Below are 72,089 nucleotides of genomic sequence, written 5' to 3'. Positions count from 1 at the left end.
GTAGCTGAATACATGTCTGGGTGTAGGTGACAGCTACATTTGTGCATTCTCTCCAGAAAGCTACAAACAAGAATGGCTAGGTGTGGCAGGAAATACATCTGCATACTGATAGTTGTCCTGGGCAGGGAGAAGGAGAGAAAGTTCACACTTACATCTGAATAGGCTCTGTCCTGCCCTCACACAAAGGGCTGACTACCCCCTATTGGTAGACTGAAGCCAGAGCTGGGTTGAAAGGGAACCTTGTGCACTTCAGAGAATTGTTTCGAAGCTACCCCTACATCAAAGATCATTTTGGGTATAAGTACTGGGACTATGACAGCCTATACTCAGAACAGTTCTGGGCTGAGGACATTCTACCAGGAAGAAGGACCACTGTGCTGTCAGGAGGGACTGCCACTTTGCTGTTTGCTCTTCTGCGTTGGCTGCTGCCTGCTACTTCATGCCTGGTAGTGAGAGGACTGGATCTAACTCTCTACATCCTGCAATCTAAAGTGTCTCCACGGGCCTGTCTGAGCTTGCATCCTGTTTCTGAAGTCTTGGGGATATCAGACTTCACCTGCATCTTGTTACCAGCACCTGGGCTACTCTGCTATGAGTCCTGCTGTGCCAAGTGGTACCAAATCCAGTCCTGGGCCCTGGGAGGTGAGTGTGGTGCTGCAACACAAGAACTGATGCAACAACACTGGCACATCCCTTGGAACAGACGCATCCCGCTGCAGAAATGCTGCTTTGTCACTGCCTGCTCCAAAGTCACGGACACTGCTCGCCGACTGTGTGACGTAATAGACTCTGACTTACAATGCTGCCTCGGCATGGAACCAGTACTCATTGCTTCTTGACATTGATGCATCAATGATGTTGCCCAACCAGGAAACGATGCATCACTTGCCAGTGTGACGCATCCCGTCCTCTGGATCAACGCATCGTCACCGAGCATCGATGCAACAAAGGTATTGTCAGCAGGTCTCTGTGACTCCTGTACCCGGCCCACGCTCCATCGCAGTCAGACTGCACTTTTGGAGTTTCCCCGGGCCAGAGAGATCAGATACCTCTGGTTGGAAATATTGGCCCTCATTCTGACCCTGGCGGTCTTTGACCGCCAGGGCGGAGGACCGCGGGAGCACCGCCGACAGGCCGGCGGTGCTCCAATGGGGATTCCGACCGCGGCGGTAAAGCCGCGGTCGGACCGGCACCACTGGCGGGGTCCCGCCAGTGTACCGCCGCCCCATTGAATCCTCCGCGGCGGCGCAGCTTGCTGCACCGTCGCAGGGATTCCGACCCCCCCTACCGCCATCCAGATCCCGGCGGTCGGACCGCCGAGATCCGGATGGCGGTAGGGGGGGTCGCGGGGCCCCTGGGGGCCCCTGCAGTGCCCATGCCACTGGCATGGGCATTGCAGGGGCCCCCGTAAGAGGGCCCCTACATGTATTTCACTGTCTGCTGCGCAGACAGTGAAATACGCGACGGGTGCAACTGCACCCGTCGCACAGCTTCCACTCCGCCGGCTCGATTCCGAGCCAGCTTCATCGTGGAAGCCTCTTTCCCGCTGGGCTGGCTGGCGGTCTGAAGGCGACCGCCCGCCAGCCCAGCGGGAAAGTCAGAATTACCGCCGCGGTCTTTCGACCGCGGAACGGTAACCTGACGGCGGGACTTTGGCGGGCGGCCTCCGCCGCCCGCCAAGGTCAGAATGAGGGCCATTGTCTTCTAAGCACTGTATTTTCATTTAACCTTTATAAATTCATAATTTAACTTGCGTATGTTGGATTTTTTTAGGTTTAGTCTTGTTTGACAAATAAATATTGGCAATTGTTTTTTTTAACTGGTGTGGAGTCCTTTTGTGGTGTTTTCACTGTGTTACTGTGTGTGCACAAAAACTTTACACATTGCCTCTTTAGTTTATCCTACCTGCTCATGCCGAGCTACCAGAGGATAAGCACAGATAAACATTTTTAGGATGTATATTACTTACCCTGACTAGGATTGTGGTCCCTACTTGGACAGAAAGCAAACCTCTGCCAACTAGATACCCAATTTCTACATTTGGGTGTTCCATCAAATACACAAAACGTGATTGGAAGAATGCTTGCAAATAGCCTCACCACCAGCAATCACTCGCTGTAAAATTCCAACCCATTGTTTTTTTTATCCACCATGTCACCTCAGATGAGACCCAACCATATGTAAATCTGCATTGGTCCTGCCCCAACTGAAACAGTCCAGCTGAACTGTCAAGTCAGCTCCTCTGTGAACTGAAAAAGCAAACAACCCAAGGCTGGTTTCAGCTTATTTGGACCTCTTTAGTCAGGAGTAGCTTGGGACTCAGGTCTGGGCATGGTGTTGGCTACTTATCGTGTTACATCAAGCACACAAAAGCTTGTGACAGGAATGCTTGCAAATTGTCTAACTGGCAATTGCTACAGTATCATTGGAACTCATCGTTTTTTGCCTACTATGGCAACTCAGATTAGACACAGAGATTTGCAGATCAGCCTTGGTCCTGCTCGAATGGGAACAGTTGGCGGGAACTGCCAAGCCAGGTCCTCTGTCAACTAGAACACAAGCAACTCAAGACCGTTTTCGATTGTTCTGTCACATGTGTTTTATTTGATGATTATCAATGGTGCTTCATATTAGCAAAGACGGGTGAACAAAAACTGTATGTGATTTTGAGCAGTGTAAAATGTGAGTTTTCTTGAACATGCAATTGCTTACTGCATTTGTTATAGCGTTTGAATTGGCGGACGTTTGGGACAGGCAGATTGATCGAATGCTCCTTAGTCAAGGGGGGCCTACGGGGAACTAAATTAAGGTTTGTATGGACTAACTGTGGCTAGCCCACGACAAAGGTACTTGTTGATGGAGCAGGTACCGAAAACCTCTGACTGTGCAGGGAAATGTGCCAGGGATGGTCACTGCTTATAAGGGTCCTTATCAAGAAGATGATAATTTGATCCATAATAATATTGACATATACTGCTGCTTGGTTGCTTAGGCAAACTTTGTGTTAATGGGGAAAACACTTTTACAGTGCAGTTTCACGCTGCACCTGCTGGCTTTTATATTAGTATGCAAATAAATACAATGATTCATTTTGCTCCACTTTGTGTCGCTTTGCGCCATGCAGAAGCCTTAGTAAATAAGCCCCTTCGTGTGTCTCATACAACATACCTGCTGGTGCGTCCTATGACGCCTTCCAAAAAGGGAAGCATGGAATCAAGTGAATAACACTTTCTCACATCTGCAACACATAAATCCCATAAACATAATGTGCGATACCATACGCGTGGGTGGTACATAGAAACTGACAACTCATAAGATCTCTAGCATACGATCCAGACGATATATACTTACCAACGGTAACTGGTAATCCAGAAAGTTGTGGCCAACAGTACGAATAAATAAAAGAACAGTTACAGTACGCCCTTCTTGAAAATATAATTTACCCCCGCCAAACCCTCTGATCTGGGCTCTGCTAGCAGCACTAATAGTTTTAAAAGGCTTTGCACCTGCCAGATGAGCTTGCTGAGTCTATAAAACTTCGAAGTTTCAAAGTGCGGGTGGGCGTGCTAATGGCGGGTGCAATTAAGCAGCTGAATTTCATCGTAGAAACACAGGATCAGAGCACAGCCCTAATTCCCAAAGTGCCCACTTTTGGTGTTATTCTCTAACTTTTTTTTATTAGATCGAATATAAAATGCGGTTTTGGCTACAGCTCTTAAAATACAACGTGGAACAGCCCTGTAATTTCAGAAGGAAATTGGATATGTTCAAAACTCATCCTTGCAAGCAGTAAAGTCGTGCAGCTTTCACTTTGTCTCTTGCAGTATATAATGGCGAAGTCCACCAATCCCAAAGAGTACCGTTTACACTTTGCACTTCAGACTGAGCTCCCTTCGGACGGTCGATATTGCAGCAAAACGTTCCTCTCACTGTTGGCTGACCACCATCATTCATTTGAGAGTTTGAGATTGTACTGAATGCATTTATGCAACACCGGAGTCCCCACATCCTCAGTTTACAATTGTAAAACAGTAGCAAGAGGGAATCACACTTGCATAGAAATAAACTGGCTCCCTACACTAAATAAATAATTATAGAACATTTTCAAGACTGTTAAAAAAGACCTGATCAATTCCAGATTTTTAAGAAAAAAGAAGTGTACATACAAAGGAGATTAGATTTATTGTTGTATGTTATCCTGAATCACATGGCACGGATCTGGCTCTTCTTGATATCCAGGCATCTCAATCGGCCAGCAGTGGTTTGTTTTGTTATGCACATTTGTAGAGCACACTATCGCCCAGGTGGGTATCCTGGCCCTGACCAGGTGTGAGTCTAGGCACACCTAGGGGCTAGTAGGACAACTCGAAAAGACTTGTCCTCAGCTTCTTGCAAAAGGAGGAGGTTCCTATGTTTAGCAGCAGGTTTGAGAACGCTTCCAAGACCAGATTATCAGACAGTCTTGTCATAGCCCTGCTCATGTTTCCTTTTGAGTGTATAGGAGAAGATGACGTTTTGTCATGCTCCTCCAGTGTGGCAAAGCTGAGGGTCCAGCAGCTGAAGCAAAGTGGAAATGCCTATAGTTAGCTACTTTTTTATTAGAAAGTGTGGGCAAAGAATGCCTTCTTCCTTTTAAACTGTCCTATTGCTGTACTCCCTGTGATATTCACTATGATAGAATTACCCCTCGGAACTAATTTTGTGGCAAAACCCTTTAAAATGATGCACCACTTCGAAGGTACATAGGACATATTTGAGACTAGTTTGGGCTTTGGGCAGTAACTCTCTAATACGGGACAGAATAAGGATAGACAACATTCTTATTGATGTGTCGGGCAAAACCCTGATTAAGTACGATGTGGAGTTAAAGTAAACAAAATGGACCAGAGTTCATACTACAGAAAGGGCCTGGAAGGACAATGGCCTTGTGGGCCACTTTGTAGGCCCCATGGGCCTTTGGGGATTACAGGAGGGGTCACAGATTACTGTGTGGCCCCTTCTGTAATTTAGATAGCGCTGATACACATGTGTGCCAACGCTATTGTGAGAGAGCATTGCCTCACTTGCATGGGGAAATAGCCCCATACAAATGAGAGAATCTTTTTGCCTCTGCACCTGTCCCCTATTTGGGAAGTGGGGGCAAAGGCAAAGAAGCTGCCAGAAGGTGCACTGACAGTGTGCTATAAAAAAAAAGGGTAGCACACTGTCAGTGCGTCCCCAGAAGGCAGCCCTTAGCAGAATTGAAAGCGGGTCTGTGGATCCCAAGATCCCTTATGCAGATGGGTTCAGTCACTCACTGCACCGACCTGCGAGGGGAACTCTAATCCCTCTTGAAAGTGCAGGTGGCTTGCCACCTGCACAGAGAAACACAGAGCATCTTTTAAACAGCTGCTCTGTATTTCACTTGAATGTGCAGCCCCCGGGGCAGCTCAAGTTCGTGGCTGTACTGAGGATGCTCCAACAACCGACAGAATATCAGTAGCAAAAATATTGTGGGCCAAAATATTGTGTCAAGAATATTGGGGACAAAAAGTGCTGTGAAGGTACGTTTCTATAGGTAAGCAAAGTTGTACTATATATAACTCCATATACATATATATATATACACATATATATGAAGATATATATATTGCAAGGTATGTAGATGTGGAGTAAAGAATAGTAAATCTAAACTTACTGATTTGCACTTACCTTCTCAATATTTTGGTGTACAATATTTTTGACACAATATTGTGTCCACACAAAAACTTTTGTTGCCAATCTGCTGCCAGTTATCTGCTCTGAGTGCAATATATTCACCATCATAGGACACACTTTTCCTTTTTGCACACACCACATCTTTTGAACGGTGTGCCATAGTGCAACCATGGAAAGTGCGCCTTCTATGTAATGCGGCACCAGGAGATCGTAAATGCTCAATGCCATGCTTATAAAAGACATTGTTTATCCAACAAAACTAAGGGACCAAGTTCATGAATTTAATGTTTTGAATGAGGAGGGCAACCTCGTTTGGAAGGTGGTATGGATAGAGAGCTGGGTTTCCAGTGAGTCTTAATGGAGGCTTTCAACCTGAAAAGGCCAACGGAATACCATTCACACTGAGAAGTCTAAGAGAGCAGTGAAAAGTCAACAAAGTAGAAAAGATCCTGAGGATAAGAGTCTAAATGGGAAAAAACATATAGGGGGTCATTCTAACTCTGGCGGGCGGCGGAGGCCGCCCGCCAGAGTTCCCCCCTCCAGAATACTGCACCGCGGTCAGAAGACCGCTGCGGTTATTCTGGGTTTCCCACTGGGCTGGCGGGCGACCGCCAAAAGGCCGCCCGCCAGCCCAGTGGGAAACACCCTTCCCACGAGGAAGCCGGCTCCGAATGGAGCCGGCGGAGTGGGAAGGTGCGACGGGTGCAGTTGCACCCGTCGCAAATTTCACTGTCTGCAATGCAGACAGTGAAATTCTTTGTGGGGCCCGCTTACTGGGGCCCCTGCAGTGCCCATGCCGTTGGCATGGGCACTGCAGGGGCCCCCAGGGGCCCCACGACACCCCATACCGCCATCCTGTTCCTGGCGGGCGAACCGCCAGGAACAGGATGGCGGTATGGGGTGTCTGAATCCCCATGGCGGCGCAGCGAGCTGCGCCGCCATGGAGGATTCAGAAGGGCAGCGGAAAACCGGCGGGAGACCGCCGGTTTTCCTCTTCTGACCGCGGCCAAACCGCCGCGGTCAGAATGCCCTGTGGGGCACCGCCAGCCTGTTGGCGGTGCTCCCGCCGACCCTGGCCCCGGCGGTCTAGTACCGCCTGCGTCAGAATCACCCCCATATACCCAATATCAAAAACCTCAGGGAAGAGTAGAAAACACTGAAGCGGAAATATGAAGGAAGTCTTAACTTCAATTAAGAGTTATGTGGAAAGAGGAGCTCTGATCTTGGGGAAATAAAACTGATACCTTGAGAAGTTAGCCACTGCTGTGCTTCCTAAACAGCTAAGGTTGAAACTGGAAGAACATTTCTCTAATGAGGAGGTTTTAGGGAACATTTAAGAAATGAAAGTAAGCAAATCACCAGATCTGGAAAGAGACTTCTATTTGGTGACTTGACGGTGAGCTGACCGGACTCGATATGTAAATTATTTCCTGTCTCGGGCGTCATGACTGATACAGTGGCAGAAGTAAATATCACTCATATGAGAGTGATATTGAAAGTGATATTCTCTTCCACCACTGTATCGGTCCCCGTCATGAATAAAAGGTAAACCACTGCAACTCTGCATTTCATAGCAATTGCTTTACTTAATATAGATTTAAAGATTCATCTAAAGATAATGTCTATGCTTTTTCTAGACACAAATGTCATGTTGGCTGCACCTTCACCAGCCAGTGGTTTATTAGGAATAGATAATATTTGATAATATAAGGACAGTAAGTGAGCTGGTGGAGTGCCAATAGGAAAGAAATACCAACAGTGCAGATATCCTTCAATGCCTACGAAACTGTTACTCATGCAGATTGATCGAATGGTCCTTAGTAAAAGGGGTACCCTTGTAAATTGGCCTATGGGGAACTAAATTAAGGTTTGCATGGGCTAACTGTGGCTAGCCCTTGAGAAAAGTACTTGTTGATGGAGTAGGATCCGAAAACCTCTGACTGTGTAGGAAATGTGCCACGGATGCTCATTGCATTTTGCCTTATTGGAAAACCACCACCTCCCCAGGGCAAATAACATAAAAATAGGGGTCCCTGCAGAACCCCCAGGCTCCAGGCACCACCTCCACCTCCCTCGGGCTACAATAGTGAAATGTGCAGGTGGACACGTGGACGCTCCTGGGACCCGGGACCACCATCTCCTCAGGGCCAAATGTAGAAATATGCTCTCATTTTAGCTTCTGGAGCACCTTTCAACACCTCTAGGGGAAAATCATCAGAAAACACTTTTCTCTCAAACTTGATTCATGAACTCCCAGCAGAAGGCTTTTTCACACGGTAAAATCACCCTAGCAATAAATGATTTATATTGTTACTAAAATCTGTTATCGCCCTTTACACGTTCTACTTTTTGTGACCTTCAAAACTTGCCATTCCCTACTTTTTTGATGGAGTGCTATGGTGTATAGTGGTCCCAAAATGGCTGCCAGCACTTTCTGGTTGAAGTGCTGACAGCCAATCAGATTTCACCATGAGAACTGCACTTAGGTACCACCCAAATGTACATATTTAATTTCTCTTTAATATCTCAAAAACTACTGAACAGGTTTACACATATCACAAAAAGGGAGCTTTCTGGACTAAAAGGTACCTTTCTGCAATATTTTGTGAAATTCCATCCAGTGGTTCGGGCTGCAGTCGTGTCTAAAGTCGCTCTTAAAATGAACCTAGGAAACACACTTTTTTGATCCCACCCTTTTTCTCGGCCCCCGCTTGATGGATCACCCTGAAACTTTCCAAGCACAAGACACTAGAGGGCACCTTTTTTGGACAATTTCATTAAGATTTTTAAAACAGCGCTAAAAAGATATAGCCAAGTCAAGAAACACTTTTCCTTTGGAAACTAGCTACCAATAGGTCATATATATATATATATGAGATTCTGCACCCACAGGAGGTGGAGCTGCAGTAAATCCACACTCCAAAAACACAAAATGAGAGCGTTCACTCAGGCTGCAGGGTTGAAGCTGTTTATTTGCCATAGCAGTTAATTCACCGTAGACACATTTTAGCTGTCACAGCAGCCTTGCTCACATACCGGATGTGTGTTCACTACAGTGATTACATCCCCAAAGTCACCAGTATTGACGACGGCCAACCATAAACACACAATAGCACAAGATGAAGAAAAATGAGTGCCATATTGACATAATACACCAACAGCATTAAATACTGAAATACTGTGGCATTTTCTGATCCATGTCCAAGAAATCAAATCTTGCATAGCACACTCCAATGAATGTACCCAAATTGTACTTAACTATGTATTATACCCTTTAATAACATTTGTACGATGCCGTCAAAAGCCATATTCCTTTGCCGACCCAGCCGGATGCAACATGAGTCATAACAACATAATACGAAATCAATTACTTGGAAAAAGGGCTTAGTCATCCCAAACCACCTATAAACGGGACAGCCAATGAGAGAAATAAAAAATGAAGCAACATAGCCTCAACCAAATCAAAACAATATTAAAGCGATCTAACTGGGTAAAAGAGTTCCAACTGCTATGCAGTGTACATAAATGCAAAAGCAACCTGAGTCCAATAAATTCTAGAATGTGAGACTGCATTCAAATCACATCAGGAGTACACGGAATATAGATATATGCACACAAAATAAGGGGGCACACAAGCCTGTGTATTCCCCATCATAACACTGTGTACCAACCAAAGTACTGGACCATGAGGTGCGCACCCCTCTCAAGTACTCAATTCGGATAACCTCTCTCCTTGAAATGTTGTAACACCACTTTACATTCACTTCTATAAGTATCCTTAGTAATATTGCAGTTCCTTTTGGCCATCAGTGATTCCCCAAATGGAATATTCCATTTTAGGCTTTAAGGGTGACCACTAGGGGCATGCATAGGTTGTTACCTTTTCCGAAGAGGCATGTTTGTAACTCACTTTGCTGTACTTCAACTGTCACATCTAGAAACTCAATGCTATTCATATTGGTGGTTAAAGTAAAATTAAAAGTATAGGCGTTGTTACTCAGAATCTCAACAAAGTCAGAAATTTCCTCCACAAGCCTTTCCATATAATGAAAAGGTTGTCAATGAACCTTAGCCACAATACCACATTGTCTTGGGCTCGTGAGAGGAGCAGGTATTCAGTGATAGTTTTTGGGAGAAATACTGTGACCATGTGATTTTTGTGGTTGGGGCCACTTTGCTTCATTTTATGTTTCCCTGATTAGGTGTTCAGCTTATAGGTGATTTGGGACTGTGCAAGCCCTTTTTTCCAAATATTGGCTTTAGCATTATGTTGTTATGACTCATCCAGCTGGGTCGGCAAAGGAATTTGGCTTTTGACGGCATCATTCAAATTTAATATGCCCCACTGGTCTCCTGTCGGTTACAGGGTATAATACATATTTAAGTACAATTTGGTTACATTTATTTGACTGTGCTATGCAAGGTTTGATTTGGCATTCATTTTTTTCATCTTGTTCTTTTGTGTCTTTATGGTTGGGATCGTCGAAATCAGTTTAATCACTGTAGTGCACATGTTGCGTATGTGAGCAAGGCTGCTGTAACGGCTGAATTGCAATTGTGGTGAATTAACGGATATGGATAATAAATGACTTCAATCATGGTTGCCTCAGTAGCTGCTTTCATTTTCTGTTTTTGGACTCACACCCTGCCATACACAGTTTTTTCTTCAATAATTTGACTGCTAATGTTTCATTTGTATTTTTAATGACATTATAAAAGTTGTCACGAGTGCTGTAAATTCTGTGGTAACTAGCAGTTCATGGCGAGGGTGCGAGTTATAGTTACCTTTAGCCACAAGTTATAGTTACTTGAATTAACTCTAACTATACCTGCTGAATTACTGTTATTTTGTGTGAGTAAATTCAGAACCTAACTATACCATCCTTGTAACCTTTGTTTTTTAAAAGTGAATTTTTATGTTTTTTTAATCTTGTTCCCTAACTATAATGTGCTGTCACCTTTGTACTTTTTTTTCAATTTCTATGTTTTTTTAACGTAAAGTCATTTTTATTACTATATGTTAATCCAACCACCACAGTGCATAGCTTTTGGCCATGTGCAGCGAGGTTGAGCTGCAGGGCCTGGCCTTCGGCCAGACCCTGCAGCCAACCCCCTATAATTACCCAACCCACGTTGCACATGGCCTTTGGCTGTGCACAGTGGGGGTTGGCCGGAGGGCCTGGCCTCCAGCCAGGCCTTGCGGCCGACCTCCTATAACCACCTAGAGAGTTTTTCTAGACTTAGAAGAGTGAGATATTTTAGGACAAACTGAAAGTAAAAATGCATTTGTCAATTAAAAAGAGTGAGATGACTTTCAGTATGTACCTTAAACACTTGAAGTTGAAAAAAAATTCAAGCAGGGAAATGACCACAGATACACCTCTAATAGAACCCTTAACCTTCAGTGAGAGTGTCTGAGACCTTAACCTCTACACCACAGGTTATTCCTAATTATGCACTGTCCAGGCATTACTCTGACGTTCAACCCAAAGACTTTGCATCAACAGTAGTAACTAAAGAGACACACTGCCATCAGGTAACAGGCATTGAACCTTTATCCTATTGAGTGACAGTCCATGAGCTTTACCAGTAGGCCATAAGCAAGGAATCAAACATTGTGCTTGTGTGCCTCTTTGAAGTCATTGTATGACTTCAAAGCCACACACAAACATGATGTTTACTTACAGAACCGAAGGGGGTGCCTGAAGGCCCTACATGGTCCTAGCCAGCTCTCCCCGACCTGCAGGAGCTGGGATTGCTCCCACAAGCAGGGAGCTACTTTAAATAGCAGCACCCTGCTTGGGGGAACAATCTTTTCATCTGTTTTCCTGCACACATATTTGCTTGCAGGGAAACAGATGAAAACTCCGCTTTCTGCAAGCAGGAGCTGTTTAACAGCTCCCACTTGCTGAAAGCATAGTTATGTTTGCTTCTGCTTGGTGGGAGCTGTCAGCTCCCAAAAGCAAACAGCTACCTCCCAAGGGTAGGCAGCTCAGGAGGTAGCAGGAGCTGGCCCTAGGGGTGGCGGTCCCCAGGGCATCTATGGCTCCATGAGGTGGCCCTCCAAAATTTAATTTAGCCCCAGTCCCTGGAACATGGACGAGCCCAGGGGGCCCTCCCGCATACCTATATTTAAGTGCCCTGTGGAGGTGGAAGTTCTTGGGGTTATGGGGGGGGGGCAGCATGGGCCCCCCCATATTAATTTCATGTTTGTCCCATGGAGGTGGTAGTTCCCGGGGCTGCAGCATGGCTGCATGGGCTCTTCACATTCATTTAATGATTTGCCCCGGGGAGGTGGTTGTCCCAGGGACTGCAAGGTGGCCACATGGGATCCCTGCATTAATTATTAACATCTGGCCTCGGGTCGGTGGGGGTTCCCAGGGCACGGGGGTGCCGCTCATATAATTGCTTAACTCTCCCCTGGGGAGGTGGCAGTCCCCGGGTATTTGATAAGCCCTAGGATGGGGACCCCATGAACCCCCCTCCTATTCCATGGCAATGTCCCGGGACCTGGCCCACCGGAGGGCAAAAATAAAAGCAAGTGCAGAGACCATGCTAGCTGGTTTTTTTTTATTGCAGCAAAACCTGTGAATATTCATGATTTTTACTGCATTTTTCTTAATGCTTTTTAGCCTGGGGGGTCCCTGTGGGACACCTGCACCAAGGCTACTGGGTCAGGGTAAAGATACCCTTCCCCCTTTTCATGTTTTTAACTTTTATTTTTCAAAATGGCTGCAAACACTTCCTAGTTGAAGTGTTGACAGCCAATCAGAGTTCTGCATTTCCCTACAGGACCTTTTTATTTTTTGCAAAGTCATTGCAGAGGAACCGCAGCCCTAGATATACAAATTTGGATTCCCTTAAATTTCTTAACAACTACTGAATGGATTCACCCCTAAATTATAAAAAGCACAATCTGGAATGCCTTCGAGTCTGTGCAAACCTACTAACTTGCTTATTTGAAGGATTTTCACCAACTCTTCTCTAATCTTTCTTTCAAGTGGCAAAAACTCGCACCCCATGGTAACTATAACTCGCGCCTTCGCCATGCACAGCTAATTACTCCACATACTATATCATTGATTACATATTTGATACCATCTTTCATATTCTCACTGTAACATTTGCAATAAAATTATTGATGAGTCAACTGTGAATGGCAAGGGCGCAAGTTAAAGTTACCTTAGGGTGCGAGTTTTCATTACTTGAAAGAACTCTAACTATAACTGCTGAATTTCTATGGTTTTCTACAAGTAATTTCTGAACCTAACTATAACGCCCCTGTAACCTTTGTTTTTTTTCAGTGAATATATAAATATACTAGGTGGATATAGTGAGGACCATGTTTCCATAGAAAAGCATTTTTTGCCTCGCCTATATTTTTGGCACAGTTGGGAGAATCTTCACAAAACTTTTGAAAAAGTGGCCCGATGATTCTTGTTGCCCACAGAAAGTTTTTGGGTGATCCGTCGAACAGGAGCTGAGAAAAAGGAGGGTAAAAAAAGTTTTGTTTCCCATGTGAACTTCCATAGGACATTTAGGGGGTCATTCCGACTCCCGCCGGCGGCGGTAACCGCACGCCCGGCGGGAGCCGCCGAATGACTGCACCGCGGTCAAATGACCGCGGCGGCCATTCTGGCTTTCCCGCTGGGCTGGCGGGCGACCGCCAGAAGGCCGCCCGCCGGCCCAGCGGGAAAGCGCCTTCAACGAGGAAGCCGGCTCCGAATGGAGCCGGCGGAGTTGAAGGCGTGCGACGAGTGCAGTGGCACCCGTCGCGATTTTCAGTGTCTGCTTGGCAGACACTGAAAATCAATGTGGGGCCCCCAGGGGCCCCATGACACCTGTTACCGCCATCCTGTTCCTGGCAGTGAAAACCGGCAGGAACAGGATGGCGGTAAGTGGGTCGGAATCCCCATGGCGGCGCTGCAAGCAGCGCCGCCGTGGAGGATTCCCTGGGGCAGCGGGAAACCGATAGGACACCGCTGGTTTCCCGTTTCTGACCGCGGCTGTACCGCCACGGTCAGAATGCCCATGGAAGCACCGCCAGCCTGTTGGCGGTGCTTCCGCGGTCGTTGGCCCTGGCGGTCGGTGACCGCCAGGGTCAGAATGACCCCCTTAGACACACCATCAGCCTGAACCGCTAGACGGAATTACACCAAATTTGGAAGAAAGCTAGCTGTCAGTGCACAGATAATGCTTTCACTTATTTGGTGTAAATCCATTTAGAAGATTTTAAAGGGAAAATACATTTGTATATCTAGGGCTGTGCATACTTCGTGATGATTTGATAAAAAAGACAAGCTCGTGCTCGGAAATGCACAGCTCTGATTGACTATCAACACTTCAAACCAGGAAGTGTTGGCAGCAATCTTGGGACTCGGCTTCAGCCGAGTCCCAGAAACAATGCAGAAAAAAAGGAAAAAGGGCCAGGGTAGAGACACCATGACCCCTTAGCTCTGGTGGTGGGGTCCCAGAGGGACCCCCTGTAATGATGACTCAACATGTATTTGTACGCAGATGTCTCTTTATTAATAGCACCTCACACCATACAGTGTCTTCTCTGTAACAAGGCTGATTTTTAAAAAAGCCCCAACTGTATTACTACATCATCCATTCTATTCAACACTAACATTCTAACATTCCTTAAAGACCTACTACTTACATAACCATTACTACACATCTTCCCCCTTTAACCCCTGAAAATATAATTGCCACAAAATATTTTACATAAACTAATAATGTTTGCGAAAATGTACTACTATACACTTCCATTTTAACATAAATACATGTTTTTATTTCTTTTTATATACATTTATTTACACACATTGGCCCTCATTATGACTTTAGTGGTCTATTTCGTAGACCTCCGAAGTCACCGCCACCATATGACCGCCAGTGCTGGCTGCTCTCCACCACTATTTGGCGGGGAAGCCGCCAGCAGCCATACTGGCAGGTGGCGGTCTAGTGGAGTTTGCTCCGCAGCTACCGCCATGTCACCACAACACCGCCCGCCGTATTACAACATTGTAAATGGCGTGGCAGTGTTGTGTTGGCAGGGCGCTGGCGGTGAAGCAAGCACCATGGACCCTGTTCCCTCCTGGATGACCACCACGACCACCAGGTAAAGTGATCGTCAGGGGAGGTGGGATGTTGAGTGTTGTGTGCGTGAATGGCAGTGTGTGTGTGTGTATGTGTGTGTGTGAATGGATGGGTGTGAAGGGTGTTGTGTGTGTGTGTGCAAGTGTCTGTGTGCTGGTGTGAATGCGTGCATGCGGGGTGAGAGAAGTATGTGTGCATGTATGCGGGGTGGGGGAGTATGTGTGCGTGTGTGTGGGGGTGGAGGTGTCGTGGCCATGTGTGCATGTGTATGTCAATGAGTGAGCGTGGATGTGTGTGTGTATGTATGTAAGTGTGGTGTCTGCATGCGTGGATCGGGTGGGGGGATCAGTACGTGGCTCGGGAACAGGGGGTCAGTACGTGGATAGGTGAGGCAGAGGGTCAGTACGGGGACTGGGGGAGGGGAGGTGTCGCTCCTTGGGGATCTGGGGGGCTTCTGATAGGGTCGGGGGTTGCTACATGGAAGGGGCATTGGGGAGTCCTGTTGTGGCGACAGGAATTAATATTCCTGTCGCCAGTATCCTTACCGCCAGGGATTTCATGGCAGGGCTACTGCCACGGAATCCCTGGCGGTAAGGCTACTCATTATACCGCAGGCAGTATAAGGTGGTCAACCTTCGGCCAGGCGATCCCACACCCCTGGCGGTACAGGCGGTGAACTGGCTGCAATGCAGCCAGTCCACTGCTGTGGTCATTATTTGGCAGTTCTGCATCCCACGCTGTCGGCGGTCTGACCAGAACCGCAGTCATGACGGTGCAGGACTGCCAAGGTCATAATGACCACCATAGTCTTTTAGTTTCATTGGAACTTTTATGCATCTACCACACCTGCCTCTTTTGCCACTCTTCTCACATTCCATACGCAACTCATCCTTGCCATGTTCACTCACTACTTCGCTCCCTTATTTTTGCATTTCCACCTCTTTGCTATTACTTTGAGCTATGTTGATATCATCCATCCAATCATAATTACTTTTGTCTAAAACTACACTCGTTTGTTTGCATTTAGCCAAACAACTCAAATGCCACACCTTGCCATCACTTAGCAACACAGAGTTACAAAATAATTCACACACTTTCATTGGCTCTGGAAATCTATTTTCACCCTTTCGTACTTTACAATCTTTCTTCACTTTAACCCACTCCCCAGTTCCTACTGGTACAATTTTGACATTCTGTTTTTTATTGTACCTTGCTTTATATGGCTGTTTAGCTGCTAAAAGCTTTTGTTTCACACTTTCAGGAGACCATTTGACAACTCCACTTGCCGGTAACCACACCACATCTTTAATTATTGGTTCTCTACCTCTCATTATGACAAACAGACTTTTCCCAGCACTACCACTAGGTGTTATTCTATATGCCCAAATCATTTTGTTTATTTCTGCTTCCCAATTCAATCCACTACTAATGGCTAGTTCTATAGTCCCTTTTAGAACACGATTAAAGCGTTCCACTAAACCATTCATTTCAGGATGATATACTGAAGATAGCTTATGAATAATCCCATTCCTAACCAAAAATTTCTTGAAAGCCTCAGCTATGAACCGTGGACTATTGTCTGATATTATACATTTTGGTAAACTTTCCTTCATGAATATTTAATCCAAAAATTGTATAATATCTTCGCAATATATGTCATCAGTTGTTTTTGTTTTCGGCCATTTGCTAAAATGATCTACTACCACAATAATATATTTTCTCTGAAGATCACTATTCTCAATTGGTCCAATGATGTCGATACCATTTTTTTCCCATGGCACATCTGGACACAGCACAGAACATAATGGTGGCTTATAAGTTTTTTGTGTCTTGCCAGATCTATTGCAATCCATACATTTTCACACTAGCCTTTCAATATCACTGTCTACTCCTGGCCACCAATATATACTTTGTATCCTTGACTTTGTTTTTGAAATACCTAGATGTCCTTCGTGACATAAGTCCATAATTTTTCCCTGTAACAATGTTAGTGGTACAACTTTCCAACATCTCAACAACAGTCCTTGTCCTTCACTCAACTCATAACGGACCTTCCAAAAACTACGGCCTGTGTGAGTTAAATGCATCTTCTCTGGCCAACCATTATTCACATATGTTAAAAAAAATCCCAACTCCTTATCCCCTTTCATTGTTTCTTTCCACCCCTGTTCATAAATACTAATCATTCCATCATCAAACAATATAGCTACACACTCTTCCTCTTCTACATAGTCTTCTGCTTTATCTGAAGGTAACAGCATCCAACTAAAAAAATGTGCCACCATATTTTTAATCCCAGGTATATATTGCACTTCATATTTGAAATCCAATAATTTTACCAACATTCTAGCTAGTCTGGGTGATGCCCTTTGTAATCCTACGATAGTAAGTACCTTGGTCAACAGTTCATGATTTGTCTTCAAAATCGCTATATACCCCCAAACATACTGGCGAAAACGGTTCAACCCCCATGTACATGCAAGTGTTTATCTTTCAATGACAGATTATTTTTCCTCTGCCTTAGATAGAGCAAGAGATGCGAAACCAACCACCCACCCACTCATTATTTTCCTTATCTTGTTGCAATAAAACTTCACCTATATCTTTAGTGCTTGCATCTGTGGTAATGTCTATTTTACCCATTGCATCAAACCCTTTTAAAAATAATGCATTACTTATTTCTTCTTTCAGTTTTTCAAACTGCATTCGACACTCCACACAAATTTAACCTTGTTTTCAGTAAGTTGTCGTATTGCATATGTTTTTTCAGCAAAACTTTTTATAAATTTCAAATAGACTTCTATTAAGCCCAACAACGCTCATCCTTGCTTTGTGGAGATGGAGCATTCTGAATTGCTTTCACTAACTCAAGTTTAGGTTTTATTCTATTCCCATTTTTCTCATGGCCTAAATACATCACCTCCCTCACAGCTATTTTACATTTTGTATATTCTGCTGTAAGACCTTTCATTTAAAAAATATCTAACACTTGTTTTAATTTCTCATCATGCTCTTCTTTAGTTTTTCCCATAATCAACACATCATCCTGAAAGAACATTACACCTTTGATATGTTCTCACAAATTACTCATTATTCTCTGAAACATTGCAGCCGCTGAGGCTAATCCAAATGGTACTCACAAAAATTGGAGGCATCCAAACAGTGTAATAAAAGTTGTTAATTTTCTACTATCAGGGTGTAACATCACCTGATGATAAGCAGATTTTAAATCCAATGTAGAAAACCAACTCATTTCTCTAGTAGTGGCCAACATCTCATTTATTTTTGACATAGGATATTGATCAATCACCATATTTTAATTCAGTTCTCTTAAATCCACTCACAATCTAACCTTTCCATTCATGCGCCTTACAAACACTAACGGAGCAACCCATTCAGCTGACTCCACCTGCTCAATTATACCCTCTTGCACTAGTTTTTTAAGTTCATTAGACACCTCATCTATGACTGAAAATGGTATATATCGTACCTTATGGATGCAAGGTTTTGCATCATTCTTTAGTTCTATTTTACGTCAAAAATCATTTAAACATCCAACCTTCCCCGAAAATACTTTTGGGTACTTATCCACCGTTTCCAGGGGAGGACTGTTCACATTCAATAGATAATACAGATCTGTGCTGTTAGGATTTAAAATAATGCCTAACTTCCCTTGGTCCTCCCTTCCCAACACTGCTGGTCCTCTCTCTGCTATGTACAACTTGCACATAGCCTTCCTTCCTATAAATTCAAACTCAATATTTCTGTAACTTATCAATTAAATGTTTTCACCCCTGTAACTCTTTGCCTTTACGTCTGTTTTTTTCTAAATATTCGCCCAACTCTTTCACAAACGTATTACTTGGCACGCTTTTATCAACAATGGTAAATGGGAACCGGAGTCTGCAATCACATTCACTCTGGTTTCTCCCATTCTAATTTCACACATTGTTTTTTTTCTGGCCCCTTGTTCAATATCTAACATATCATATTCTCTGCAAAATACTCCATTAGTATCTGCATCACCATCCTGTGCGTCCAAACTTGATTGAGATTGCGGTTCTTCTTGAATGTATTTCACCTTAACACTTGTATTATTTCTACACACTCTTGAAAAGTGTCCAATTCAATTACAACTCGAACACTTCTGATTCTTTGCAGGATATTTCTTATTGTCACCTAAATGCTCCACTGATAACACTTCCTACGTTCACTACGGTTACTCAGTCTAATCAAGTCTCTGCTTTTCGCATTAACCAAACTATTCTTTATTTTCCCTCCTTTAATAACGTTTAACTGTTTAAATTCATATAATTATCCCTCCCCAGCCTTAGCCCACCGTCCCGTAAGTTCTGCTTTCTTCACCAACGCAATGACGGCTTTCAACAGTGCTTCACCATTTATCCATAATTCATCCAGAATATTGGGACTGCTCGCATGCATAATTCAAAGTTCCTCTTGGAGCAGTCCAAATCTGCAAGTTTTTGCCAAGTGCTTGAGCGCAGCCACATACTCTTCTACATTTTCCATCTTTCCTTTTTTCCTCTGTAAAAATGTATTTCAAACTACATCAATGCATACAATTGGAGAAAAGTGAGAATCCAAATCCTCTACCGCTTGGGTAAATACAGCACCTCCTACTTCTCCCAGTCTAATTTTTTGTATCCATTTCATTGTAAATTTTCAAACCACCTGGACCAATACAGTGTAATAATATATTATTTTTCTTCTCCGCTGAAAAGTCCTCCTCCTCAAATGTCTCAATATAATTACAAAAATATCCCTTCCATTCTTGCCACCTCATTGATGGTTCTCCTTTGGCAAGAAGAAATGGCTGTGGAGCTGACAAGTGTATGGTATTCATAGTGTGCACTGAATTGTTTTTTTAGTTACTTTTAAATCCACACAAAAATCCCTTTAATACAAGTATATATATTTCTGACTTACAATTATGTAAATATGTGCTCTTGAATATGCTGCAAAAAATGTATATCTCACCGATCTCCCTCTGAAAGTTCTCTCACAATCACTGCGATAATATTGCTGCATAGTTTGTCCCAATTGTGTTGCCAGGAAATAAATAAAACTATATCCAAAATGGTGGCACACATGCATACGAGGTGACGTACGTGACCCTGCGGCCCTGTTTTGTCAGCTGCTGCTCTCAATAATACTGTACTTCCTACAGCACGCGCTAGAAACCACTTGTGCTTCTGATCCACAATCTGTAGCAGCACAAGATCTGCGCACGATCCCAACCCCACTTATCTCGCGCTGGTAAGATTAACTGTCACGGTACCTTGACGTCTTACATGCACCATAAAAGAAATTATTCCAATGGGTACCTGACTCCTTTTCAGTACTGTGCAGGATATCCTCGAATCTTTCTACCCTTTTATTCAGATTATCCTCTTCCAATGTTTTCTTCAACTGCTTTTTGTTGAATACAAATGTAGTGGTGTAGGGGCTGTAAATTGCTGTTCTCGCTCGTTGCCAATCCTGTAATGATGACTCCACATGTATTTGTACGCAGATGTACCTTTATTAATAGCACCTCACACCATACTCTGTAACAAGGCTGACTTTCAAAATGCCACAACTGTATTACTACATCACACATTCTATTCAACACTAACAACCTAATATCCTGAAAGACCTACTACTTACATAACCATTACTACACCAGGGCAAAAAAGCATTTTTTAAATCAAAATTTTGATGCAAATTCACTCAATTTGCGAGTTCACTGCAATTTTTTTTTTAAACAAAGCACTTGGTTCTGTGTGGCCACCAGGTGGTATATACATATTTAATGTGGGGGGGGTGACGTCTGGACCTCAACAGCCCCGGGCACCGCCACCTCCCCAGGGCTTTGAAAAAATGAAACGTAGGAGGCTGCCTGGCCTTACCCACAGCCCCGGGAACCACCACCTCCCCAGGGATTCAAACAATTGTGAGGGGGGGTGCCTGCTCCCCCTCGCAGCTCTCAGGACCGCCATCTCCACCTGGGAACTGAATGTTAAATAATGCGGGGGTGCGTGGCCCCCCACAGCCCCTGGGACTGCCACCTCCCCAGAGCAAAGTGTAAAAAAACAGAAAGGGGTTCCCTTTGGAACCTCCAAGCCCCGGGGGTCACCACCCCCGGGCTATTCTCTTTGGAGGGGTGCCACATGCCCCACCACAGCCCTAGGGACCACCACCTCCCTGTGTCGTTAAAGAAATTTGGTGCAGTGGGGCCAGTGGTAGGAAATTTGTCCCGTTGCGGAGATCCCACACAGAAATGTGGGAAATATGTTAAAAAATTTAGCTAAATTTGATGTTTGCTGAGGATTCTGGGTAGGAAAACATTCAGGGATCCACGCAAGTCTCACCTCCCTGGATTCCCTCGGGTGTCTAGTTTTCAGAAATGTTTGCGTTTGGTAGGTTTTCCTATATGACTCCTGAGCCCAGGATCAAAAACGCAGGTCCCCACCCCCGCAAAAACAGGTAGTTTAGTATTTGATCATTTTGATGTGTCCACATAGTGTTTTGGGGCATTTCCTTTTATGGGCACTAGGCCTACCCACACAAGTGAGGTACCATTTTTATCAGAAGACTTGGGGGAACGCTGGGTGGAAGGAAATTTGTGGCTTCTCTCAGATGCCAGAACTTTCTGTCACTGAAATGTGGCCAAACTTTGAGGTTTGCAAAGGATTCTGGCTAACAGAACCTGGCGAGAGCCCCACAAGTCACCCCATTGTGGATTCCCCTAGGTGTCTAGTTTAACAAAAAAGGCACAGGTTTGTTAGGTTTCCCTAGGTGCCGGCTGTGAGAGAGGCCAACATCCACAGCTAGGCACTTTCCAAAAAAGACGTCAGTTTTCTTTGGGAAAATGTGATGTGTCCATGTTGCGTTTTCTGTCATGGGCATTAGGTCAAACCACGCAAGTGAGGTACCATTTTTATCGGGAGACTTGGAGGAACACAAAATAGCAAAACAAGTGTTATTGCCCCTTGTGTTTCTCTACATTTGTTCCTTCCAAATGTAAGATAGTGTGTAAAAAAGACATCTATATGAGAAATGCCCTGTAATTCACTTGTTAGTATGGGGACCCCGAAATTCAGAGATATGCAAATAACCACTGCTTTTCAACACCTTATCTTGTGCCCATTTTGGAAATACAAAGGTTTTCTTGATACCTATTTTTCACTCTTTATATTTCACCAAATGAATTGCTGTATACCCGGTATAAAATGAAAAATATTGCAAGGTGCAGCTCATTTATTGGCTCTGGGTAGCTAGGGTTCTTGATAAACCTACAAGCCCTATATATACCCGCAACCAGAGGAGTCCAGCAGACATAACGGTATATTGCTTCCAAAAATCTGACATCGCAGGAAAAAGTTATAGAGTAAAACGTGAAGAATAATTGCTGTTTTTTTATCTCAATTTCAATATTATGTTATTTCAGCTGTTATTTTCTGTAGGAAACCTTGTAGGATCTACACAAATGACCCCTTGCTGAATTCAGTATTTTGTCTACTTTTCATAAATGTTTAGCTTTCTGGGATCCAGCATTGGTTTCACACCCATTTCTGTCACTAACTGCTTGGAGGTTAAAAGCACAAAAAATTGTAAAAATGGGGTATGTCCCAGTAAAATGAAAAAAATTGTGTTGAAAAATGCGGTTTTCTGATTTAAGTATGCCTGTTCCTGAAAGCTGGGAAGCTGGTGATTTTAGCACTGAAAACCTTTTGTTGATGCCATTTTCAGGGGAAAAAACACATGCCTTCTTCTGCAGCCCTTTTTCCCATTTTGTTTGAAAAAAAACGAAATGTTTGCTGTATTCTGGCTAATTTCTTGGTCTCCTTTAGGAGAACCCACAAACTCTGGGTACCTCTAGAATCCCTAGGATGTTGGACACAAATTTGGTGTGGGTAGTTTATGTGGACAAAAAGTTATGAGGGCCTAAGTGCAAACTGCCAAAAAAAAGCCAAAAAAAGGCCTGCCACCTGAGGGGAAAAAGGTCTGGTAGCGAAGGGGCTAATGGAAAATAGCAAGCAAACGAGATTGGTCCTATTGCCCAGGTCTGCTGTCAACACTTACTTGTGACCAAGGCTGCAATTCTGCAGCCATAGTTTTCCGAATGTTTATGGATTTGACGCATTTGCACATAATAATCACCTGCTGCCTGATTCTCAGATTTTAACAAAAAACTGTTTCCATCAGAAACAGATCAAATGTTACTAAAAATGTGTTGACACGTGTTGTTTGTTGCACAGTGGATGACCCTTCAGAAAGGTTCACTGATCACTTTTCAGTTGCTTATTGCAGTATTTAGGTTAAACTGTTGTTAATGAGGTGAATACTTTGGTCAGACAGTATTAACGTGTAAAATGATAACATAATGAAGTAAGTCTGTTCCAAAATGTGCAGCATTACGCCGCATAACTTGTCCTTCCTTGCTGCATAATCTGGTCAACCCTGCCATATATGTTGATCCTCTCCTGTTGCATACTTCCAGTGGCTTTCTGAAATTATCGCTTTAAAAAACGAGGAATCAATGTGACCATTCAATAAATTGTATGTGTCACTTTAGCCCATGAACTTTTGTTTCTCCAGGTATTGACGCTTTCCACTCATCCTTTGACTTTTGCTCATGTCTACTGTCACGTGAAGCATGAATTTGTTTCTCATGTTATTGTACGCCATGAAGTTTTCCTTTGGGCTTTTTAGCTCTAATTTGTTCAGGATCTTCTGTTTGTGCTCCAAAAAAAAACAAAAAAAACTTCCTGGTCTCTCCCAAACTTGAAAGTAAGAAAGCAAAAACAAAAAACCCGGTGGATGGGGCTCAGCGGCTTTGAAAAGCACAGACACCCTCAGGTGTGAGCGTGTTATTGCCGACATTCTTGGGAGAAAAAAAGAACACATTTGCGACTTGGAAAGAGAGAAAAATCGGGTGTGATGAGTGACGCCTTCACGTAGCTGTCCAAGTTGTTTTTTGCCTGAAGACGCTTTGCTGTTATCTTGCCAAAAGTGCGGATTTGAAAAGCATGCACCCAGGACCCGACACAGAAAGCATACACTTCTAACATGGCCGAGGTATACGTTTTTCAAGATCTTTTATGCGTTAGTCCTGCTAGACAGTACCCTGCTCAGTCTGGTGTAACTCTTGGCTCATGTTCGCCAGGTCGATCCATCTTTCTCTTCCCTTTTGTGTATTTGTAGTCAGACCTGCAAAAACCTGTTCTGTCTTTGTGTATTTAGGGAGGTGTGCATGCGATGAAAGCAGCTCTCCAATAAGATGCTGGGGAGGCGAATCGAACTGCCTCACTCAAAATTCCTCCTAAAAGCACAAACGTTCATCATGTGTTTTGAAATGCTTGCAAAAATAAGATAAAAAAAATAATAAAAAAAAATGTGTTTTTTTTTCGGCCTGTTATTTTGCATGCTTCAAGGATTGTAAGCATTGTCTTTTTAGTGAAAATGTGTTTTTATATTTTGAGAATAAAATGTCTGCCGTCTCTACAGGGTAGATTCGATCTATTTAAATATCTCTACTAATGCCGCAGACCTACCAACCTGAAAATAAAAATCGCTGTGTGAGAAGGGGGCGTGGCTGTGGAGTGGGCTGGGCTTTATGCTGAACTATCTTTGGGGCCTTTCTGCCCCCATGCCTTGTGCCCATTGACCTCCTTCCCCCTCCTCTGAAAAAACAAAAACAGGAAGGTTACTGGGATGCAGTTGATATCCTGGTGTATTTTCACACCTCTAAACAGACATCAGCTGTTTACAGCTTTTAAAGAGGAGGTGGAAATCCACACTTTTCAGTGGTTTCTAGCTCCTCTTACCTGCCCCAGTGTGATTTTGGCTCTTCACCAGGTAACTATGTGAGGACAGCCGAAATTGCGTGACACATGGTAGCACCAAGTGAGTTGGCAGGTCTAATGCCGCCATTCACCAAAAATCAGTGGCAGCTTTCTGAAGACAACAAAACCAGAAGTGCAACACCATTAACAGAACTGAGAGACTAGCACCCAGTATGTGTCTCAGTCTGAAGAAATATGCTCATCGAAATCTCTTAACTCTATGTGGGTATATAGGACTGAATTGAAAACACTGCACAAATATTACTATTAACAGCTTCACCCACTCACAGGGGAGTAGCTTTGTCACTTACATTCAAGGAGTGTGAATTTCAATTTCCCAATTGGTTTGCATTAGGTGGACATCTGTCTAGAGTGGCATAGTAGCTGAAAAAACGATGGATTGGAGTGCTACTCAGAGTGATTTTCACTGGTTAGATAATTTGAAAGCATTCATCTCATCACCTATGGGACTTTGATTGCAATTTGCATGTCTGAAAGCTTGGTAACCTGTGCAGCTGTTCAAGACTACTACTGCCAATGTTTGTGAATTCCAAAAAGTAGCAAATTTCCACCCAAATAGAGGAGGACATGCAGGCAAATTACTAGGGCGGGGCGAGCCGTGAGTCTGGCTTGGCTCTAAGTGACCGTGCACAAGCTGAGCCATGAAAATGTTTGGATGTACATCGTGAAGCAAACATAATTTAAAAATATGACACAATTCTCTTCAAAATTCAAATAAGTGTGTTTCTTTAATGTGCGGAAGCATTTCCCCATAGTACATTGGATTAAGTCATTTCATAGACAGATATTTATTAAAAGGGATTGTTTTAAGAAACATCATGGCTTGCCTCTCAATGACACTGGCATCAGTGAACCAGGAAACAGGTCAGAAGTCATGTTAACCCTAAAAGTAGTGTAGATTCCTATTATAGAAAATGCAATATAACAGTATATGAAATCCAAAATGAGGTCCTTGTACAGTGCACATCCTGATCTCAAATATTAAAAAGTGTGCTCATATGTGATAATAAAGAAAATTAAATAATTGCCCAGGATCACACAATTTGAACAATCATGAAAGCCAGTATTGATTCATCCGGTTTCACATTTTGAAATTAATCCACCAGCTGGGTATCTCTCTCTCTCTCTTTCAATCTTTCTCTTTCTCTTCCTCCCTCTCTCTCTTTCCCTCTCTCCTATTTACATCAAATATAACCAGTTTGTTTTTAATTCTTGGCCCACAGAGAGTAAAAACAACAAAGAGATAGTGGACCTGACAAAGACCTCCTAGACCCAACTACCAAGCCAAGAATGCATTTATTCGTGGGGTGTTATCCCCCTCGTCCTGAAGCTACACCCTGCACAGTCATTTAACCTAAATTCTCAAACTAGAGTTTAATGTGCACAAACACCCGAACTAGCTAGAGGGAAATAAATGCTAAAAATTACGTGGTTAACTACAACATAATCAGCATTTTGGAGGATGTAGGGCTGCAGGAAAAAGGTGCTTTGTTTCCATAACTCTCAATGTGCTGCACCCTTTAACAATACTGCTTGGCATGGGTACTAGGCCCCAGGAGAGTGAGAAGGTTTACCTTGTCGCATCACCAAACAAGAACTACACCAAGCAGCAGGCCCAGGTGGTAGGACCTAAGATGTTGATGCCTGAAGCAAATAGGAGAAACTAGAGAGGAAGTAGACAGGGATGCATATGAGTGATCGATGGCCTGAGTTGGAGCAGGCAGGTGAGTGAAGAAAAAGACAGTACCGGCAGAGCAGAGGAGTGTATGAGTGCCCGAACACTTTCTATTTGCTTAATGAGTGAGCAGTGCATCCGTATATACCCAGGAGACACAACTATTGAGGCAACTATCTTGTCAGTCAGGATCGGCCAAGCTTGACACAGCCTTATCCTTCAGGAATTAAAATGAAAAAAACTGCAAATTATTTCTTAGAATAGATTGATTCACTTTAATATACGGACATATGAACAATATTAATGATCAGCTACCACTATCCAATTGTATGCAAAGACTAGAGTAAACAGTTAGCTCATGGCGATTAGTATCTAAAGTATCTAATATATAGGAATAACTACTTTATAAAATAATTAATTAATAGATTATGGTAAATAGTAAATATGACAGACACTTTTTCAGTGTAAGAAAGAACACCAGGTGTTCATAATGTGCTGCAAGCTTTGCAGCAAAGTACTGTTCACACTATCCACCTGACCGCAGACATGTGGACCAGTTGTCTGGTGACTGATTACATGTACATCACAGTACACTAGATCTGTTTTGTAGGGATAAGGCAACAGCTATCTACAGATCTTGGCCCTGAAGAAAGTTTTAAGAGTGTTAAGCAGCATACAACAGTAGCCATGTTCGTCATGGAGAAATTGCAGCTGCAAACATCTTGGACTAATTTAATAGGAAGGTGTCTGAATGGCTGTGGCCCAGAGGTCTCTGAACTGGATTTGTTGCCATGGTCAATGGCATAGTCTATGGCAGACGGTGGCTATTTCTGGGTCCTGTGTTTGGCAGGAAGTTAGCAAGGAGGGCAGTGCAATGGGCCAAGCTATCACATAGTTGCATCTGCTTAAGGACCAGCTAAAGGTGTCTGAAAGGTTCACCATTGTAGGTGTTAATTAAAATGCAGAAGCATGTGGTAGAGAGCCTAATCCTTCACTTGGCTTGTAATGCAAGGCTGCTGTCAACACCAGAGCAATACGCGCTCTATTGGCGACAAAAATGCAAAAACCCAGCACTCTCAAAACAAAGTAATTTATGCATTGTGCTGATATGTTGTGGTTTAACCTTCTGCATTGCAGAGTTCAATCCTGAAAACGTATGTTTAATATGCTTACAAATACGGTTCCTTTGCAATGTATTGCTGCATGTTTTTAGAGTGTGTTAGGGTGTGGCCCCTTTCCAGGGCCTTCCAGAGACTTTCCCTGCAACATGCCTGGACGTGGTTCTGGGCTGGGCCAAGACTCTATAAAAGAGAGCCAGCCCAACTCCCAGTGCTCACTATTCAGAGGTCCCGGTGCAGAGCAGCAGCTTCTTCCTGAGCTCCTGTCCCGGCGGCCTATTTGGATCTTCCAGTCTTCTGCCCTAATCCTTCATTGGTGATCATTGTTCCAGGCGGTAAGACGTGGTTGGACTGTCCCGACACCCTTATTTAGAATTTTCATATTCTTGGTTTAAATTCATAAATGAGTAACAGATTACTTGCGCGCTACCATTTCTTGACATTTATATGGTAGGTTACAAATAGGCAAGACGCACAATTTATTTCATAAAGGTTTGACTTTTTTATTCATTGCGCGCTACCATTTCTTGACATTTACATGGTGGCTTAAGAATCGGCAAGACGAACGATCCGTTTTATGGTGTTTAAACATTGTTGTCCATTGGGCGCTACTATTTCTTGACATTTACATGATGTTTTACGAATTGGCAAGACGCACAACTCGTTTCATGAGCATTTAACTTTGTTGTTCATTGCATGCTACCATTTCTTGACATTTTACATGGAGGCTTAAGAATCGACAAAAGAAGCGCAATTCGATTGATGATGATTTGACTTTGATATTCATTGCGTGCTACGATTTTTGGTATTTTACATGGTAACACTCGAATTGGCAAAACGCACGATTCTCTCCTCGAGTTTAATTCTTGTTGTTTATTGTATGCTACTATTCTAAGATATTTATTATGTAATATTCGAGTTCACAAGTTATGTGATTTGTTTACTGAATCCATATTGTGTTATTCATGGTGCACAATCCTTTTATGGTGTTTACTATATATATATATATATATATATATATATATATATATATATATATATATATATATATATATATATATATCTGCAATATGCGCAATTTGTGTTGAAACATTTTAAGAGTACACAGAAGGCCAGAGTTTCTATATGCAATATTGTATGGTCCTAGTATGCATCCTCAAAACAGGATTTATATGACTGGTTTAAAATTTAGTCAGAATGTTTTTTCTGATTCTCATGTAAAGGAAAGTACTTGAATAAGAAAGTTTTCATTTAATTAATCTTGATTCCCCTACAGGTATCCGGCATCTTGAAACTTAATCATTTTAAACTTTACTCTTAGATTGTTCATGTTTTCAGAGTGACTAGGCTTAGAATCATAGTCTAGTATTGATTTCAGGAGATATAGGGGGTTATTACAACTTTGGAGGAGGTGTTAATCCGTCCCAAAAGTGACGGTAAAGTGATGGATATACCACCAGCCGTATTACGAGTTCCATAGGATATAATGGACTCGTAATACGGCTGGTGGTATATCCGTCACTTTACCGTCACTTTTGGGACGGATTAACACCACCTCCAAGGTTGTAATAACCCCCATAATTTTCATATTGTGTGTTCTAACCTTTTTCTTACTACAGGTCTCCTTCCCAGCTGTTCCCTTCCTAATCCCTCCTTCCCCTCTTGGACTCTCTCAGTCTCTGTGATTTATCTGTCAGAGTCTTGGAGCTGTTCAGTGGTGGACGTGTTGGGAACGTGTACAGACCCCGAGGATCTGGTGACTCTGACAGCTGCCAAATTACATCATGTTGTCCAAAGAGTACATCTGTGCCACACTACTTGATCCATGGTATAAAAACCCAGACCCAACATCTGCATTGGCTTGGTTTCAAGTGGCAGTACCAATGAACATTCCAGAAGCTGTTCCAGGATTATCTGGATTGTCCTGTAGACAGTGTGTCTGCTGAGCACATGTTCAGTGCAGATGGCACAGTTGTCACAGTGAGGAGGACTAGTCTTTTGCCTCAAAATATGGATGCAGTGACCATTATCAAAATCAAAATGAACCAATATTTCATACCACATGATTACACTGTTCCTGAAACAGCACAGGAGGAGGAGGATGACTAGCCACTATCAAGTGTGTTTGCTGACCGACTTATAGGTGAACCACCTGAGTTTGAGGACAAACTCTACTTCCTTGACTGAATATGCCATTGTCACCAAAGAACTTTTTAATTATTTATCATTTAACTTCTTTCTTTGCAGAAAAGTCACATGTATGGCCAGATTGGAGTTGGACCCGTGTGTAGTGAAGAAGCTTCCACAATTCCTTCATGACATTGGAGACAATACCTGCCTCCCTCTCATACCTATCCTTTTTTGCATCACTTAGTAGGGCTGACCCAGAAGTCCATTGATTTACAAGGCTGCCAATACAAAATTCCAATATGTTGCTTGCATCAAAGATACAATTGTGTACCAATCACCTTGCTTGGATTGGAAGAGATAACGACAACTATTGCACCAATGAGTGAGTGATTGCGAGTGATTATGGATAATTTATGTGGCAGCAGACCGTGAGGGTGGGTGTTCAACTAATATTAAACTTGATTTCAATGAATTGCAATTTTTGGTGCCTGATGGGTGATCATTTTTCCTGAAGGTGATTGGCCTTTACAAACTTATTTAGTGAAAATTTACCTTCATGGTCCACTCCTTTTTTCTGGTTCTTCAGGGACTAGAGCAGTCATGTTAGTTAACAAACACAAATCTATAAAAAATACTGCAATTCTGTTTCTGTACTTGTTCTTCAACAGCAGTGTACTACAGGCCTATCTCTCTTGGATCGGGACTGGACAGAGTTACTCAGAGTCAGGAGTTGGATGAAAGAACTCAGGGCGCGACTACCTCAACAGCTAGAAGAAGAAAGTTATCAACTTTAAAGGGAAATCATGGTGATGAGGACTCTGAGGAATAGAACTCAGCTATATGTAATGGAGAGGGGTGCATTGATTTTGTAGATACTTCTAAGTGTGTGTTGTGCAGTGGTGGCAAACATGAAACTCCTCTTGTTTTTGCTCTGCCTCTGAGTCTTCATGGTACACTCCTCATTACACTTAGCTTCCTTTGGTCCTTTTCCCTGACTCTACGATATAGTTTCTGTTTTACAATCTGCAGGCCTTCTCCTCTCTTGCATGAACGTAAGTCAAAAGCTGAGCTCAACACTTCTGCTAACCTACTGGAATAGTTCAGACAGGCACTCAAGTGTGACGGACACTCCAGAGGAGAATGCAGATGCACCACCCAATTTGACAATACTGTATCATGTTTCTTTTAACAATCATATTTTTTAGAACTGGGTGGGTTCAATTCACTCCTCCATAATTTGATTTTTCAAACTTAGATGCTAGAACATTTAGATGTCTAATAACTTGGGTCTCTGGGGCAAAAGGACTGTTTGCAATGCATTTCATTTAACTGTGTCATACTCATTCCATCATTTCCATCCACAACAGATTGATGATAATGTGCTGCTCATCGCCCTGATGAATATTGTTCTAGTGTTGTGTTTGTCTTTGTCATACCTTTCTCCAAATCCCCTTTCCCATCCTTTCATCAAATCCCTAACCCTCTTCCCCCGGGCTGTGTGACTTTATGAGGTGTGTCTTATTTTAAGCCAAATAGATCACACACTTAGTGGGACAGATATGGTTAAATGTGACAACAACTCCCTGTGGGATCTTCTATTGCCTGAGCAATAGCTCACACCAGCACCACTTACCCAACCACTCATAAGTAAACCACATTCCTCAACATCAATATTTAGGCCTTTGTTATGAGTAAATAAACGCTTAACCTTGTCGACTACAGACTTTGAGTACACTTTTTCTGACTTGAGGATTTAATAACTTTGGTTTTCAATACATTCCATGCTCACCATTGCTCAGAATAATTTACTATTGCTAGTTGTTATAATATTTGGTATTCTTTGAAGTGTTATGGTAATAGTAGTCTGCCCTCAGTCTTTCTAAAGCTATAATATTAATGTACCTGGTATAACCTACTAACTCTCTCTTTTTCTTTCTATTTAGTTAACTGTTATGGATAATCATTTTGATTCATCCTACAGTTGGAGATCTCCTAGGTGGGAGTGGGACCTCACTTGTTGTCATGCCTTCCCTGTTAGCGCACTACCACTCCCATAAAGAAGGCACCTTGGGAAACACTCCAGTACGGTGTTGGAAGATTGACAGAGGGAGCATCCACCATAAATCACCTTTTCTATTCAGGTAAGAGAATTATGGGGTGAAGTGAACTACCTTAGTTAGTATATAACTAACGTCTAATGCAGATGAGATGAGTAATTGTTTATCTAGGTGTCTGTAGGCAATAAAGGGAATAGCAACAAATCCTCCTAACTGGCATACACTTTGAGAAGTAGGTAAAAAAGACAAGCTTCATGAAAAGACATCAGTGAAAAGGTATAGTAAAATACAAATAAATCTTCAGACATAACGTAAATTAGAAAGATTTTCCCTTTACTAACATATAAAACTAAAACCACCCTCTCCACACACAGCAGGCCCACCCCTCCCCACATCTCTCCCCATCCTCAACCAATGTCCAAAATAAATATAAATGCCAAAATGTCTGAAAAGAAAAAGTGTCCTGCCCAAATTCCCACTCTCTCCACCCACAGCAACACTCCCTCCCACCAAAGCAAAAATATAAAAAAGGGCTAGAAGGGGCATTCTTAATGAGGGTCCGGAGGTGTTGGATCTGGGACTCAAGGTGTACCATCCCACGGGAAAAGTGCTACAGCTCGTGCAGCTCTCTGCAATGGTGTAGCTGATCTGAAGGGGGGTGTGAGTGGAGGTACGAGGTCAGGGATGGGCAGCTCCAAGCTGCCGGTGGCACTGGCACTGGTGTGGCCTGGAGGCACAGGCAGTGGGTTTGTGGAACTGGGCCCCATAGCAGGGGCATGTGACTTGCACTTATCATCCACCAGCCGCTGATACTGGGCCCTGCTGGCCTCCAGCCTCCGTCACCAGTGTCGGGCTGCTATCTCCTGCTGGGTTGGTGGTTGTGGTAGACGAATAGGAGTAGCTATATCAAGAAAGGAAAAAAAGACAAATTGCAAGGAATGCTCTGTGTAAACACTTTTTAAAATTATATAGTGGCCCAGTATAAGTACATTGCTGGTCCCCTAGGACTGTTAACATTTTTGATATGATTAGGAAAGTCACAGGGATATGATTTTACAACAAATGCCTCACATAAAAGCACTGCCTGGCTGAAAGGAGGCAGCATAGTATTAAATATAGTTGGTTTGGACAGAACTTAGAATGGCTTAAGGAGAGCAGTACTAGGAGGTGACTGAGTGGGCACTGTGAGGGAAGAGAAAGACACCTTGTTTTCATTTCAATACACTACTACAGTTCAGTTCACAGTATCTTCTCTCCCATAAAAAATATCACCTTGGGCATTTTGTTGGTTGACAGTGTTAGAAAATTCAGTAGTCAAGCCAACCATAATGGAAGGGCAGAGCTATGATGATGAGTCATTTGAAGCACAATGAAGGGTAGAATAAATTGGTCAATGAAGGACATATGGTTTTGGTTGGCAAATGCAATGGGACCTTCCTCATACTACTTTCTTGCCATACTGCACTGTCATCGAAACTTCTGGGATACTGAATAAATCATACAATACAACATAACATTGTGGTGGTCACTATAACCATGGCCACTCTCTCATCATTTTAGCATGTGAAAGAAATAGAAAGCCTTCTCAACAAACATGCATTGGATAGCTAGCTTGCAAACTCTGCAATCTGCGCATTAGACTACCTAATCTGTTGTCTTAGTCTTACAGTACCAGTCCACAGGGCATGTACATTAGAGGAAAAGGAAAGCTTAATAACCAAGCAGAAGAAAGCTTCTTGTACAGACTAGTACAGACAGGAGCAAGTCAGCTACAGAAACAAGAAATATAGGAAAAAGGATAAGCCGGAAGGTATAACAAGAATAAACATTAAATTGAACAAAGAGGATTTGAAAAAAAAGTCACAGTGTACAAGGAACGTGGAAATATTATTCTAATGAGGAGAGGTAAAAGTTAGAGAAAACAATGATATTAGCAAGAACTTACTGGGGCCAGCAGAGCCTTCAGCTACGGTGATGATGGTGACAATGGTACTTCCACCTGCCGCGGATGGGACCTGTTTTGTTCTTCGGAAGAGCTCAAGCTGATGCCAAACAAGGATCCAGGGCCTGTAGGGCACCTCTTATGGGTTCAGGAACTCACTCCAGCAGAGGCCAGTAGGACTCAGGCAGGTTCAGTTGCAGGTTCATGCAGGTCAAGTTGCAGCAGGCCAGCTGGGCAGTTGCAGGTACTCCTCTGGAGTTTATGTTCTGTAGCTTAGAAAGGTGGTCTGCCAACTAACCCATGTAGTCACTCAGGATAGCCTGTGACGAAAGGATCAGGTCCTACTTCTCAGGAAGGTAGTCCTCAAGCCGCAGGACATTTCTGTGGCAGCATGAAGGCAGTCCACTAGAGGGGTAGGCAGTCCTTCTTTTGTAATGTCCACAGGTCCAACAGTGTGCTCATGAGTGGCTCTGGAGGTCCAAAATGTATACTTGTTGCCAGTTTTTGAAGTGGGGGAATTCCCTGTAATACCTCGATATCTGGTTCTGGGAAGTTCTTCCCTTCCCTTGTCAAGGCTCCAAGAATTCTGGGATGACAAAAGACATGGCCGGGCTGGTGCCAGATTCTTTAATGTGTCCAGGAACTAAAGCTCTTTGAAATGTAAGTGGGGCTGGGTGCAGCTCCTCCAGTCATCATGCCAGGATAGCTCATCCTGTCCACATCTAAGTCACCTTTGTGTCACTGTCTGGAAGGAATACAAAAACCCAAACAGCAAAGCCATTTACAGTTATGTGACCCAGGACACTTGAAGAAGGTCGGGACAAGAAAATGCAAAGTGGCATTTTTAGAATTGTAACTTAAAATCCATTTTTACCACTTGAATAGGATTTAAAATTACAATTCATTTGAGTGTAAACATCATATTTCTGTCTCCTCCCAATCCAAAGTTATCACTTACTAAATATAAACGGGTAACCTAGTGTTAGTCAGTGGGAGAGATAGGCCTCACAACAGTTAAAAAATTACTTTAGGAGTTTTCACGGCCAGGACATGTAAAACTGAAGCACACATGTCCTACTTTGTAAATACAATACACACACCGTGCCCTATGAGCCTTTAAGGCCTCGCTCAGGGGTGACTCATAAGTATTAATAAAAAAGTAGGACTAGGCCTGGAGAAAGTTTTATTTTGCCAGGTCGAAATGGCAGTTTAAAATTGCACTACAGGCTACAGTGGCACGCATGAGACATGTTTTACAAGGCTACCTCAGTGAATAGCAGAATGCATTTACATTAGGGGCCATCGGTACACATCGTACCATCTACTAGGGACTTCCAAGTAAATTAAATGTACCAATCAGGTAAAGGCCAATTTAGGGATAGCGGGGAAAAAGTGCACAGAGTCCTAAAAGCAACAAAAACAGGTTCAGTAATGGAAGCCATTTCTAGAGGACTCGCTAATATGGATGGGAAGGTCGTAAAAATAGGATAGATGCTTAACAATGTCCACACTTCATGCAAGGCATGAAGAGGCCTACACAGGTAAAAATGAATTCCAAGTTCAGAGTGTGAGAGATACTCAAGAAAAAATAGAATATCAAATTAGCCACCTCAGGGACATAGATATGGCTTGTGCTCCAACTGCTCTGTGGCCTCTGTATCTATTCCCCCAGGAAACTGAACCAAAAGAGAGGCTGAAAGGGAGCCAGGACATAGGCCATGAAGATTTGTTAGATATGTTCCCCATGCTTGAGGATGAGGGTGTAGAAGTTGATGTGCCCAGAAGCAGAGCAGAACCTGCCAAACTACCAGCAACTGGCGCACCAAGAAGTAATGTGCAAGCAACAACAATAAAGATCCACTATTGCCTTGGAAGGTTTGATACAGGCTGCGTAGCAACTGTCTTGAAGGCATCCTGCTCCTTCACATTCAAGTAACAATGATGATGAGGGCTCATTCTCTTGTACCCTTCCCTTCTTGAGGGCCTACCCCACAGCTGTAGGTGGAGTTATAGACCACATCCCATGAACCCCCCTTCAATTTAATGAGATTGGCAAACAATTTCCCAATAATCAGGAAAATCCCACTCAGGTCCGAGAAGAATTACAAAGTGTGTTTGAGGTGTGCAAATGTGAATCAGTTGTTGCAATTGGTAATGCCAAATGAAGTGAAAGAATGTGCCATGTCCTTGAGTAGCCCCTGAGAATCATCGGGTAATTGAGTGCTACAAAGGATGAATTGTGGAATGCAATTACACAGGTGTGCCCAGTGAAACTCTATTGGACTAAAATCTCAAATTGGAAACACAATAAAGTCCCTGGAAGAGAGTAAAAATTGGGGTAAAATTAAAACAGAAGCATTTGTCCATGCCCTGGAGAAATTTAAGAAGATGGACTTACTAGAACTAGGCTCACCTTGAGAGAATATTAATAACTGGGTCAAGTCGGCGGTTGAGGAGGGAGCCCACATGATGAGCATCAGCGCAAAAGGTAGGAGGAAACCTCCGGCCCCATGGTACTCAGAGGAGCTGAAGGAGCTCCAAAGGCAGTGCAGGAGGCAGGAGAGGAAATGGAAATCGACCTATAAGCCGGTAGAGAAAATCAAACTCAGTCAACTCAGAGAGTTGACTGCAAAATATAAAAGTGCAAATAAAGAGGCCAAAGCAGGAGTTTTCGCTCAGAAAATTGAAGCAGCCCTGAATGTTTCAAAGGGGCTTTTTAACACAGTTCTCTCCCTTATGTTCTCCATCTGCATCAAGATGTGGAGAATTCACAAGTCTTTGCAATAGAATAGCCCAGTACTTCAAAGAGAAATTCTTGAAGATCCATGCTGAGTTCCTGGCTAATTTTGAGGATGCGGGTGACTCTGAGCCCCAGCTATGCCAGGGTATTTCCTCAGGCTCTTCAGACGATCCTTGTCCACCCAGAGACCTAAAGGCAGCTCCGGACCTTATAGCTGAGGCCCTGGAAATTATCTTTGCAGATTTATTGCAGACTGGGGTTTACCCTCATGTCTGGAAGGCGGCGATGGTCATCCCACTGAAAAGGAAACCCTAGCGGGACTCCAGTGACTTCAAAAATCTATTTCTGTTCTCGCTGCTACCTGCTTCAACTAAGAATTTGGAGAAGCATGAAAACCAGGAATTGGGCAATTTTCTCCTTGATCATGATCTCCTGGACCCCTCACAGAATGGGTTCAAGAAGAATCACAGCACTGAATCGGCACTCATCGCCACTGTGGATCTTATCCGCAGGCAAGTGGCTCAGGGAGGTGCAGCTATCCTGGTTCTGCTTGACCTATCAGCAGTCTTTCTTCCATGTTTCCATCTCTGATGGTTGCAAAGGCTGCGGCTGGCTGGGCTGAAGGATGTGGAGCTGAAATTTCTGAAGACCTTCTTGTATGAGAGATTGATTACAGTGAGCTGTGGTGATTTCAGAGCAGCCCCCTTTCAGCTTCCCTGTGGGATTCCCCAAGGGTCACCCCTTAGCCCAACTGTTTTCAACTTGTATGTGGCACCCCTAGCGAAACTAGTATGATCCTTTGGTTTCCAAGTTTTGTCCAATTGCGACGATACCCAGATCATCATTTCCATCTCAGATAACTGGGATGAGGCAGTGACCAGGTTTTGGGCTTGTATGCAGGAAGACAACGGGTGGATGAGAGCAAAATGGTTGAAAATGAATGGGAAAAATCTGAGATTGTTGTGGTTGGAATGGATAGCTTCATCTGGACGGAACAGTGGGGACTGGATAATTGCGGTGCTCTACTTGTGCCATTAGTGGCAGCCAAAATCCTGGGTGTGATATTCGATACCACCTTGACTTTTGACACCCAGGTTAATAGAGCAGTTAGTTCATGCTACTGGATGATTTGAAGTTTGAAGAAAATTTTACCACTGCTGGTAAAAGAGCTTAGGGTACCGGTGGCCTTACCTCTCATTTAATCTTGACTGGAATAATGTAATGCCCTGTATTTGTATATCAATCAGCTCTCATTAAACAAACTTCAAATCACATTCATAATGCTCCTGCATGCTTAGTCCTGGAACTACCCTAATATTCCTTGATCACAGAAGGGCTGCAACACCTTCACTGACTGCCTATAAAGAAATGTGTGTCCTTTAAGGCTCTATGCCTGATGCATAAAGCCCTTCATTCGCTGGGTTCAGGCTATCTTAGGACAACTGCCAATTGGTACATTCCCAGGAGACATCTGAGGTCAGCAGAATGATACAAGCTGGTGGTATCATGGGGCAAGAAAGCCAGGAGGGGGGAACAAGCCTTTTCGGTAGTGGCTGCTAGGTTGTGGAATTTCCTTCCTGAAGATATCCACAGCATTAATGCACACTTATTGTTTCACAAACAACTTAAAACTTGATTATTTTCCTCTTAGGAATTGGTAAGGGCCACTTCTGAGGGGTCTGCCTGGATTGGTCAACCTTTAGTTCATCTGTTTTCTCTCTCTGCTCTCCAGCGCTTTGCACCCTCCTTGGTCTAATGCACTCTAGAAATGCTACAAGTACAAATACGAACTCATGGTAAGGCACCCGTTGATTATTTGGACAGACTTACGGATGTTTTTGAAGGGTATTCGGGCATAGCTCGTTTTACAGTGATGGAAGCTGTAGGGGCACTTTTTTACAGGAATTATTACCAAATCATAGGAGTCAGTTAGCAATTTTTATTGGATGTCAGGCTGAACTGGTGATGGTGGCCAACCACTGTATGTCCTCACAAGAGACAAAGAAAAAGCATTCTGAATCCAAATTTATGTCCTTGAAATTGCAGAACATACAGAAAACATGGAAGGGAATGGGAGTGTTACTGTGTGTCTGCATATATACTTTATGCAATGCCTCTTTAATTTAGCCTGACTGCTGTGTACCAAGCTACCAGAGGGTGAGCACACGTAAAAGTTTAGGGGTATATTTACAAGAAAGTGGCACGTCGTCCCAACGTGACACTTTTCTTGCATCACCCCTGCCCCACACAGCGACACCATGGTTGTACCATTTTTACAATACGGTGCACCATAGCGGTCGTTGGGACTATAGTGTCAACATTTGTTAAGCTAGTGTGGCACTTTGCTGCACTAGCACCAAAAATATTGACGCTAGTGAAGCAAAGCACGGGAAGGTCCATTGATTGAAATGGGTGCATCATTTTAATGTCTGCTCTGAGCAGTCGTTAAAAATTATGGAAAAAACAATGCAGTGAAATGTTGTAAATTTCACTGCAACATTTTTTCAGGCCACCCTGAAACAGCACCCCCCCCCTTGCATGCATTATGCAAGCATTTCACCAATTTGTAAATGTGGCGAAGGAGAAATGTCTTCTTAATGCTGCCTTAGCGTTAAAAAAATTATGTATAGGGTGTCGCCAGGAGGTGCTAGTGGCTTGTAAATATGCCTCTTAGTGTGTATCTTACTTGCCCTGACTAGAATTGTGGCCCTTACTTGGACAGAGTACAAACCTCTGCCAACTAGAGAAGCAGGGCCATATTTACAAGGCATGTGGTGCAGGAAGGCGCAGCAAGTGCCTTGCTGTACGGCCCTGCGCCCCCAGGAAAGGGCAGAAATCTACAAGATACAGTGCATTTCTGTCCTCTCTCCCTGCACTGCCCACAAACTTCTGCCATGCGCCAATACAGTCACTCTTGCACCATGATGCAGGGGTGTCTGTGTTGTGGAGATGATTGTTTCTGTGCAGAAATGGACACCTTCCTGCACAAAAACTATCAATGGAGATGATTTTCCCCTTCTATGGTTGCTGCAGAATGTAGCAAAGGCTTTTGACACATTCCCAGGTTTACAAAACCTTGTCAATTCATGACTTGCACTGTGTTGCATTACTCCATATCTACCAGGCCATGAAAAACCACGCAAAGTCACTTTGCGTGGTCTTGTAGATATGAGTCAGCAGCCTGTGCTACCGGTGCATCACAAAAAGTGACGCACCAGTGGCGCAGGCCGCTTGTAAATATGGTCCCCAATTTCTAACAATCACCCTCTAGAATGCAAAAAAAGTATGTGGACTTTAGAAGAAATGCAGTGATTTGAGAAGAAATAGCTAATTCTGCTGTGATAGTTTTGGGATTAATGACAGAAAAGTTAGAATCTCTAGCCAGAATTCTGTTTCAAAATAGAATGGCACAATGTTGACTTTTAGAGGGAAAAAGAGGGCGGTCTACGCAATTGTATTTACTGAATGTTGCACTCATCTTCCAAACACACCTCTTGCATACATGATATGCTAAGATAGCAGATAGATAATTTTATGGAAAGTGTCAAAAAGATACCCAAGATTTAGAGTGACCACATTTAAACCCAGTGGCATCTGGACATGGTTATGGAATGTCTCTGGACTTTGGACAATGAGAATATTTCAATGAATTATTGCAGTACCTTTAATTATGGATAGTCAGGTCGCATTTCCATAGAAAATGTTTCTTTTGCTAATAACTTTTCCGCTGTTTGACAAATCTCCAGAATGCTTTCCATAAGGCTTCCTTTTTGCCTAGTTTGTGCAGGGAAAGTGTCTGGGTTATCCGTAAAGTGGGGGGCCAAGAAAAAGGGAGGCCCCAAAATACAAAATCCCAACGCATTTTCTATAGTTTGTATTAGGCAGTGCTAGAGAAAAAACTGTAGACTGGAATTTGGCAGGAAGCTAGATCTTGGTCCAGAAATCATGCTTTTCGTGACTTGGTGTAAATTCATTAAATAGTTTTAAAGATATTAAGGTACAAAATTAATTGTATATCTGTACTGTTGGTTTTGAAGGACACTCACAAAAGTCCCTCAAACCAAGTTTAAAAAAAAAAAAGGCTTCTGATTGGCCCAGAGAGTTTTTTTTACCCTAGAACCATCTTGCTCCCAGGGGAGAGAAGCTCCCGTGTGAGCATGGCTCTGATTGGCTGTCTGCAACATGAAGAAAAATGTTTCAGGGAGCCATTACAGAACTCAGGGACTAAGGGGCTTTTTTACAAGGAGTTTGCGCCACTGCTGCATCAGTTTTCTTGGCGCAGCAGCACTACTAAAACAACTCCATATTTACAAAGTGACGCTAGAGGCGACTAGCGTCACCTTTTCCACCCTAGTGTCATTTTTCAGTACCGTCGGACATGGCTGCATCAGATACCGACAATGATATGCAAGATAGGCACTCCCCCCTTAAAAATGGCACCGCCGTGATGCAGCCGTACTTACAAGATTTCTGAAAAAATGATGCACACTAAGGTAAAGCCGTTCTAAGCCTGACTAGCGTCAAAATTTTAAATACCTGGTCAGGGGCCTTATATAAGAGACCCTACTGGTACATTGCGCCACCAGAGTAACATTTTACTCATGCTCTGGTGGCATAGTGTGCCAGTCAATATTTACAAGTCCATGAAAAGCCACCTCAGGTGGCTTTTTATGGCCTTTTAAATATGGACCCCATTAATACATAACACTATTGAAAGAGGTATTCCATGAGTTTTGCTTGGGGTGTACCCCAACGATCCTGGCAACAACAGAGACTTTCCTTTGAAGTTTGCCTACTTCAAAGGTAGAAAGGGGTATAAATAGTGGACCCAAAACCCCTGATTTTTAGATTGCTTCTGAATCAAGAGGAACCTCTGCCAAGGAGAAGAGCTGAAGAGCTGAAGAGTTGGAGGAGGTGTACTGCTCCTTTGCCCGTGGGCTTTATTTTTGATGCAAACCAGGTACTTTGTGTCAGTCTGACCCAGATGTGGATTCTACAAGCAAGCAAAGGCACAGCATGGTTAAGCAAGTAAATGCCCACTTTCTAAAAGTGGCATTTTCAAACTGACAATCTAAAAACCAACTTTACCAAAAGATGTATTTTTCAATTGTGAGTTCAGAGACCCCAATTTCCATATAGCTATCTGCTCCCACTGAGAAACGCCATTTAAAAGATATGTAAAGCAGTCCCCATGTTAACCTACGAGTGAGATAGGCCTTGCAACAGTGAAAAACAAATTTGGCAGTATTTCACTGTCAGGACATGTGAAACAGACCAGTACATGTATTACCTTTAACATATACTGCACCCTGCCTACGGGGCTACCAAGGGCCTACCGTAGGGGTGTGTTACATGTACAAAAAGGGACGATTTTGGCCTCACAAGTAAGTGCACTTGCCAAGTTGAATTGGCAGTTTAAAACTGCACCCACTGACACTGCAGTTGCAGGTTGAGCCATGTTTACAGGGCTACTCATGTTGGTGGCACAATCAGTGCTGCAGGTCCACTAGTAGCATTTGATTTACAGGCTCTGGGCACCTCTAGTGCACTTTACTAGGGACTCACTAATAAATCAAATATGCCAATCATGGAAAAGCCAATTACGCATACAGTTTACACAGAAATCACTTGCACATTGGCACTGGTCAGCAGTGGTAAAGTGCCCAGAATACCAAAAACCAGCAAAAACACAGTCCAGCATACAGTCAAAACACAGGAAGCAGAGGCAAAAAGACAGGAGAAACCGCGCCAAGGATGGCAGGTCTAATAATACTCACATCTAACAATGAATTGTCGGTACAAAAGGAAAATGGACAGCTATGACTCACCATGTGATGCATTAGGGCCACACTGTATGCCAAGATATGTAAATAGTAGACATAAACTGCAACAGTGGATCAGTGTGAAATATATGTGTCAACTCAATGGGTGAAAAAGTAATGATGCACAACATTCACATATTTTGCACTCACATGCATGACAAATAGTATGTGTATCACAGATGGCAGTACACCTGTATGTGTAGCACAGTGTATGACAAATCTGTGAACATTTTGCATTGATGCCATAGTACATCACATTATGTCTGAGTACATCAGGACACCAAATGACTTTTAAATGTATGTGGGACCATTAGCTGTAATTAATGTTCCCCCAGTCCACCCCTAGTCAATGTGCAGCTGACAAAAGATATAGGGCCTGATTCTAACTTTGGAGGACGGTGTTAAACCGTCCCAAAAGTGGCGGATATACCACCTACCGTATTACGAGTTCCATAGGATATAATGGACTCGTAATACGGTCGGTGGTATATCCCCCACTTTTGGGACGGTTTAACACCGTCCTCCAAAGTTAGAATCAGGCCCATAGACTGCAGCTGTGGATGTGAACTACTCACAAGCACAATACGTAAAATCAGCAGTCATAATCATGTCCCATTGTTACATTGTGGGGGGAACTTCCAAGGTACACAAGTATTATTTTGGAAGTCAGGATATGTTTGGGGGCCAATTACCCTACTTGCCACCAAGAGCAACTAAACCAATACTAGTGTGATGCAAATTGCAGAACACATGTGCAGGGCATAATCTCCCACAGCCCAATGACAATGAGGAGCATGAAGAATGGCACAATGAGTACGGTGAAGTTGGGGAGCAAGCTCAAGATGTAACATCAATAGAAGCAATATTGCAGGAGGTACCATATACTGGTCATGTGTGTGGGACATGCGTTAATGACTCACACATTGTCGGAATAGTGTGATTACAAGAAAAAGTGTTACTATGTAAGATAACGTATCATCACAACCAGTGTGTAGTCGAATTGCCTGCCCAGTCAAAGTGTTAGAAAGTCATCCAGTATGCATGTACAACCAAATTTGACTTACTGAAAATGTTGGTGGCTGACTCTGCCTGAATCCTGGGTCTGACAACCAGGCATGTGGCCACTACTATGAATAAAAGTTATATGCAGAAGTGGTACAAGTACAACTGCCAACGACAGATAATCATCTAGTAGATAATAGGGCAAGGGGGGATCCAACAACCTATAAGTCCCTAGTAGATAATAAGATATGGGGGATTCAAACTACCTATAACTCCCTAGTAGAAAGTAAAGGAGGGAAATATTGACTGTCTGCTGTATGTAAAATGTGATGCCAGGTGCAGAGCCTATCTCTGGAGGCAAACTGACAGTGTGTCCCTTGATGCCAGGCCCCTGGATGGGGGTACATGAGCAAATTGCATCATTCACATATCCCTTCACATGTGTGTACTTGCTATCACAACACTTTCCTTTACTGGAGACTGTAAACCCCCCAACACCCACCCCCCACCCCATTGTCTGACAGCCTGCTGTCTGCCCTGTAGGGCACAGCACATATTGGCAGACGTCTGCGCTGTCCTAGATATGGGTGTGCAGCCCACATTCAAGGGTAAGTCCATGGCATCCCTGTGGGTAAAATAAGCAATGGATTTAGGTGCTCACACATAGGTGGCACATGGGGCAACCCTACAAAGGTATTGTGTCATAAAATACGTAGGAAATGTGCCCTATGCGTGGTCTAATCCCTGTAATGCATATACTTTCATCCATGCACACTTACAAAACATACATTGGACACATGGAAGGAGAGAAGACTGTAAGCTACAACTGTTCACAGGCAACACAGCAATCCATATGACCATTAAATTGAATCCCACAAGATGCTATACACAGATACACAAGGGTATGGTTTACATGGGCATGAGTCACTTTATTATGTCTAGGCGCAATATGATCTATACTGATGTTGGGGTACATAGACACTAGTAACTTTATTGTATGTAAGTGCAATATTGCACTAAACACTTTATTACATTCAAATTCAATACTACTGGTGCTGATGATGGTGCAGGTGGGCACTAGCTACTTTAGTATGTCTAAATTGCTATATAATCAGTACTGTTACCGGTTTACGTTTTTATACTTAACTACAAGATCACTGGTACTAACAATGGTCCACATAGACAGTAGTCGCTTTATTGTATCTTTGTAGTCATCTTGTTAGATCTATGTGCAATATTATGTATAATTGATGAGTCACTTGATCATACTTATGTGCAATATGATTAGTATTGAGATTTGTGCATACAGGCACTAGTCACATTATCATATTTAAGTGCAATATGACTCGCACCTTAGACGTTAGTGCAATATTATCACAACTGACATTGGCTCATGCAGGTACTACTCACTGAAAGTTTAATTATGCAGGGATAATAATGTTAACAAACTTTATTTACGTAAAGAAAATTATGTCACTAAGTGCAATATTATCAGTACTGTGACTGGATCATTTAGGCACTAGTCACTTTACAATATATGTGCATTTGAATAATGTTTGACAGGATTACCCAAGAACATACTCTTTAATATATGTTACTTCTAACTATAATGGTATGACCAAGTCCTATACTAATTGCTAGTATTTATTTTAAACTGGCATTAGTTGTCTATGTCACGTTATGATGCAGACAGTTTATCAAAGTTTGCCACTGTCACCTCACTATATATGCACTATCAGGATGGAGTAATGCCATGCTCTAATGTGTTGTCTGTGTCTATGAATGGGAGAAGCGGCTAACCTCTTTTTAATACATCTGCACATGATCAGTTTCATGGTCAGTTAAAGGCTACGGCCAAAACACATCGCCATGTGTTTGTGGATGACTTTACTGGTACTATTCTGTGAAAAAGAATAAAAAGGATTAAAATTGCACCTGACTGTGCTGCTTCTTGTCTGAGCTGCTCCGGGCCAGTGTAGACATGGATGGGCCAGAGAGCAATATTTGAAGAAGGAACACTGTTCACAGATACACATATTTCAGCCATTGCATCAACAAAATCGACGCTTTGTGCCAATGCGTAATTTTTCAGCCATTGCATATGCCAAAAATTGATGCATCCCATCGGACGTGTCAGAACTTCCTCATGTGCTTCATCACGCGCGCTAAAAAATCCACGCATTGGTGTGTAACATAAAAAAAAAATTACACATTGGCTCAAAATGTGCCACATCAGCACAGGGAGTGATGCCATGAATCAGTCCTGTTGCAAACCAGGAATTGTAAAGTTACTTTCACTTTCTCTTACACTCACAGTCTTTGTGTCTGTGTTTGGGAGAGATTGTGTGGTGCTATTGGTGGAGGGAGGAGTGTTGTTCAATATGTCTTTTGTGCTGTATGTTGTCCCTGTTGTGTCCCTGACATCTGTTTTGTCCTTTGTATTTGTATGATGTGCTGTAAGTTACTGTGTAGTGTCTGGTATTTGTCCTTGGGGCAGATAAGTTTGATGGGGTAGTTGGGAATGTCTTAGTTTTTTTTTTCATCAATCGTGTGTCTGGGGTGGGACATGTCAGGGAAGGGAAGGGCCCATGGCGTGAGGGCAGAGGAGTAGAGGGGGCTTCATATGGCTGGTCACCCACTACCTGCCAAATATGGTGTTCATGGGCAGGCGAGTGATCCTGGGCTACAGGACGGAGGCAGAAAAGCTGTGGTGGGCGAATGTCCACTTGCACATGCAGCGGATCTTTGAGGTGGAGCGTACAACCTGCCAACTCAAGCAGATGGGCAGACATCATCTCACGTGAACGTGACCTCCTGGATTACCTCGGGCTAGAGGTCGGTGTGAATGTTGGTAAGTACACAATCTAAATGAGTGATTCCTGTATTGCACTTCCAAGTAGACTTCTGCTACCCATAGGGCCTCCTTGGGTAAGTTTGGACAGAGTACAGGGCTGCAAGTCATGTTGCTGGAAAACAACATTTCTGACAACTGCAGCAATGTGGTGTAAATATGACATATGGCACATTCCTGTACTTGTCCTCTGTGCTAACCCACATTGATGATGTGTGCCAATGCAGGCACCATTTTGTCATGTTGCAAGGCACATGATTGCCAGAGACAAGTGTGCATGTGCATGAAGGCACACTTTTCCTGCACATACACAATCATCAATGGTGTTGTTTTTTGTCTACGTGTGCTGTAGACAGAAGCACACTTCGGAAGCAGGAAAACATGGATAAATAAGGTATTTCTATCCCATACGGCCACTGTGATGCTCCCCTTGAGGTGACGTATGCCTCTGATGCATTACAAGCCTTGTGCCCATGGCCTAGCACACTGTGCCACATGAACTCCCTGAACATGTTGCTCTGGTGGTGCAGGATGAAACCTGGACTGGTACTTGTGGCCCATTGTGTCAGTGGTTGATATGTGCCAGGGTTTAAATGCCATCACACCTCAAAAAAGTCATGTCAGAGATAAATCATTGTACAAAGGTTTACAAAAACTGGACTATCTTGCCCCCACACTGAGCACTGTCCCTAGCATACCTGTCATACACTTTCCTGTTAGCACCAGGGTGCACATGTCAATAGATGTGCTGTGGTCAGCCTGAGGAAAAGTACACAATTCCTATATTAGGCCTGCTGCCAGGGCATATGTCAACATGTGCTGCCCTGGGAGATGTCCCTTAGCATTGGAGATCCAAATTTGAGACATTTCAGTGGATCATGTCTCAGGTAGATGAGGCATGATGTATGTGACTATGAACATGGAAATAACATGTTAAATGTCATACACCTGACTATGTCATAAGAATGTTTGTGCTTGAAATGAAAATGTAGTGCTTTGGGGACGTAGAAAACGTTTGTTTGTTGTTGACCATGCAGCACTGACTTCTAACGATGCCGGTGAAATGAGGGGAAAAGGATGTCTATCTACTGTTTTATGTTCCATAGTCATGTACCTGTGATGACAAGAGTGAGGTAGAAATATTGCTAGTCAAGGCTGAGGGTGTTCTGTGAGTCATGTAAGCACAGGGTTCCACTACACTCAGCTAGCCTAGTGAAACATTGGGGTAGCTAGTCATTTGAAAGCCTTATACTATGTACCTGAGACATGTAGGTATGGTACCACCACATGTGTGTACATATCAGCCTAGCCTACCAATGTATGAAATGTATTGTGTGTGATGTTCTATGCTGTGTGCAATGCCATGTACAAAGTGCATGTATACAAAGTGAAAATCCATAGGCTATACATTTGTATGGACAGTAAGGTGGCGGTTGAGTCCAGGATGTACCTTTGCACCTGACTAACGCAAGGTGATACCCATTGCTATAACAGAGGGCATACAAATATGCTGGTATGACCAAAGTGTAATGACCACAATGCCAGGATCTGTGAAGATGTGTTGTTGCGGCATCATAACTGAACATGGCAGGGCACTCTATACCTGAGGAAAGCTTTTCATATACACAGGTAGGCTGTTGTTCCCTATGGTACTATCTATGTCTGATGTGCCTGGCTAGCCCACATATGGTGTATGACTACAAACACAGGGTTGACAGTAACAACATGTGCAAGAAGTACAAGGTCCTACACATCTATGCAGGGTGACAATATGTAGTTCACAGAACATATTCCTGCTGTGTGCACCACAAGAACATCACAGTAAATCATGTACTTCCAGGACTAATGACCATGAGAATAGGGCCCTAAGATTAGCAGTACAGTGGTCAACATACCACAATTGAGTTTGTAGTTAAATTGCCCACTTATGTGGTGTGATTCCACATGCTCGATGTTGTGTATGACAACATTGCTATACCCTGTCATCTTCAAAGATCTGGAAATGTGTGTTAAACTAGAGTGATGTCCATAAAAAAGTGCCATGCAACATGCCAGTGCCAAATTCAGCTTCAGATAGAGATGGCTTTCATAGTCTATAGGATGTAATGCAAACAGGTACATCCAATGAACAGCATTACTATTGCTGTTCCAAGATCCCTTTGCAGATGTGATGTTGAGCATGCATGCACCCACCTATTAAATGACTGTGCTGTGTGCTGGTGTGCAGCAAGGTGACATGAATTGTGCACCCATATGTACAGGCAATGGGCTCCATTGTGGGACACATCCATTACCTTGGGGGGTTTGCTAGGAGTCATGGCATGGACCACTATGTATGTACAAAGTGGATATAGGAATAGTTTCATATATCTCTGTGTGATGTGAGTGAGATATCCACCCTCCATTCTGACATATGATACCTGGCACATGTATATTCCATGTAGCAATGTGTCAAGATTTGTGTTCATGCTAAATCAGGCACATAATGCTGTGAAACATGCCATCTAACTTACAGTCCTTGCTCAGATGACTTTTCTTTGAGAAAAGGGCTGACCGCTATCACCACATCCACCATGTGCAAAAGGCTTTCAAGAGTGTGGGGAAGACTTATGACCAGGAGAGAGCATAGGGTCCTGAAGTGCTTTCCCCAAGGGGCTCCAGCCATGGCACCAACCACCTCCACCCACCATGGAAAGAGCACATTTCGGGACACAGACAGGGGTGGGCCTGTAGGGACAGATTCATCCACCTCCACCACCACCACCACAACTGTCCCATCAACACCACAGGCCATACCGCATGCACTTTGGGCTGAATTTGAGAATGACATTTGAAGTGAAATTGCGGACATGAAGGTACGTCTCACAAACCTGGAGCACAAGCATGACCAGGTACTCATCATGCCCAGGGAGATCAAAGAAGATGGCCCAAATAGACATTTACCTCCCTCCCCCTTGTATATAGTTTTTATAGTTGATGTTTTTTGATAGTTAGTGTTAGGTAAGTAAGTGTAGTGTAGGGCAGTTTTAGTCCATAGTAGCATTAATTAGGGGAGGTTATTTTTTTAGGCTGTTCCTATTATTGAGTGTTATTGGGGGGCGATGTTTTAAGTATGTGTATTTTTCTACAGATGTGTTTTAATGGGGTGGGTGTTGATGTTAATCATGTGGCGTTAAATGTATAGGATAAGTTAAGATAAGTTAACTTTGTTTTAGTTATGAAGTATTTTAGGACAGGATAGTTAGGTTACGTCGTTCAGGTAGTTTTTAGTGTAAGATCAATAGTTTTATAAAACTTTTATTGTTTCTTACATTATGGTTTCCATCATGATTACTGTCTAGGATTTAGCATGTCTGCACAGGTTATGTTAGGTACATGTATTTGGCTTTGCAAACAGTATTTGAAAACATGTGACAAGGTGTATTCCTTGTGGGCAAGTGCTTATCAGGTTCGCAATGGGATCCCATCAGTCATCTACAAACATCATTTAGAATTGTAAGTGACAATCTGGATGTGAATTAATACATATCCCATAACAAGTATTCATGTGCATTTGCTTTGTGTTGGTGGGTCAAGGGACATGCATTTGTGGAATGTTGTTGTCATTGCACTCACCCTAAATCATGGATTTGTTCCTCACGCAGTTAGGACTGCCCCTCACAAACTTACACTATCATCATTTGGTTGTCACAGCAGTGTGAGATGTTTGCTACTGCCCTTGCTTACACCAGTCACTTGTAGTATGAGTTGCATCAGCTGTCACAATGACTGCATGATACCTGTTACATTACATGTTTAGGAGCCTCAGAACCTAAATATTCATCTAGTATGTTCCCTCAGACTGGGTGGCTTTGTCTCGGACAGCAAGCCACACATATCTCTTTGGTACGCAGTCAGTGAACTAGCTTCGCACAATGCAACATGTTCATGTTGTTCTTGCTTCAGCCACACATACAACACCAAGGTTGTAGTAAGTGATTTTGTTTATATGTGTTGATTTACATGCAGTACTGGTGTACATTCCATGATACAACAACCACACCTGATGTATTTAGCCATTGGATGTCCAGACAGAGTCCATTAGAGTGAACATGTCATGGGACATGTGTAGGAGAGGAATGCTTTAGTGAGGAGGAGGACCACATTGCCATTAGGGAAGATTGACCGCAATCACAGTCCACATATGTAAGAGGTTAACAATGGGAGATTACAATTGAGGAGACCCCACAATACTGTCTAGCCTCCCTGTGACCGAAGATGGTGTTTGTATGTCACCTAGGATTTGCTGGAGGGTAGCCAGATTAATGGTTTACAGCTGGTCATCCACATCATCTGAGAAGTCCAGGACAGGTTGCTGGCCAGGAGGTAAGATGTCGCCCTCTGCAATGCAATCGAGGTAAGTTAATAATTAGCCCTGCCAGATGTTGACATGAGTGATCAGGTTTACAATCAAGGTTTCCAAGGGAGCATTTTAAAGGCCTCATTTCCAAGGCCCTATCAGCACAGTGCTCCAGTGACACAATGTGCAAGCCCGTAATTTACAAGGCCACACCCCATCAACTTGGGTAGCTTGTCATGACCCTGTAATTGTGTACTCCTTTCACGCATCACATTGCTTTGGAGGTGAGTTACATGGGTGTTGCTGAGGGTGTTCCCCTGCAACACCCATAGCATCCAAAAGGAATGTGACACATTCCCAGATTGAAATACCTGGAAATGCGTCAGAGTCGTACACAACCTCAAGGGTGGCATTGAAGTGGTGCTACGGAGAGATTTGACATTTTAGTCCCCATTTCTTCCTTCCTATTTCAATGTGTCCTGCATTCTGCAGCACACATAGAAAGTGGAAAATGACAATCTTGATTGTTCAAGTTCAGTAAACTGTCCCTTTCAGTACATGAGCAATCATCCTTGCAATGCAGGCACCCCTTCACCATGGTGCAAGGGTTCCTGTGCTGGCACTAGGAAGCAGTGAGTACACCATCACGAAGGAAAGTACAGGTATGTGTGGCATTTTGGTGAAAGCAATGCATGCCTGTACTTTCAAAATGATGCAGCACAGCACAGCAAGCTGGCTTGCAGCACCATGTTTCATCACTTCCTCATACATGGGACCCTGAGTTGGGCAGTGATGTGTAGTACACCTGTTGGGCTGGGATATTGATGCACAGTTTCCAAAGATTTGCACTAAAAATGGTTTGTTCTCACAGGCACTGTGCACCTGCTCTGAGAGGATGGGTTCTGTCCTACTGTGTAGTTTAGCTTACTTACATTCCCCCATTACATCCTGATATGAGTTGTTTATTTGCAGTGTCACGTCATATTACTCAGGCCGATGCCATTGTATGTGTTCAGACCTCCTCAGATTACCCACTTCTGAGTCCTGGTGCACAGGTAAGTGGCACACAATGACTTTACCCAACTCACACATTCATTCCCACATGCCTACAACAATTTGATCATGCATGTCCACATACAGTAGGACTACATGTTCTTTTGTCATAGACAACAATTGTTGGGGCCTCACCCTACATTGTAGTGGTGCTGTGATTAATGGCAAGTCCCTGCATCTGTCTCCTTCATCAGTGGGCTCACCCACTTCAACCTAAGTTCCTCCATGGGTCCCATGATTTGTGGTGGCTAAGGGTTTCTTGATATCCTTTTATCAACTCCCTTTTTGACATCCTCCATATGGTACATGTGGCACCATGAGACATTGTCCCATCATACTCCTTCCTGGCATGTGCTACATGCTTCCCCCAGTCCACATGACATGTAGGTTGTGTACCCCCAATGGGATTTTCTCAGCCAATCCTTCCCAGGTGTGCCACAAGCTTTTCCCAGTCAGACCCAGAGGTGCATGTGCATATGAGTAAGTACCATGCAGTATACATGTCCATTCCTGCCTCTCCAGTATGTACAGACTCCTCTTTCAAAATTTAATTTTGCCATGAGCAGTCAGCACATACCATGCAGACCAGTAGCAGTGTCCCACCATACCCACACCTAATAATTAGTTTGTACACGCATGGTCCAGTGTTCTATATTTTTCATATCAACCACCTTCCAATTGATAATTTTTGATGAGTTCCTGTGGTCCCTTACATGGCAGCTGACACCTGTGTGCACTCCCCTGCCTGCCATGTCAGCTGGGTGTAATTTAGTTTTATGCAGTGTTTAATAGACATGTCTCTTGAAAATGTCTCTACTTTTGTATGTCTCCCATCGCCCACACCTCACCCAGCTCAGATGAGTTGTTTGTCCTGTGACACAACCATTCCATTCAGAGGATTTACATCATAGATTAGAGTGCATAGGCCCATGGTGCAAGGATGCCTGCATTGGAGCTAGGCAGCAATTTGTACACCATTGCTGAGGACAGTACAGGGATGCATTGAATTTCAGTGCATACAATGCATCCCTGCACTTTCTACATGGCACAGCGTAGCACAGCACACTGCATCATTTCCTCGCAAATGAGGCACAAAGGGCCTCATTTATGTGGCTGGTGACACAGGGGGCTCAACAAGTACCTTGCTGTGCCACCAGGAAAGGTGCGGCGCATTTCTGTCCTCTTCCACTGCGCTGGTGCACAAATCGCTGCCTAGTGCCAAGGCAGGCACCCTTGCACCATGGTGCAAGGATGCCTGTTTTGTAGGAATATTTTTTTTGTGAAGGGAGACCTTCCTGCACAATAATAATCACAAGAGGTGTTTTCGTCTTTCTATGTGTACTGTATTCTGCAGCACACATAGAAATAGGAACAAAGTGGAGAAATGAAGCTATTTCTCTGTGTTACTTCATTCTCATGCCACCCTTGGGGTGGCGTATGAATGTGACACATTCCAAGCCGTGTAAATCTGTGAATGCGTCAGCTTTCTCCGGGTTCCATGGGTGTTGCATGTGAACACCCCAAGCAACACCCATGGAATGCCCCTTTCACGCAGTGTTATGCATGAAAGGTGACCATATTTACAAGGCCATGAAAAACCTTGCAAGGTGGCTTTGGGTGGCCTTGTAAATATGGGCTGGCACACTGCGCCATCAGTGTCAATAAAAATGACACTCCGGTGGTGCAGTGTGCCCCTAATGCCTCGTAAATGAGGCCAAAAATTAGGTAAACATGGAATGTTGCTGCATTTCGCACAATGTAGAAAGTGAGGTGATGGTTCTGGGAAGGGCTAATTGTGGGAGTCAGTGCACATTACATCTCTTTGGTATTTAACCGTAAGTGTGCCAGCATACTACACTGTAACCTGCAGACAGGCATTTTGGCACTGGCTGCATCCCCCGTTTGACATTGCCTAGTTACCACAGTGCACCCCCACAGCAACTTACCCTGTGGTTTTTGTAGTTTGTCATATGATGCACTAGTGTGTCCTTGGACTCCTGTCACCAACTCCTCAGGGATGACAGCTGCCACCATCTCCTCCAAGTCATCTAGCTCCTCCTATAGTGCTGGATTTTTACCTCCGGTCTGGAATGTTGCCTTGAAGTTGCTGGCCAGTTTCTCCTTTGTTCTGCACTTGCAATTGTGGCAGAGATTCTTACAGTTAATGACTGTCCTCTTCATCTCTGCCACGCTGTTGAGTTTGTCCACTATGGAATGCCATATTGGCTCTTTCTTCTCTAATGGCAATTTGGAGGTGACAAAGAGCTGTTGTTGATGCTGTGTCACCTCACTGATCATAATTTTGTTCTTCTCACTAAACCCGCACTTCCTCTTCCTCTTCCCCTTCTCCTGGGAGTCTGTCTGGACATCCTGGCTGGTACAGGGGTTGTTGGGGTCTCTGATCTCTAGAGGTCTCCATTTCTGCTTCTGCAGTGTTTCCTGTTTGTTTGTTTTTTCCAAAGTGGCGTTTTGCAGCAGTTTTTTATGCTTTTAGGAGCAAAAGAGATGCTAGGCTGGCTAGCATCAGATTACGTGCCGCTAATCCGTTTACTGTCACTTTTGCAGCACTACCGTCATTTTGGTTTACGAGGTGGCACACAGGCTAGCATCATTTTTTTACGCTGCCTCGATCTTAACGCCATGTAGTGCCATTTTGTAAACACAGTGCAAGCATGGTGTAAGAATGACACTGCATGTCGTTAGGATTTGTCGTTACACAGTGTTGAACATTTTGACGCAAGCCTGTGCTGCGGCAGCGGTGCTACATTTTTTGTAAATATGGCCCTTTGTATCCTGTCTTGAAATTAGAAAAAAAAAACACAAGTGGGCAAGGTAGGGATACCCCATCCTGGCCCTGTGGGGTGACCCTGAGGCACCCCCTGGGACCATTAAACAAATTAAATTGCCAGTTTTTTGTCGCAATCCTGTGGTGTCCCATGGGATGGTTGCAAAAAAAACAAATGTCAGCTGACATTTTTTTCTCATATATGAAGAGGGAAGCGTGAGTAAGGCCTCCCTCCCTGAGCCCATTATGGGGCCCAGGGAGCCCATCACCCAGGGCCCAAATGTTATTGGAGTGGAGGGGGGTGCGCACCTCCACTCCTGGAGCGGGTTTCGGTCCCAGAGAGCACATCCCTCGGGGCTCAATGCATTTATTAAGGGGTTGGGGGTGCACATCCTCCTCCTCCCTGAGCCATTTTAGACCATGGAGACCCCATCCCCTGAGGCCCAATATATTTAGTAAGGGGAGGGGGGCATGTAGACCCCCTCCCTGAGCCTTTAATGGCCCTGGGGACCTACTTTCCTGGGGCCCACTCATTTACTGTGTTGCTCGTCAGTGATATCATATGGAATGTCATAGAACATGTCATGATTGATGTAATATGTGAAGTCATAACCAGTGCATAGCGGGGGTGCAAGTTAATGTTAGCTCTGCTAAATATAACTGGTGAATGTCTGTGGTTTTTTGAGTTCAAAATGTTAATGTTGTCACTGACATATTCACCTAACTATAATGTCAATTTAATCTTTGTTTTTTTCAGTATATACATGTGTGTGTGTGTGTGTGTGTGTATAGTAGTTATAGTTAGGACCTAGTTTCCATTGAAAAAGTGTTTTTTTACTTGTCTATATCTTTGGCACCATTTGACAAATTGGCACAAAGGGCCTGATTACAACTTTGGAGGAGGTTGTGCATGGAAAATTTTGGAGTGATCCATCAAGTGGGAACTGAGAAAAAGGGGGATAAAAAAAAGTGCATTTCCCATTTTAATAGAGATTTTAGACATGACCACAGCCCGAAATGCTGGATGGAATTACACCAAATTGGGCAGAAAGGTAGCTCTTGATCCATAAAGAGTGCTTTTTTTATTTGGTGCAAATCCTTTCAGTAGTTTTGTAAATGAAATCCAAATTGATATATCTAGGATCACCATGAATTCACGATTACTGCTGATTTGGTGCAGAGATCTGATTGCCTGCCAACACTTCAACCAGGAAGTGTTGGGAGCCATTTTGAGATTCGGCTTCAGCCAAGACTAAAAAATGAGGGCAGGGTACTATTACTCTACCCCCTAGCCTTTGTGCAGGGGTACCTCAGGGACCACCCTAGGGCTAAAAAGCATTTTTTTCAAAAAATACTCAAAAATTTTTGAATTTTGCTATGATTTTTTTAGAAAAGTGCATCTCCTGTGTTTGTTTTAATTGTGCCCCTGGGTGGGTCAGGTCCTGGGGGCATTGCAAGCAAAATACAAGGGGGGTGCATGCGGCCCTTCTCCTAGGGCTTAGCGATGCCCCGGGGACCACCTCCTTCCCAGGACTACATGCTAAAAATATGCTGGGGGCTGCCACCTCCTTGGGGCTATGCTAATAATGTATGGGGGGCAGACGGCCTTCCCGTGCCCAAGAGATGGCCACCTACTCTGGACAATCAATTAATATGTATGTGGGGTCCATTGGACCCCTGCACCCTCAGGGGCTTCCACCTCCCCAGGGCAATAAACATGATGTATTGACCACCACCTCCCCGGGGCTCAAATAACTTAATTTAGAGGTCTGTCGTGAACCCCCAGGGGCCACCTCCTCCCGGGGGCTGAATGCAAATGATGGAGAGGATCCCTCTTGGAGCCATGGATGGCCCTGGGGATTACCCCCCCCCCCAGGGCCGGCCTCTGCCACCTCCCGAGGTGCACACCCTTGGGAGGTAGCTGTTTGCTTTTGCTCAGCAGGAGCTGACAGCACTCATGTTTTGTGCTCCTTCCTGCACAAAAACAATCCTGCATGCAATGGAAGCACCCTTGCACCATGACAGAAGGCTGCCTGCGTTGGAGCTAGGCAGCTAAAAGAGCTCACATACAGGAGTGCTTTGTGTCCGTGGGATAACCAGGACACTATGTCATGATAACATACTGATTGAACAGCTAAGCTGGACCTACACCTTAAAATTATTTTGTCCTTTTCATTTAATCAAGTTTATGTTTCTCTGCCTCTGATTTTTATGGATTTATCTTTCATCCTCAGACCTACCCATAAAACATATGAGGGCTATTGGTCAAAAAACTCTCTGAATATCATTTTCGTGGGGAGTTTGAAGGGGTGCTAGTGGTGCCTATCCAGCCCGAACCATGACCAAATGATGGTTTTACAATGATTCTATACTGACACAGAAGACAGAAGTAAAATAAGAAAAAATAAGAGTCAACATTCACAATCGATCTCACTTGTAATGAAGCATGGACTTCACAGTGCGCCTATTACAAATAGAGTACCACTTATTCCAATTATATGTCTTCCTAAATATGAAAGGTTAGGCCGCTAATGTTGAGTGAAACGTTTTCTTCATACATGCATCTCTCAGCGGATGGCACAGGGGTAATGTGGTGGACACCATCACCCAACAGACGTGCCCCCACTAGCCTGCTGGTTTAACAGCAGTCTAGAGCCTCTTCCACTGAGTATGTACCTTCTCCTTCAGAGGTGGAAAAGTTAGTGACCTTTCACAGAGGCATTCAGAAGAGCACAAGCCTTTCTCTAAAGGGACGCCTTGTGACGGGCTGATCCATATAGAGCAGGGCTCCCCACATTTTTTAGAATCAACTAAATTTTTAGAACAACAAACTATCACCCCCTAACGAGCTTTAATGGATTTGAGGTGGGAATTTTTTTTATGTAACTGAAGCATCATTTTTTAGCGCACTGTCTTTTACCAACAGCTTATGTTCCATTGATATGGCCACTTAATTTGCACAGACATACATTTTAACTCATAGAACTATATTGCACATAAATGTTAATGTGTGAGAATCTAGTTTCACTGAATATTTGTCATTTGTGCATCATCAAGTCTTCTTTGTTTTCATCCTTTTAAAATCTTTGGGCCTGATTTAGAGTTTGGCGGATGGGTTACTCCATCACAAACGCGACGGATATCCCATCTGCCATATTACGCTTCCCTTGGCTATAATGGGATCATAATACGGTGGATGGAATATCTGTCACATTTGTGATGGAGAAACCCCATCCCCCAAACTCTAAATCAGGCCCTTTGTTTCAATCACACTCCAAAATTACAGAAAAGTGCTTCATTTTTTTAACTTCTGAATATTTACAGTTCATTTACAGGTATTTACATTTTGGGGGGTGTTACAAATCAGTGCCATCGTACAGCCTTCCTTGTGCCCCAGCAAGAGTGTCACATAATTCACTTTACTTTCTCTGACTGCAGAGTGAGAAGAGCAGCGTTTGTAAACATCAATCCTTATGTTAAAAACTATAAGCAGCAGTATGTCAGTAAACATAGCCTGACATTTGACCTCTGTCTTTAAAGCACAACAAATGTGTCAAGATAAATACAGAATTATCTAAAAGTTCAGTATCTCTCATTTCTCACTGCCCCATTGGACTCAGAGCAAGAGAGACTCCCCCAACCCCCTAACCTTCAGACTTGATGTCCGTGATCTCCAAATTCCCCTGATATCCAGAAATCAGTTGAACCCCAGCTCGGTACCTTTCATGCAAATACTAAGACATAAATATATACAGCTGTGCTGTACCTACCTACATACATTTCACATTTATACACTGAAGTCACATTGTCATGTTGGCATGATGCCTTGCGCTTTAAACAAATAAAGGTATTTGTTTTGGGGTTTCTAATTACAAACAAAATTTAAAATGAGGTATTTCATGTTATCCACTCCTTCAGGACCACGTGTGACGTAATTAGTGACTTTATTATGAGTTTGTTGGTTCAGAGTTAAGTGATATCATGAGGATTCTCATTGGCACACACTAAAGAGTGTGGAATGTTAACCTCGTGATTTGTTTTCGAGAACTTGGGCGATGCACTAAATTGTCCCCTTCTTTTAACTGTTTACACATGCTGAGAAATAGATATTCTGTTTGTATTTTACCTTCCCCAAGCTACTGTGTTCAACATTTGATGAACTGGCCTCCTCCCCCGCAGATAAACATAATATTCACTGTGGTGTTATCTTCCCAAAATATGATTGATTTCAAAGGATAGATAAACATGTAGCTTGTTTCCAATAGCTCCCCCAACTTGGCCCTTTGACTCGATTTAAAATGAGTGTAAGCTGGGTAATTTCCTGGTAGAACTATGTGCTTGGACCAGGCACATACATACCAAGTAAACACTCAGGCCCATATTTATACTTTTTGGTGCAAACCTGTGTTAATGCAGGTTTCATCAAAAAGTATAGGGCCAGCTAGCACCTTTTCTAGATGCCGGCCGGGCGCCATATTTATGGAATGGCTCTAGCCGGCGCTAGACGTGTCTAGCGCCAAAGTATAAATATGGAGTTAGGTTTGCGCTGAATAAGCGTAAAACAAATAAAGCTAATTCAGTGCAAACCAAGTATAAATATGGGCCTCAGTGCCTGGAGAATGAACTTCAGAAGTTAACAAAGAGACTGGAAATGAAGATGGATTACTGTTATTTTAAATACCTTTAGAGAATTTTGTATGCAAGACATAGATTAGATTTTACAAAAAGCAAAGGCAATTGTTAATATTAAAACCAGAAAACTGAGGATCAGAGTTAATTAACATACACTTTATCAGAAAAATATGGTTGTTTACTTCACCGTCTCTCTCTTTCTCCTTACCTCTCTGCCCATCTTTTCCTCTTTCTCGACCTTTTGTACTCTCACTTTCTCTCCGTTCCCTCTTTCTGACTCCGTCTCTATGTTTATCACTGCCTTCTGTCATTTCTCTCTCATGATTCTTCTCTTTGATGTTTAAGTCACCCAACAAGTTCCACCTTTTCCATTTCTGTCTCATCCTCTCCTTTTTTCACACACTTTTACTTTTTCTCACTATGAATCTTTCTCTCTTTATTATACATCATTCGGTCTCCCTTTCTACCACTTTCTCACCTCACTTCATCAATGATATCATCCACTTATTTCTTTCTGTTATCTTGCCACCTTTGTGGTCGCAGTCTACCAGACAGCAGAGCTGGCTGGTTTCCTAAAGCCATCTTGGGGACATTCAGAAGGCTGACATAAGGATGCATTCTGCCTTTTGCTTGCCATTGGCTTTGTGGTTTGTAATTCACATAACCTTGCTTTCTGTTTGCTGCCTGTATTCATTTTAGGCTGTCCAGATTGAGTTCATACCTTCTCTTGTCCAAACCTTATTTACAGTATGCTTCCAAGTGATAACTTTCTGTAAACACACCTGTAAATCTTGTTCTTATCTCATCACATTTGCTGTGCATTCAGTGACCAAGGTCAAATGTCAGGGGCTGTCTTGAGAGTGCTCTTGTTTACTTGTCTTTCCCTGACTTCGAAGTGAGAGGGTTTATGTGACAATCTGAAGTGTTTTGGAAGCAAATACTTTAATATGCTCAAAACAGTCATTTTACTAGGTAATGCAGTTTCCACACATTTTGTCAGTGCACTGTATAGTTTCATTAGTAAAACTGTATGTCTGTGCAAATGTAATGGTAATTTCAATTGAAAATGTGTTATCTGTAAAGGCACTGTGCTACCATACCATGAATACTCCACTCTATGCCACTCCACTCTACTCTGCACCACTCCACAACACTGCACTCTACTCTTCACCACTCCACTTTAGACCACTCCACGCCATTTCATTCTGCACCACTCTGCTTTATGTCACTGTACTCTATGCCACTTCATACTACACTTTTCTATGTTACCCTGTACCACCCTACTCTATGCCAATGCACTATTCACCACTCTACTCCACTGCACACTACAGCACTCCAGTCTAGGGGCCAGATGTAGCAAAAATGCAATTTGCGACTTGCAAATTGCGAGTCCCTGCGACTCGCAATTTGCAAGTCGCAAATTGCTATGCAGTACGGTGTCTCAGACACCGACTGCAACTCGCAATGGGGTCGCAATGACCCACCTCATGAATATTCATGAGGTGGGTCGCAAATTGCGGCCCCATTGCGAGTATAGGCACTCGCTAACATGGAGGCCTGCTGACGTCAGCAGGCCTCCATGTTAGCGACCTGCTTTTCAATAAAGCAGGTTTTTTTTTTTTTGAAGTGTAGCCCGTTTTCCCTAAGGGAAAACGAGCTGCACTACAAAAAAACCCGAAACCTTTAGTTTCGGATTTTTCAGGGCAGGGAGTGGTCCCTTGGACCACTCCCTGCCCTGAAAAAATAATATGGGTTCCAGTCACAAAGGAGAAGGGGTCCCATGGGGACCCCTTCCCGTTTGCGAGTGGGTTACCATCCACTTCAAGTGGATGGTAACTGCGACTCCATTTGCGACCGCGTACGCGGTCGCAAATGGAGTTGCATACCACTCCGACTCGCAAATAGGAAGGGAACACCCCTTCCTATTTGCGACTCTGAAATGCATTTTGCGAGTCCGTCCCGACTCGCAAAATGCATTTCTGCATAGCAAACTCAGGTTTGCGAGTCGCAAACGGCGATTTTCGCCATTTGCGAGTCGGAAACCGTTTGCTACATCTGGCCCTAGGTCACACCAATCTACTTTGCACAACTCCATTTAATGCTACTGTTAGAAATGGGGTTTCTGGTTGGCTAGGGTATGCACCTCAGCCAGGCAGAACTTACCCACTCTAGTCAGGGCAAGGGAGTTACACGTCCAAGATAACCCCTGCTCACCCCCTTGGTAGCTTGGCACGAGCAGTCAGGCTTAACCCGGAGGCAATGCGTAAAGCGTCTGCACAACACACACATACATGTGACGCAATATTCCCACCACCAAGGAAACACAACACTAGATTATATGAAAATATCCTGTATTGTACACAACGTAATTATCAGACAAACATCACATAACAGTACTATCCTGCTACCTTAGCAGTTGTCAGAACGTTACACATTAGTTACTCTGCAAACTAGCAGTAGTCACACATAACACACAGGTTACTCAGTATTCTGCAACATAAGCAGTAGTCAGGAAACACGTTATCACATTAGCACACTTGTCATAAGAATATCATAAAACGCCCATAATAGGAACATTAGAAAATCTATGGCAAGTTAAGCAAACATATTAGCAAGTCATGCCCATAAAAGGAACATGTGCACACACATATGTCAAAAAACATCAAAGACCAGGTAGGCAATGTAACATAATTACAAAAAGTCTGTAGCAAGAACTTTAAATCAACGTTACATTAGTCCCTTTTAAAGTACCTGAAAATGATGAAAAGGCACCTCCAGTGCCTAAAACGAATAATGGGGCCCCCGGCGCTCTTCTGCGCAAAACGGGGGCCTCCTTAACCATGGCAGATAGAGAGGGGCGGCACGCACCCTCTCTGACTCCTTGACGGGCCCCTTCTGGGACCCGTAATCACTGGGGCCCCCCCTGGACCTCCACCGGCCCTCCTGAGGGGGGCCCAGGTCGCCCAATAAGTTTAAATGGTGGAGGGGGCGATCGCGCCCCTAGGGCAGTGACCGGGGAGAAGGGAACTCCCGTTCCTCCCCGTGTCCTGCGTGCCAGGGGGGCAGCCGCCCTTGTCCGCGGTGCGGCTGCCCCAAAAGGAAGTATAAGGAGCAGGGACCTCCGTTGAGGTCCCTCGCCGGCTTCTTGCGGCAGCTGCACCCGGCCTGGTGCACGAACCGCTTCCCTGCCGTCCCTCGTCCACGAGGGAGGCAGTTTCGGGAGCGGGTGCCGGCGTGTGCCCCGGGGGCGCTCCGTAGAGCGCGCGTCACCCGGGAGCACGACAGGAGCGGCCCTGCTCCTCTCTGCAACTCCGGCAAGTGCCCCGGGGGCACAATGAGCAGCGCGGTCCTTGCGACCGTTCTCAATGCGGCGCCCGGGCCGCGGCGGTGATTCTGCACCATATAAAAGCGCTGAAGAGGGCGCGAAGGTCTTCCCCTAAGCCCGGGTTGCGGCGGTGATTTTACTCCACAACAAAGCGCCGTAGGAAGGCGCCACGGTCCTCCTTTACGCCCGGGTTGCGGCGGTGATTTCCTTTCGGTATGGAGGAGCGTGTTTTCAGCTCCAAGAAGAGGCGCTTTCCCAAGCGCAGATTTTGGCAAACCTTTGAAACACTACTTGTGTTTCCGGATCAATGCAGGGGTCAGGGGCACTGCACCCTGCCCCTGGGGAGTAGAGTCCCTAGAACAGGGCCACAGATGGAGGGCCCAACAACAGGCCAGCACAAAGGGGGGTGCAGGCTAGGTGCAAGTCCTTCTCAGCCACCAGGCAGGTTACAGGTCAGCACAGCATCAGCAGTCCATGGCGGTTCCTGGTGAGTCCTTCCAGTAGTCTGTGTCCAGTTCCAGGTAAGTTCAAAACGTCTCCAAATTGTGGGGAAAATTCCCCTGTACTTATAGTCAGTTCTTACAGTGTTTTACAGTGGTAGGGAGAGGAGGTTCCAGCCAGTTACAACTGGTTCTGGGAGTGCCCCCTCTCTCCTTTCAGCACAGGCTCCAAACATCAGTGGGGGGTTAACGACCCTATTGTGTGAGGCCAGGGCACAGCCTTTACAAATGTAGGTGTGCCCCGCCTCTCCCCTCTCTCAGCCCAGGAAGACTATTCAGTATGTAGATGCACCTCAGTGACACCTCCACCCTCCCTGTGTACAGGCTGTCTGAAAAGTATGCACAAAGCCCCAACTGTCACTCTGCCCAGACGTGGATTGGAGTCAAGCTGCAAAACACCAGAATCATAAGCACAGATAAATGCGCACTTTCTAGAAGTGGCATTTCTGTGATAGTAATAAAAAATACACCCACACCAGTAAGCAGTATTTATTATCACCATCACAACCATACCAAACACGCCTACGCTAGCCCTCATAAATCAGACAATACCCCTACACATAAGGCAGGGCATTCCTAATGCAATCCTATGAGAAGGCAGCACTCACAGCAGTGAGACACCAAGTTAGGCTGTTTGTCACTACCAGGACAGGCCATGCAATATGGCACATGTCCTGCCTTTCTACATACATGGCACCCTGCCCACAGGGCGTACTTTAGGGGTGACTTACATGTAGTAAAAGGGGAGTTCTGGGCCTGGCAAGTAAATTTAGATGCCAGGTCCCTGTGGCAGAAAACTGCGCACACAGGCCCTGCGCTAGCAGGCCTGAGACAGGTTTGAAAGTCTACTTCAGTGGGTGGCGCAAGCAGCGCTGCAGGCCCACTAGTAGTAGTTAATTTACAGGCCCTGGGTATAGAGATACCACTGTACAAGGGACTTATAGGTAAATTAAATATGCCAATCAGGTATAAGCCAATCATACCAACTTTAGATGGGAGAGCACCTGCACTTTAATACTGGTCAGCAGTGATAAAGTGCTCAGAGTCCTAGAGCCAACAGCGAAAGGTCAGAAAAACCAGGAGGAAGGAGGCAAAAAGACTAGGGATGACCATGCGTATGGCCAAAAGTCCAACACAACCCCCTACCAGCCAAAATCCAGGGGAGAACAATCAATACCTTGATGTACTTTCCTGATTGGGGCGATAGAACAAGGACCCAGGCCCACAACAGCAGGGGCATGTTCCAGTTCTACGCCCTCCTGACTCCACTGGGATCTCTCTGTCAATGCGTCCCAGGCAGCCTAGACCAACCCACGGGGATTCTCTAGCTGCCAATGGCCAGAACCAGGCCCCAGGCCATCTAGGAGCCTCTGGTCTCTGAAACCATAATGAGTGGGGGGCGGTAGCCCCAGGTGCAAAGCAACCTGTCTCCACTCCATTTTTGATCAGTTCAGGGGCTCTACCCTGCCACTGATCCACCAACCTAGGGTCCGCACCCATAGGTTCTACAGGGGCTAGAGGCGAGGCTCTCCTCCCTCTACCCCTCCTTCTAGGATCCCGCCCTCCTCTCCTAGGAGGGGTATCACCAGAATCCACACTTGCCAGGGTGCTGGGTACAGCAGCCCTGCACAACTTTCTCGCCAGCCCAGGATCACTACCTGGCGACTGACCACCCAACCCAGGGACGACACCCTTGGGTTGCACCGGGGTCCGGGGCGGGCTTCCCCCTCCCTGAACCCCACTTCCAGAGTCCTGCGTCTCCCCACCTCGGGAGAAGCCACCAGAAGTTTCACACAGGGGGGTGAGCGCACTAACCGCCCCCCCAACCAGGTCAGAGTTTACCCCCTGAACCTGTCTATCTAGTCCAGGGACGACACCCTTAGACTGGACCATTGCCCAGCGAACCAGGACTTCCTTGGGAGCACACCTACCCCCTACCAGATCAGAGCTTACCCCCTGAATCTGGCAATCCAACCCAGAGTCACTACCCTGCGGTTGAACCACTGCCTGGCGCACCAGGACTTCCTTGGGAGCACACGTACTCCCCATCAGGTCAGAGTTTACCCCCTGAACCTGATCATCCAACCCAGAGTCACCATCCTGCGGTTGAATCATTGCCTGGCGCACCAGGACTTCCTGGGGGGCACACCTACCCCCCACAAGGGAAACACTTTCCCCAAGGGCCATACAAGAGTCTGGCTGGCGCAGGTCTCCTGACCTCTGCCCATCTGACAGAGTCTGGATTCCCCCCAGCCCAGAAATGGTCTCACCAAGGTCATTCCTGGGGGGCTCTGCTCTCAGAGCTAACCCCTGACCCTCCAGGTTCTCCACTGGGGCCCGCAGCCCCCTCTCAACCCTATGCCTGGATTTCCGCCTCCTCCGCTGTAGAGCGAGACTACCAGACACCAGGACCGGCGGAACGCTATCACCAGCCACCCGCCTAAGTCCTAATGACAAAATGGGATCCTTCTGAACAGCTGGCCCTACGGCACAGGTTAGGCTCACCTCCTGGCGTTCACTCATGGAACCTTCAGGGGCCTGGGACGGTATCTTGGGCACCTTGGGCCTCAGCCCAGCCCCATTCCCTCTCCTCAGAGACGGGACATGGGGTCCCTCACCCATCCCAGTCCACTGGGACCTACCTGGGACACTCCATTCCTTTCCCACCACACCTTGTTGGGAAACACCTAGACCACTCTCATTAGGAACACCCCCTAATGCCACACCAGACCCTCTGGTACGCAACCAGAAGTCTGCCTCCTTTGCAAGCTCCCTGGGGTCAGAGAGCTCACACACTGACAAGTGTTGGCGTAACTCTGAAAAACAACAACGAAACAGGTGCTCTCTGAGAATCAGATTAAACAGCCCTTCAAAATTGTTTACTGTGCTACCCTTCACCCATCCATCTAGTGCAATGCAGCAAGCCTCCACAAACTCCTCCCAAGACTGGTGAGACAGTTTCTTACCACCCCTAAACCTTTTTCTGTATTCCTCAGGGGAAAAACCATACTTCACAATCAGTGCGTTCTTCACAGCGGAGTACCCCTCCCTGTCACTCTCTTCTAGAGTCAGTAGGGCATCCCTCCCCTCCTCAGGAATAAAACTCCCTAGGCCAGTTCCCCAATCCTTCTCAGGGATCCTGCGCTCTACCAGAGCCCTCTCATATTCCTTTAACCACTGACGTATGTCACCCCCCTCTTGGAACCTAGGTACCAGATCTATGGGTATGTGAGGAACATCTTTGCTACAGCACTGTACATTGCTGCCACCACTGGACTCCACCTGCAGCGCTTGTGAGTCCAGAACCTTCAGACTGCGCTCTAGAGCGAGTCTTTCTCTGGCAAAGGCCCTCTCTGCCTCTGCCATTCTCTCCTGTACTAAGGCCTTCTCTACCTCAGCCCTTCTCTCCTCAACAGCTAGGCGCGCTAACTGCAACTTCAGGTCCCTCTCTTCCCGCCTATCTCTTAGCTCATCAGGCGTCAAGGAATGAGAGGTAGCCCTGCTTCTTACACTGGGCCCAGCAAGGGACTCCCTATCACTGGGGCCTTCCCTGTCAACTGGCGTCCCCAACCGGTCATTCTCACCCTCCTGATCAGTCTCTCTACCACTCTCTAGGGATGAGGTCTGGGAGCCCTCCCATTGGGAACCCTCGCTACACTCAGGATCCTCTGGGTACCCCCTACGCACACTCCCTCCCTGGGTAAATGTCACAAACCTTTCAAAGAAATTCAGAGATCTCCTGAGGTCCCCTTCTACAGGCAGCCCTCTCTCTCTACAGAACCCCTCTAATTCCCCCTGCGTGTAAAACGGCAGGTCCTCTAAATCAAAGGTAAGCCCCATCTTGAAAAGGTACAAATAACTCAACTGTGACAACCACAATACCCAAGCGTGAGAACTGAAAACAGGAAAAATGACCAAAGAGAGAAAGTTAAGAGAAGCCAAACATGTGATGGTCTAAACGCAATCCTTGTAGTGAAATAATGAGTCACAATGGTATTGTGCAAGCGCAAGTCCTATCCTCACCGCTGACTTCCAATGTTAGAAATGGGGTTTCTGGTTGGCTAGGGTATGCACCTCAGCCAGGCAGAACTTACCCACTCTAGTCAGGGCAAGGGAGTTACACGTCCAAGATAACCCCTGCTCACCCCCTTGGTAGCTTGGCACGAGCAGTCAGGCTTAACCCGGAGGCAATGCGTAAAGCGTCTGCACAACACACACATACATGTGACGCAATATTCCCACCACCAAGGAAACACAACACTAGATTATATGAAAATATCCTGTATTGTACACAACGTAATTATCAGACAAACATCACATAACAGTACTATCCTGCTACCTTAGCAGTTGTCAGAACGTTACACATTAGTTACTCTGCAAACTAGCAGTAGTCACACATAACACACAGGTTACTCAGTATTCTGCAACATAAGCAGTAGTCAGGAAACACGTTATCACATTAGCACACTTGTCATAAGAATATCATAAAACGCCCATAATAGGAACATTAGAAAATCTATGGCAAGTTAAGCAAACATATTAGCAAGTCATGCCCATAAAAGGAACATGTGCACACATATGTCAAAAAACATCAAAGACCAGGTAGGCAATGTAACATAATTACAAAAAGTCTGTAGCAAGAACTTTAAATCAACGTTACATTAGTCCCTTTTAAAGTACCTGAAAATGATGAAAAGGCACCTCCAGTGCCTAAAACGAATAATGGGGCCCCCGGCGCTCTTCTGCGCAAAACGGGGGCCTCCTTAACCATGGCAGATAGAGAGGGGCGGCACGCACCCTCTCTGACTCCTTGACGGGCCCCTTCTGGGACCCGTAATCACTGGGGCCCCCCCTGGACCTCCACCGGCCCTCCTGAGGGGGGCCCAGGTCGCCCAATAAGTTTAAATGGTGGAGGGGGCGATCGCGCCCCTAGGGCAGTGACCGGGGAGAAGGGAACTCCCGTTCCTCCCCGTGTCCTGCGTGCCAGGGGGGCAGCCGCCCTTGTCCGCGGTGCGGCTGCCCCAAAAGGAAGTATAAGGAGCAGGGACCTCCGTTGAGGTCCCTCGCCGGCTTCTTGCGGCAGCTGCACCCGGCCTGGTGCACGAACCGCTTCCCTGCCGTCCCTCGTCCACGAGGGAGGCAGTTTCGGGAGCGGGTGCCGGCGTGTGCCCCGGGGGCGCTCCGTAGAGCGCGCGTCACCCGGGAGCACGACAGGAGCGGCCCTGCTCCTCTCTGCAACTCCGGCAAGTGCCCCGGGGGCACAATGAGCAGCGCGGTCCTTGCGACCGTTCTCAATGCGGCGCCCGGGCCGCGGCGGTGATTCTGCACCATATAAAAGCGCTGAAGAGGGCGCGAAGGTCTTTCCCTAAGCCCGGGTTGCGGCGGTGATTTTACTCCACAACAAAGCGCCGTAGGAAGGCGCCACGGTCCTCCTTTACGCCCGGGTTGCGGCGGTGATTTCCTTTCGGTATGGAGGAGCGTGTTTTCAGCTCCAAGAAGAGGCGCTTTCCCAAGCGCAGATTTTGGCAAACCTTTGAAACACTACTTGTGTTTCCGGATCAATGCAGGGGTCAGGGGCACTGCACCCTGCCCCTGGGGAGTAGAGTCCCTAGAACAGGGCCACAGATGGAGGGCCCAACAACAGGCCAGCACAAAGGGGGGTGCAGGCTAGGTGCAAGTCCTTCTCAGCCACCAGGCAGGTTACAGGTCAGCACAGCATCAGCAGTCCATGGCGGTTCCTGGTGAGTCCTTCCAGTAGTCTGTGTCCAGTTCCAGGTAAGTTCAAAACGTCTCCAAATTGTGGGGAAAATTCCCCTGTACTTATAGTCAGTTCTTACAGTGTTTTACAGTGGTAGGGAGAGGAGGTTCCAGCCAGTTACAACTGGTTCTGGGAGTGCCCCCTCTCTCCTTTCAGCACAGGCTCCAAACATCAGTGGGGGGTTAACGACCCTATTGTGTGAGGCCAGGGCACAGCCTTTACAAATGTAGGTGTGCCCCGCCTCTCCCCTCTCTCAGCCCAGGAAGACTATTCAGTATGTAGATGCACCTCAGTGACACCTCCACCCTCCCTGTGTACAGGCTGTCTGAAAAGTATGCACAAAGCCCCAACTGTCACTCTGCCCAGACGTGGATTGGAGTCAAGCTGCAAAACACCAGAATCATAAGCACAGATAAATGCGCACTTTCTAGAAGTGGCATTTCTGTGATAGTAATAAAAAATACACCCACACCAGTAAGCAGTATTTATTATCACCATCACAACCATACCAAACACGCCTACGCTAGCCCTCATAAATCAGACAATACCCCTACACATAAGGCAGGGCATTCCTAATGCAATCCTATGAGAAGGCAGCACTCACAGCAGTGAGACACCAAGTTAGGCTGTTTGTCACTACCAGGACAGGCCATGCAATATGGCACATGTCCTGCCTTTCTACATACATGGCACCCTGCCCACAGGGCGTACTTTAGGGGTGACTTACATGTAGTAAAAGGGGAGTTCTGGGCCTGGCAAGTAAATTTAGATGCCAGGTCCCTGTGGCAGAAAACTGCGCACACAGGCCCTGCGCTAGCAGGCCTGAGACAGGTTTGAAAGTCTACTTCAGTGGGTGGCGCAAGCAGCGCTGCAGGCCCACTAGTAGTAGTTAATTTACAGGCCCTGGGTATAGAGATACCACTGTACAAGGGACTTATAGGTAAATTAAATATGCCAATCAGGTATAAGCCAATCATACCAACTTTAGATGGGAGAGCACCTGCACTTTAATACTGGTCAGCAGTGATAAAGTGCTCAGAGTCCTAGAGCCAACAGCGAAAGGTCAGAAAAACCAGGAGGAAGGAGGCAAAAAGACTAGGGATGACCATGCGTATGGCCAAAAGTCCAACAGCTACTCTGCAACACTGCAGTCTATGCCACTGCACTCTGTGCCAATACACTCTAGGCCAATGCACTTTGCTCTGCAACACTGAAATCTATGCCACTCTAATCCATGCGGAGTACCACTGTACTCTATGTCGCTGCATTCTACACCATTTTACTCTCCATTTTACTCTACGCCATTACACCCTATGCCACTCCACGTAACTGGACTCTACCCTGCACCTCTCCACTCTACACCACTTCACTCCACTCTGAAACAATTTAATAAATGCCACTCTACTCCACTCTGTGCCACTCCACTCCATGCCACTGAACTCTATGCCTCTCTACTTTTAACCACTGCACTCTACGCCAATGCATTCTATACAGCTGCACTCTATCTCACTGCACTCTACGCCATTATACTGTGCAGCCCTCTATGCTAATGCACTCTACACCAGGCCTTTCTACTCTATGTCACTCAAATGTATGTCTCTCCATTCTGCGAACTCCACACCATGCCACTCCAAGAAACGGCACTCTCTGCCACTCCACAACACTCTACTCCACTCTTCACCATTCCACTGTGTGACACTCCACTTCAGTCTCTTCTATGACACTAACTATAAGCCATGGTGAACAAGAGCCATACTGGGGTACAATATGGCCAAAATACATTGGGAATGCCAATAACTCTTACTGGTGCTTGTTCTCTCGCTCTCGCCTGAATTCTGTCATTGCTTATTCTGTATGTCTTTTTCATTTTATATCTTGCTCTTTTCATCCCTACTTTCATTCTTGCTGTCCTCTTTTCTAAGGCCTCTTCTAACCTTCTTTGACATTCTTGTCACTCTTGTCCACCTTGAATGTTCTCTCTCTCTCTCTCTGTCTCTCTTTCTCACTCTCTCTTTCCCTTTATCCCAGCACACCAAAAAGGTTAAGTAATACAATTACAGAGAAAATATTATATCCAAATGAGTGTGAGACCCAGGGTCCTGGTAATTGATTCATAAATGCAACCTTTTGTGAGTCTGATTTGCGACCTTCAATTCACAAACATTACATATTGCTTTTCTGCACTGAGCATTGCATTTTTTAATACCAATAATTCCGAGGAAATTGGTCATTAGCGCGGGTAATGACCATAAGCGGCCTGACCTCCTTCGACTTTGCCATTGGCTCCAAAATATCAAGTGCATGATTAACTGCCTGTGATGAATGCTGTCTCAGGGATTCTCCCTCAACACGAGCTGAGGCTCGCACGTCAGACTGAAGGATTATTTTCGTAGCTCTAGAGACTTGCCGAGATTGCATGTGTGCATTGGACACTGCAAAAGCATCTCCTATGGGGTTATCAATCTCCCTCCCTGCACGAGATACAGTTCCAGCTCTCGGTGGTTTACCCGACGCTGGAGAAGGTCAGCGATTGCATCATGCAGGGGTTATTTATAACGATCGCAATTACTCATTACAGAAATGCAAGTCCCGGGACTCTGTAGCGGCATTCATCTACTATATGAACCAGGACCTCTGTCTCAGACAATACACAGAAGCGATGGGAGGGGTGGATTTTGTAGTTACAATGCACACGATACGGTGGGAAAAGCAGATAGCCTGTGCATTATATAAAAAAACACACAGTTGCCAAATAACAACCCCCCCATAGACATTTCAGCATTTGTTTCATAGTCTACAGAGAGAAAGAGAGTGCGCACAAGAGAGAGAGAGACTCATTCTCACTGAGCGCGATCACCCATAGACCCTAAGAACCAAAGTAAAGGTATGGATTCCTTAAGCCTAAAACCACACTGATCTAATTGAGTAAGTAGAGCTGAGGCTCATAAGCATAATGTTTAAGGTGTACTGTGTTACATACAGCACTGTTGCTGCTCAGAAGTTGCTCCAAAGTGTTTTGTCCAAGTGATGGAAGTTAAAGGTGAGAGAGGGATTGGAGGTGGGAATCATTTTATGGCCAGACATTCATAAGTTCTGGTGAAGATCACGTCTTGGGACTGCCAGTTGAAGTGCAGTCCAAAGACCTGTTGGGACAAATGGGATTTTAGGATTCTCCAAAATCGTAGAGATAGACGGACATCGGATGTGAACTGCATGGGGAGGATCCTTGTATGACCTGGGTTCTATAACTTCAAAGTAGATGGACAGTCTCTTTTTGACTGGCTAGTCACGTGCCCAGGTTTTCCCATCAAAAAGAGACTGTCCATCTACTTTGGAGTTATAGAACCCAGGTCATACAAGGATCCTCCCCATGCAGTTCACATCCTATGTCCGTCTATCTCTACGATTTTGGAGAATCCTAAAATCCCATTTTGTTGAAATACAATTTATGGAGCAAGACCAGCCAAGAAAATGAAAATTTCCAAAGAGTGCAAAATTATTCCACCGGGTCATTCTTGGCCTCAAATGCACTTACTTGATTTGTACTGGCCGCCAACAAAGCAATGGAGCAATATCAAAACCTACTTTGATATTGCTCAGCGGGTCTGACAGAATTTTGTTGTTCACTGTTTAGGAGCATCAATGCCAAGGTTTGATCCTGCAGTAATGCAATCAGCAATTCTTCTCTCCGGCTC

This window comes from Pleurodeles waltl, chromosome 3_1, assembly GCF_031143425.1.
Source record: "Pleurodeles waltl isolate 20211129_DDA chromosome 3_1, aPleWal1.hap1.20221129, whole genome shotgun sequence".
In the NCBI taxonomy this organism is placed as follows: Eukaryota; Metazoa; Chordata; class Amphibia; order Caudata; family Salamandridae; genus Pleurodeles; species Pleurodeles waltl.
Note: the sequence above shows the minus strand (reverse complement) of the source record.